General features: G+C 42.0%; 1 protein-coding gene across 2 annotated transcripts; it reads right to left on the bottom strand.

Annotated features, from left to right (window-relative positions):
• Window positions 1–5,710: 5,710 nt before the first annotated feature.
• Window positions 5,711–64,518, bottom strand: smarca2 (SWI/SNF related, matrix associated, actin dependent regulator of chromatin, subfamily a, member 2). 2 transcript variants are annotated; one of them, XM_031756574.2, is made up of 34 exons: window positions 64,373–64,518; window positions 61,513–61,776; window positions 60,543–60,672; window positions 59,827–60,228; window positions 58,945–59,046; window positions 56,910–57,162; window positions 55,294–55,420; window positions 54,511–54,684; window positions 53,982–54,155; window positions 52,852–53,022; window positions 51,450–51,500; window positions 50,133–50,263; window positions 46,696–46,753; window positions 46,436–46,533; window positions 45,925–46,072; window positions 41,767–41,930; window positions 39,247–39,313; window positions 39,024–39,134; window positions 37,622–37,864; window positions 35,664–35,777; window positions 34,877–34,981; window positions 33,699–33,785; window positions 32,695–32,741; window positions 30,310–30,476; window positions 25,877–26,040; window positions 24,094–24,321; window positions 23,821–23,898; window positions 22,442–22,660; window positions 20,042–20,262; window positions 15,012–15,117; window positions 14,508–14,609; window positions 14,113–14,242; window positions 13,481–13,614; window positions 5,711–9,334 (listed from the first exon to the last, which is right to left on the bottom strand). In XM_031756574.2, exons 2-34 carry the CDS (start codon window positions 61,744–61,746, stop codon window positions 9,299–9,301), a joined length of 4,776 nt encoding a protein of 1,591 aa, XP_031612434.1. In that variant the 5' UTR covers window positions 61,747–61,776; window positions 64,373–64,518; the 3' UTR covers window positions 5,711–9,298. The 2 variants fall into 2 exon arrangements, with proteins under 2 accessions (XP_031612434.1, XP_039477078.1); XM_039621144.1 differs by lacking the exons at window positions 50,133–50,263; window positions 51,450–51,500; window positions 52,852–53,022; ... (7 more) ...; window positions 61,513–61,776; window positions 64,373–64,518 and adding an exon at window positions 48,193–48,789.
• Between the last annotated feature and the right edge of the window lie 894 nt (window positions 64,519–65,412).

Below are 65,412 nucleotides of genomic sequence, written 5' to 3'. Positions count from 1 at the left end.
TTAGTTTTAATTACCCACGACTGTTCCATAGCAGTTGGGGGTTTTTTTAATGACAAAAACATTTTTCTTCTTCGGTGGTAAAAACTTGAAATATTTTCCCAACTGTTTAAACAAAGTATTTTTGGACAAAGTGAGAATTCCCTCAAGGAAGGATCGTTTCCAGCTGTAACTGTGCAGCAGGACTCTTTACTATCAGTAAATTTCCCCACCAGTAAAAATCAACTTTGACTGATTGGCTGTCTGATTTAATTATAGAATAACAGAATGGCTGAATTCTGTGACTAATGCACTGCATTGGACAACGTGACAGACCAATTCATTAACAACAATTAGTGATAATAGGAAACTAATTCAGCTTTGCAGCACGCAGCTTATCTGCTTTTGGCACAGTGGGCGTTTTGAGCCAGTTGTAAGTCAGAGCAGCCGTGCAGAACTAAAACAGGCCGTTTGTCTCCGTCATTATGGGGCAAACGTCACAATACCTTTACAAATCAGACCAAGCTTAAAGCTGTAGTAAATAAGTGGTTTCTAGCTCTGTGCTGGGTGGGTTTTCTCCAGGTTCTCAGGTTCCCTTCCCCAAAGAAATGAAGCCTTTTATTGTCCACAGCACTCTGTGACGTGGTGGTGCTGGGATTTATCCAAAGGTGCCACTGTTCATTACAACCAAACGTCTCATCTCTGCTCTCATCTGTGCAGAGCACATTGGGCCTCATTCACTGACATGGTCTTACAATAATTACAATAAACACGTGGACCAGTTCCACTCTTACTGTGTGCAGTCAGTGAATCAGACTCATTTCATGTCCACAGGCTCATGCTGTCTGCGCACTATGCTCACGGCCACGTTTCTCTACACGAGGAAACAAGTTTACCTCAATCTGAAGTGGAGAGAGCAGCGATGCTGTCATGCTGCACAGAGACGGCCTGACTGAAGAAACAGAATCAATAATTAATAAATTAATAACAGTATTCAAAAAGTAAGGCAGACAATGATAATAATAATAATAATCAGTTTAAAGACATGTTTTTATATTTTCAGTCTGAGCTGCTTCTAAACTACAAACAAATACGTCCATCCGTCTTCTGGTTATCTGGGCCGGGTCGTGGGGGGAGCAGCCCAAGCAGAGAAGCCCAGACCTCCCTCTCCCCGGCCACCTCCTCCATCTTACCCGGGGGAACACCAAGGCTCCCAGGCCAGCCGAGAGATATAATCTCTCCAGTGTGTCGTGGGTCTGCCCCGGGGCCTCCTCCGGTGGGACATGCAACACCAAACAAATCCAGTTATGAAATATTGATGACTGGCAGATTTGTGCGTACACACTTGTAGTTTGTTCAGATGCTACTGTGCCAGGCTTAGAGAGAGGAAGCCGCACTCATTATTAGGCCTTTGGAGTCTAAGATGTAGCACTCAGGTACCATCGCACACCTCTATAAAATCTGCTGATGAGTTAATCAGCTGCTGTGGATTATCAGGACCTTGGTGCTGCTTATTTATCCTAATTCATATGAAAGCATATGGGTGGCCTTTTTTCACAGAAACGTTCTTTGTCATGACAAGTTACTGTAAACTTGTAGTTTACTCTTCTGCCCCTCTGAAGTTTGGAAGCTGTTCTTCTAACTCATGAACTTGGAAGTGTAGATTTGGGAAGATAATGGATGAACATTTATACAACAGGCTGGTAGCTTAGCCTGTATAAAAATATAAAGACCTGGTTGATCAGCTGTTAGTCTGATCGGGGACAGTTAGGACCAAATACCAGATTACAGCTCTGCCATGAACCCAACACTTTAGCTTTGTCAGTCACACTTTCTGTCTGACATCAACAACTTTCTGAGCTTTTTCTGTTGCTGTCGATTTATTGATCGATCTGCATTCTTCCCCTCACCTGTGGCCACCAGGTGCTGGCAGTGCCAGAAAAACACTGCAGACACAAGCGTCCTCACCGGGGTGTCTGGACTCTCCCTCTAAGGTTCAGGAGTGACTCGAGTAGAGCTGCTCTTTCTCCACATTGGAAGGAGCCACATGATTCAGTCTGGTTTCTAACACGAAGCCAGTGTTTACAAAATAAATCTCTAAAATGTGCTGCTCCGCACACCTTCACGAACCTTCCAGCTTCACAAATGTCATCAGTTGTTCATCAAATCTGAGACACGCAAAGCCTGTCGGGTCAGTTGATCGCTCCGTGCACACGGAGCCGCTGATGAGAGGGTGATCTCAGTTCAGGAGAGAGAAAGGATTTCCAGTCAGAGTCAAACTGACAACCAGATGGAGTTCATTTAAACTTTGACGTAATGAGGAGTTCTTCTGCAGTCTGTCAGAAAGTAACGAAGGGTCGACTCCAGATCTGAGAGGCGAGGATTGTGATCTGAAAATAAAAGGATCTCCTTTGTTCCAATAAATATTCAGCTGAAGTTCATTTTGTGAAGATTTCTGTGGGCTGATAAGTTCATCAAACCTTCGTTGTAGCTGTCAGAATTTTGGCGGCTGGAGACTGAAACTTCATCTCTTCACTTGTTCCTTTGGCAATTTTTCCTCCAGTGGATTAATTTGTGGTTTATAAACAGTATATCAGCAGAGCTGGAAATATACAAGAAAGAACAGGCTGAAATTTCTAAATGAGGACTAGGAGGACTCAAAAGGCATCGTCAGGTTTACAAAGGCAGGCTTCAGAAGTTGTGACGTGACCACAATCATTGAGTTTTCAGATATTTTTGAAAGAAGCTCTATAAATCTTCCACACATCCTCCATCATCTGCAGTGAAATGCTGCCATGTCTAAAAGCTCTCCAGTGAATAAATCCTGATGTACTGATCTCACCAAGGTGTGCTGATCCTGCCTTTCATAAAACTCCTTCCTGTTTCCAGCTCATCTTCACGACTTCACTTCGCTAAAGTGAAGCTCTTAAGCTCAAATCAGAAGCGTACCTGTCTGACGCAGACATTTGAGAGAGACGGTATGTTGACCCCGAGGTCCCGCTGAAGTTATGAACTCCTGATTACGTCTCGGGATTGACAGAGAAGCTCGTTACTAGCTGATGTTTGTGAGATCGCCACACAGAGCCGTGGCTAAAGACTTGGACACACACATAATCGAGACGATTAAACGGGAGCAGATGTATGATCGCTTTCAGCTCCTTAACTGTGAGGATCTGCTGCCGGCCACCAGCTTTTACGCTAACATTTCATCTAATGAAAAACTGAAAATGCACTTATAACTTATATAGATATTTCCATATAAATCAATAGAAAAACCGGTCGGCCATGAAAACACTAACGTGACCTGGCCTCCAAGATTTCCGTGTGTACCTCCAACCTTTGCATGCAGCCCTAGTTGTCCTCCCATCTGAGATGCAGCCTTTGAGATTAAAAGGTCTCAGCACTGCAAAGGAAAATGAGCCTTTTCCTCGATCATGCGTTAAACTGATAGTGAACCTCGGAATCCGGAGGGAGACAAAGCCCTTTCCCGCTCGTCCTTTTAAGTTGTGCAAGCGTTAGAATGAACGGTCCCGTTTCCCGCTCTGAATGCAAACGTGCTGCAACACCAGAAAAGCTGGACTCTAATAATAGAGAGCACCTGGCCTTTTCAGATCGCTATGGATGAGTCATTAGGAAGGAAAATTCCTTGATTCGGTTTGGAGGGACCTGCGTGTGCTGCTTGGAGAATGTGATGATGGTGGAGCCTCAGACAAAAGCTACAGAGGAATAGCAGGAATTACACCAGCACCTGACTTTTTCCAGCTGACATCTCTGGTGCTCAGACGAGGATTAACATCCAAATTGCCCCTCTCTTCCTGGGCTCAAGACTATCCCAACAGCTCGGCACTTCAAAGAGGCAGATAAAAAGGGGCGATGGATGGTCATTCTTCAGGGGGAATTGGCTTAGTGAAGCTCTGTTTAAAATGGCAGGGATACAAAAAGCAGGGCTGTTTTGATGTGCCGTGGCCAGCTGCGTAGCAGGGCGGCTCATCGTCTGCCCTCCAGTGTCTGAGCTGCACAATACAGCAGCGCTGCCATCAAATACAGCACGAAGCTGAGGGAAGAGCGGACAGACAGCTGCAGGGGCTCAGGTCGCGGCAGAGATCCTCACTATAGGACGGGGCTATTTTTGGAACCTGATTTTGGTTTTTGTTCACTTCACTCTGCTTTTAATCAGTGTTCAGCACTTTTTCCTATTTTCACCTTCAAGGCAGATTTAATATTGTCACCGGAAAAGTCTCCTAATGTATGAGTGTAAAAGAGCGCACCCAGCGGCTTTTATCTGTAGCCTGTTACAACCAAACTGACAGGATTAGCAGCTTTTATAAGCTTAACATGTCCTGGTGTACCAGGAATATAAAATACTGTGACAGATGAGGCACGACCAAACTTATTGCAACTTTCTGCAAAGATTTCACAGAACTCTCGTTGCTTTGAAACGATTGCTTCAGAGACGGAGCGGGTCTGCAACCACTCGCAGTCAGTTTCTGCTCTCAAAGCAACTGATGGAGTAGAGTTAGCAATAAGTTAGCCGTCTACAGTACATGCACAGACAGAAGCAAATAGAGATTCTTGCACAAACAGTGATAAAGTTGCCTATGGTGATAAATCAGAGATTAACTGTAAAATGACACATGCATATAACCATATAGGAATGAACCAAGTCCATCACAGGTGAGTTGCGCTCATCGGTGCAGGCGGACTCAGACAGGTAACATGGTGGCAACCTGTCTGCAAACCTTCACCAGGCTGTCAAAGCAATCCTTTGGAGACAGGTTGCCTCCAACCAGGCGGCCTGTGCGATCACCATCGACTATATCACTACAATAACATTTAAAGTCATTTCTGTAACAACTTTATGTGACATCACCAAAGGGGGTGTGGCTTAGTAAGGTCAGATTTTAATAAATACTTTTTAGAGTGGGCGGGTTTTTGTTAACATATTCAAATTCTGTGATGGTGTTCAACCTTATTTTCCCAACATGAGGTTTCTGTCATATCTGTGCACGGTATGGTTACGGTGGCCCTGAGAGGTCAAACGTATTCTAACCTATGAAAACACCAACAAATACAAAAAATGCAGCAAAAGCTAAAAAAAAAAGAAAATAAAGGGAGGAGCGCACTGAGACGTTCATGTAATACTGTAGATACAGTTTTCTATTAGCTGTTTACTGCTAAGCCCTCACAGCCACAGCTGCTCCGTCACATTAATGTCTCCCCAAAAACACTCCTGTTGTATTTTAAAGTATTTTTCTATTTCCTGCTGATGCCTTTGACCTCTCAGGCTAAACGGACGTGGGACAGCTGCCTTCCATCAGGCTGGGAGCTCAAAGTGACATAAATTGAAGCAATTTTGAAAAACAAACAAACATTTTGAGGTTTCTTTTATTTGTGCAGAGTACGTCCTGACAGCATTAAAAGCCTTGAAATAAAAATCTTCTGAAACATTCCTAATCACGTGGGAGTTGAACGGTATTTATAAAATAACTGCGTCAGTTGAAAACCACTGAGGTTACGCTGCTCGTTAAGAAGAACAGCACATTCAGATATTTCATATTTCATGACTTTTGCAGTTCTCCCTAATTAAAGAGTCTGAGTTTTATAACCGAAAACAGATGAATTTCAGGAGTTTGACGAGTTTTTAAACTAAAGTGTCAGAATAAAGGTGAGCGGCAACATCGGCAACACAAACACAACAAACAGCAAAAGGCAAAGAAAAACCAGAGACGCGATCTTTGTGTTGAAATCAGTGATGTTTATTTGCCCTGGGCTATGAGATACAACCACAAAGACACTGTGCAAAGAAAGCAAAGATTAAGTCACACTTACGGAGAGTCGGCAAGCACATATTACACAAAGTGATATATCTGCATGTGCACGGTATACTGTCAAGAGTGCATGCTACAAATAACACATAAACAATAAAATGAGGGCTTAGAACTAATTCACAAGCAACACAAACACCTCAACAAACCGACACATCGTCTCATTAATCTCATAATACTGTTTTCTTTGTAGTAATTCAGGCCGTTACCAACCCGTCAGACTCGGTTTGTTACATTTATTTTTCAGATTTTTATGATTTCATTTTCTATTTTTTGCAAAACGACTGTAACATGTATTCAGACGCTACATTTACCGCTACGACAGAATCCTGTTTCATTCCCCGAAGCGAGATGTTTCCCCGTGAAACTCTACGAGCTTTCTACGTAGAAAATAGCTCCAACAAAACAAGAAAATTAATGCGACAACGCTGTGATACAGAAAATCTTAAAAACATTAGAAGGAAGAAGACATGAACCACGTGCACCTCCCTAAATGATGTGCGATTATATTTTTCTTACTGGAAGCGGTTAAAAAAGCGTTCGACATTTATGGCTGTGTCAAGTTCATCTGTCAGCTATAGACGCAGGTTTTTATCTGCCTGTGCTTTCACAATCGTGTAGTCGCGTTATTGACTGTTTGCTAAGCCCCGCCCTCCTGTTACAGTTACTGACATGAGTATAGAAACACATGAGTGCAGCTCTGCTCCCGCCAGCTAATCCAGAAAGTTATTAGCCAGTATTTAAAGAGCCTTTTTATTTTGTTTGGATATTTAAGTTACAACAGGGACATGGCGTCTCTGTACATGAGGCCTTGGTGATATCACAGTATTATAACATCCCCGGTATTTAGAAATGTCTACAGTATGATTTTAAATACCTTGAAAGAAGCAAATGTTCCTTTTTAAAAACAAAAAGCTGATGCAGAGAGTCTATATCTCAATGTGCAGGCAGGCTCTACTCATCAGCAGGGTGCTGAGCTCAGTGAGCTGTGAAAATCTGCAACTGCCGATCTTAAACTAACTAAACCTGTGAACTGTTTGGGAATTTTTAGAACTTCAAGGCTGATAAAGGTGATGCAGGGACACAGCTGAGCACTTCAGAAGGGAAGAACGCCATTTGTATCTCTGCAAACTGATAACATGTCATCAGGTCTCCAGGGAGAATCAGAGGAAGCAGTTAGTCTAGTTATGTGTCGGCTTTCCCTTACAGAGCCCGCATGCAACCAAATCATGTTCTACTAAAAGTACTTTCTTCTTCAAGGTACGGACACATTGCTTGTTTGCAGCATGCAGTAGAGCGTGTTCTGCCCTGCAGCCCTGGGTACCTAACAGTGAATCACTGTTGTAAACTGATGATGGGGCCAAACAGTAAGGGCAAGTGACATGAGACTGTTCGGGGAATCCCTCACACCACATAGCTACAAAGACGTCTATCAGCAGCTGCTCAGCATTTATCGACTGTTCAAACCAATGAAAACAATCATGGTAATTCCAAAGACTCAAAAAGCCTGCTCTAAGGAGGTTCAAAGACATGCTGGACCAACGGTACCAGCACAGCAGAGTACAGAGCAAAGGAAAAACACACTAATAATCAGCCTAGTGTTACTGTCTGTTTACATATTTCCACAGTTGCTGTGGCAGGTGAAAGAAAGGAGGCAGCTGTAGCTAATGAAGAACGAGATGTAGGAGAGCAGGAGGTGGAGGACAGCAGCCAACATGCTGCTTTGGGAGAGAGCAGGAGGAAGCTTTAAGGTGGTGCTGACGGAGCAGAAAGCAGAGAACAGGCCTTGTGTGAACTGTAACGTAATGCCTCAGCGTCAGGCTCAGAGGCTGATTAATATGTGATGACTAAAATCCCGTCTTAGTACTATGTGATCTATATAATATCCTGTTACTGTAGTTAAACATATAAGTAATCAGGTGTGTGAATGATGAAGCACACAGCTGTTCCTGATGTTGCAGCAGTACGCTGTGCTACTCAGCGAGCCCGCCACTGCTGCAGGACTGAGACTGAGCTGACATATCACATTTAGAGAGCTTACATAGAGCCCTCAGTCACTGATGGTAATAACAGGGATATCAGCGAGGATGTGCACGTGAGGATAGGATAGATAAAGAGGCTGAAGAGATAATTGTGTTCGAGGAAGTCCCCGATACGAGACAAAAGTGCATGTCCACAGACTGATGTGCACCCCGAGGGAGACGCTGGATTAAAGTACAGTTAGTGGCCAGAGTTTCAGAGCAGCTGGAAAACTCAGAAGTACCCCAACGTTCACCCACTCGTCACCTCTACCAGGTCAAGGTGGCTGTAGGCTGTCTGCACCACAGTGAAATCAACATCTCTCATTTTGCCACTCGTCAACATGAGCCCTGCGGGAGTTCTCCTCCTTTAAGATTCAAGCCCTCCCTGAGGCATTCGAGGCAGGTGAAACAACACGAACCCACTTTGGTTCCCGACAAACAGCGAAAGGCTTCATTGGAACCACGAGGACCCCGCCTGAAACCTCTGCCCATTTCTAGACTAAACCATGAGATTTAACTGGATTGTTCTATGATGAACAACAAAAGTGAACTTTGGGTTTCTCCACTGCATTCTTTACAGTTCTGAGAGAAAGTGTCGTAACTGTGGGCTCATCTGTGACACGCGGCTGCTCAGACTGTTACATGCTAACACAGACATGAGCCCAGCTTTCAACAGTTTGAGGACTTGGACTGGACTGTGGTAAAACACGCGATACAGACTGTTCCAAGCGCTGTGCAGCTAATGATTCCACTCACCCCACAGAAAAGGTGACCTCAGCCTGGGCCAGTTAGCAGGTGTCAGCTTCTTGGAGGAGCACACACACTGACAGCGTGTTTAATCTACACACTGAGGCATTAACTATTAAATCTTTTACTTACTTTCATATTTATTTCGTACAAGCTTAAAAAAGCCTAGCTGTGATTGGACAGACGCTGCGCGTGGGAGGGGTTAAGCTAACGGTCAGTTGGTCTACATTTGGCACGGCACACGTTAAAAACAATAAATCCAAAACTTAAAAAACTGATTGCCATTTCTCCAAATTAGCTTTGATTTCACTGGTGATACATATTTTTGTTTTATTTGACTTTTTAAAAATCAGGAAACTGAGGGTTTTTTTTTAAAGTGCAAGCAAGCGATTACAAACAAAGCAAAAGCGATAATAGGATGATCAATGTGTTTTTTTCTTTTTTGTACATTTTTTGTGTGTTTTGTTAAAGCACGTAGTTAAAAAATATACTACAAAATTGTCTTAAAAAGAGAAATATAAGCTGATTGGTATTGCTGTATGTTATCGATTGTTAGTAATACATTTCTAAGCTGGTGGGAGAGGAGATGAGAATACACCCTACAGACACACACAGAAGACAAACGGAGCAAAGTTTAAGGAACATGAACCTGAACAACAGCAATGGAAGATATCGTCCTTTGTTTCTAAGTGCTGTAAACAATATCCTCGCGCCCTTGCTTCTCCTTCGTCACTCGTCATCACTTTTGCTCTTGTCTGATTGATCCTGCAGAGACAAAGAGAAGAAGAGTGTTAAGAACGAGGAAGATTAAGAGGCAGAGGATGCAGCAAAGCAGCAACGAGAGGCAGAGCGGCCTGTCGCAACACAACAACGCTGAAATAAGAACTCTCTCAGAGGAAAAAGAGGTGTGACGGCGACGTCTTCACATCTTTCCCTGTTCTGAAGCTAACGAGGAGAGCAGTGAAGGAGTGAGGCGAGTCAGACAAGGCTGTCCTGTGAAGAGACTCCGTCAGGGCAGAGCGTGCTCCCACCACAGCCGGCAGACAGCTGATGAAATCGCTGCATTCATATTCATGGAGTAACGTGAAGGCTCCGAGCTCAGCCAACATAAGACACTCAAACACTCAGCAGTTCAGCATCATAAATAAAAACACTGATGCAACACCTGGACAAAGGTAAGCTGCTCACTTACGCTGAAAAATACACTAAGACGGTCCTTCTGAAATAGTGCCCCCACCCGGGGAACACGGACTGGCATACAGTGTAATTGCACATCCACTACAGTAGGTGGCGGGGTTCTTAGGATCTGTACTTTACTTGAGCAGTTAATGTTGCAGATCAATTTAAATGTATTTATTGATTTTGTTTAATTTTATTTTTCAGAATCAAATGGTTCAAAAAATGTTTATAATTTGAAGAAGGATTTTTTTTCAGGCAAATCGATGCACTTTATCTGTAGTAGTAGTTTAGAGAGTTGCAGTACTACTACATGTACTTTAAATCTTTTCTGTTACAAAGTAAACAACATTGATAAAGTCAGTCTTTGTTTTAAGTTGATCTATATTTCTTTCTTTTTTGTTTTCTTTAATGTTAATAAGGATACAATGTTATGCAGAAATGTACTTATAATAACAATTTTATAGACAAATGATACTATTTATAGCCACGGGGGGAGTGGGCGGGGCGTGAAATGTTTTCTTCTTCCTCAGGGGGCGTAACAGAAAATAATGGAGAAGCACTGCACTGAGGCATCTATGATATGAAGGTGGTGCAAATGCTGACATGTAATCACATAAAAACCCAACGTTGTTGCTCTTAAGATGGATTGAAAACAGTCACGCAGATCCAGTGAGACAGATTTAAAGGCTTTTATGATGCTTGTAGTAAATTAAATTAGCCGTGCGTGGTACTGCCCGCACTGCTGCTTTCATTTTACGTCAGAGCTGCATTTTTATTCACCAAAACTTGGTCAGATTTCCTGCGATACTCGTCTGTTCTCTGGTTTCTGAAGCTGTTCACATAAAATCAGCATTTCTCAGCCAACTCTTACGGACCGTAAGTGAACGTGGAGCCACACAATAATACAGAGTCCCTTATACTGCATTTCAACTGGCTGCTGACGGAAACGTTCCTGGGATCCTACAGAGCGACCCATGAACTTCCTTTATGTCGGGTTGAGACCACACAATATCAGCCTAATGGTGTCCATGATTAAAAAATAAAAATGTCAAATGAATGTTGTGAAGGAAGAATCAACTTGTTAGATGGCAAACGCCTGACTCAGTGACGACTGTCGTGTGAGCCCAGGAAAAGACGCTCGCTTAGTTCCAGCATGAGTAACATTTTGGCTGTAGTTTGGTGACTTTATGGAAAAAGATAGATGAAAATAAAATAATCTAAAATAAAATAAACTTCTGACCAGGGTAAGTCAATCAGGATTAGCTGGCAGCAATGAGGTACCACGGCCACCCCTCGGCCTCCCAGTAGATGCACCCATGGTATAAAAGTTGACCTCTGACCTTGAAGTCAAGATCACTGGGATTCAAACTCATTCAAGATTTTTAGTACGTTCACCTATGGTATCAACTGAAAGTCCTACATCACCTCGTTCTCACGGTATGGCACAATAAATGGAGAATATATACGTGTTTTACCTCTCGATGTATTCGACTATACATCAGTGTGTTTTACATGCACTTTTTACACACTGCTCCACAAACAAGCCCTGTTTAAGAATTATTTAGGACTCATTTACATCCTTCCGATAAACAGGTCCTTTGGGTCTTCAGATGTGCGATTTGGCTTTTAAGTGAGCGGCAAACGCCGCGTCAACACAGATAAAAGACATGCTGGCTGACGAGGAATTAAATGGTGCTTTACGGAGCTTTGTGACTGTCGGTATATGAGACCAAAGCCCAGGGGAAGCTCACTCTATATGACGCGAGTAAACAGTGAATTTGGAAAGATGGATTTCAAAGACTTTGAGTGTGATTGCATCAGATGATTTACAAAGACGTTAAAATCTTCAAAATCTTATCCCACGAGATCAATGAAACTTTGAACTTTTTCCCTGTTTGAGTGGCTGAAGCTGCCTGTATGTGCTACATCTTATTCCTGCTGCTGTACCGAGCTAACTTCAGGAGAAACTCCTATAATTTGTGACCACAGAACAGCGTTTATGTGGCCTCATCGTGGTTTTATTCACGTATAGAACAGACAAAGGAGCAGAAAGAAAGAGGAGAGGGGAGGATACAAGGTGTATTTGATAGTGGGCACAGACGTGGTGCCTACCACAGCTTTCATTTCACATTTCGGGCTGAACAAACTGAGCAAAGCGGAGGATAAACACAGCAGAAGGTGGATAGTACCGAACTGAACTTCATTATCTACATAAACCTTAACATGTGCTCATTTGGTTTCACATAAGTACACTACAAGTTTTTATCCTTTTATTCTACAGAAGATTTAATGACAGCCAACAGCTGCTGATGGACCTGAACCACCTGTGTCGGCAACAGAAGTACAATTATTTTACAACTGCAATTAATTATTTTGCATTATTCACTAGAGATGGACCGATCTGATATTACGTATCGGTATCGGTCCGATACTGACCTAAATTACTGGATCGGATATCGGCGAGAAATAAAAAATGTAATCCGATCCATTAAATATCAAAAAAAGCACCTCACAAAACTTGCGACACGGCGTAACTCGGCTCATAACCGTAGCACGTTGCAGCAGTGTGCTCACGTGATAGAGCGGCTGTGTGTATTTGTAGCCTCGCTACCAAACCAGCATTTCATCTCCGAGGAAGTTATCCCAGAGAAGTAAAGCAAGTAAATCTCTGAATGTTTGTAAAGCGTTCCCACGTTAAGTCTTGTTTTATGGCCGACACTTTGCTGCTACTTTAGTCAGAAAGATCAATGATCAGCTGATCGGCTTTTCTGTCGGGAGTCCGTCTCTCTTCTTTGTTTTTGGCCCACTTTGCACCAGAAAGAGGAAACCAGCGGCGGAACAACAGCAGCACGTTTAAGCTTGATAAGCTGTTGTTAGAATTTATTTAATATTACTTTCTACACCAGGATCCTTTTCTACGTAGCTGACGGCTGGTAACTGTGCAGGGGCGGATCTAGCAAAGTGTAGCCAGGGGGCGATAGGGCATGAACAGGAAAAGGGGGCACAAAGACATACTTTTCTTTCTTATTCTCATTTAAAATGTCTAGCTTTTAATAAATAATTATCTGAATCTTACACCCAAAGTTTTAATCTGATGTAAAATATATAGAAGTCCATTACTGTATATAGTAACTGTTAAGTCTAATATACCCTAGTAAGCTATAGTACTTTTTCCTTTGGGAAGGTACCATCTGTGCATTCTGCAATTCTGTTGAAGAAAGATGTTGAATCTATTTAATTATTCTTGAAAAATAATTTGTTTCTGTGCATTTTTTCACACTGCATCAAATTAAAGTTGATTACGTCGATTAAGCATCATGAGGTGGAGGGTGGGGGGGTTCCCTATTAGTTAGGTTGCTTAATATTTCTGCTAAGTACTCTTTAAAATACCAGAATAGGGAGGATGGAGCAGGTTTAAGTTTATTAGATTGATCAGTGTTGCTGAACTATGAAATATTTTGGGTGCAGTGTATTTTTTACATGCAGGTATAACAGAATAACTTTAGTGTTGTTGTTTATTTAAACTTGAGTATGAACTTATACAAAATGCAGCAAGATATTAAAAAAACAGTTTTATTGATTAAAAAACACACTATATCGGATTCATATCGGTATCGGCAGATATCCAAATTTATGATATCGGTATCGGACATAAAAAAGTGGTATCGTGCCATCTCTATTATTCACATCAACCATGAGACAACCCGAGTGGCTGACTGCGCAGTGACCTACATTATCATCCTGGTCCTCGTCGCTGTCGTCGTCGCTGACCACCGGCTTGGCCTTCCCTCGGCTCTGCCTCTTCTTGCCTTTGTCGTGGCCGCGTGCCTCCCTGCTCAGCTTGATCTTTACCCGCACTGACTTGGCTGAAACACGGGAGAAACGTGAACACAGTCTTACACCGCTTCCCTTCAGCATGTTTGAGAATAAAAACTACGATATCCTGTTTAACCTAACATATTAGAGATGAAACTATTTGTTGAACGTTTAGCTGACATGGTAGATTTTTATGTTGGATGCCCTTCCTAATGCAGGTCTGTCAGGGATTTGTGTTGATACTCATGTGGATCCTTCATCTCATTCTTACTCAATCTTTCAGGTGTCATTACTGCAGATCAGCTGTAGTTTGTGGTTTTAAATGCTTATTCATTCACAATAAATGTCCTCCCTTAATAATGACTCACTCCTAAGTCTAAAACGTAATTTTCGTCTCCTCCTTTTGAAGTCAGCAGCAGTGCACGTGGCTCCCGCTGGGATGGCACTGATATCAAACCTGAGCAGCGTTCGCCAGGTTTGCACTGAGACAACAAAAGGTTGCTGATGTGTGTGTGTGTTGGTACGCGTAGCCACAAAGTGCGTCTTACCCTCGGCCTCTGAGTCATCGTCGTCGTCCTCCTCCTCCTCGTCACTGTCATCATCGCTGTCATCGTCCTTGGCGATCTTCTGTCTGGCGCTCTTGAAAACAGACTGAAGAACGATGGAGTCCTCGTATATCTGCGGGGGGGTGTAGAGTTCATTTTAGGCTAGCTCAGTGCTAATAACTATAACACAATGTGTTTGCAAACGAGCTCGAGTCTGACAGAACAGGAGCCGATCGAAGCACAGCGAGCTCCGTCTAGCCAAGATTCTGAGGGGAAAGCCGTCACCGAACAAACAGCTGGCCCTGCCTACACACAATCATTCTAACCATATATAAATATATAAAGCTACTCTAGCGAAGTCCAAGAATACCAATAAAGCCCACAGCAGGGTTTCTGACCTGGGATCCCTCCAAGTTGAAGGTCTGTGCGTTTTGACAGAGCAGCATCACGTCCTTCTCCAGGTCCCCCACATTCCTGTATTTATGGTTTCTCACACGTTCCTGTTGAAAGACAAAAACAAAACAGCGGCACTGAGCGACGCCTACATCCACACGGGTCGCACAACCTTAAACTACACTGACGTCAGGCTTCACCGTCTGCCCTTCCTTTCAAACCCATCATGACACAAAGCTCCATGGACGGTGAATTTACCGGATTATTTGAGTAACAGAGAGAAGAGCTGAATGGTAAAATACCAAAAACTGTTGGAACTAAATGAAAACAAATAGATTATCCCAAACAGAAAGTTCTTTCATCTTTTTAAATACATTTAAGGAGTTTCTCATCTTACTGAGTATTCTCTTCTATTAAAGGACCTGTAGTTATGATTCTCAGCCCTTTCTTTCCCACCACTAACCCATCCCTCCTTTGCACAAATTAATGGATCATCTTAGATAACGAACCTTGATTTTTTTGAAGTCCACAGGTTTCCGGATCAGCTCGTAATATTCTGGGAGTTCCTTCCTGGATGGAAGCTGGACAAACACCTCACTGAGTTGCCTTCCAGAGCTGGAAAAACAAAAATAGCAGTTTGCATGCTGTCAAACTCTACTGCACACTAACACTGCCGGTGCTATCTATCACAGACCAACAGCACACAAACTGCAGTCATCACAACGCTGCAACAAAGAGCGAGCGCAGGAAGCCTCGTGGGACGGATGCTGCCGTCAGACTGCTGTAGTGTTTCTAATAAAACGAGACCAACTGGGTGTAAATGTTACTTTAGGTCTCATTTAAGGACACCTTCACAAGCGAACATGAGAACACGGACATCACATTATAGGCTTGTTATATTTATCCTTCTACAAAAAATATTAATAATTTTAAGATCCACATCATTGTGGGCAGTTATTCCTTTCTGCTTTCAGGCCTCTCTCCTCTGCCGCCTGCTCCCAGCTTGGACACTTTAAACGCTCCTTGTTGATAAAGCATATAGTTAAACCTGGATCAGGTGACCCTGCACAATCCTTTAGTTACACTGACACAGGTTCAGACTGCTGGGGGACATTTCTTCACTCCTCTCCTCTTTTAAATATGCATGTTTATTTTTCACTACAGCATTTGTCATTTCTCTCACATAGTGTGTTTTGTTTTTATCTCTCTATGGCAGGGTGGGGAGCTCCAGGCCTCTGCAGCCGGTGTCCTGCAGGTTTTAGATCTCACCCTGGGTCAACACACCTGAATCACATGATTAGTTCATTACCAGGCCTCTGGAGAGCTTGAAGACATTTAAATCAGCTGTGTTGGATCAAGGACACATCTAAAACCTGCAGACACCGGCCCTCGAGGCCTGGAGTTGCCCACCCCTGCTCTATTGTCTCCTTTTTGACCCTACAACTGGTCATGGCAGATGGCTGTCCATACCTGAGGTTTCTTCCAGATAAAGGGGAGTTTTTCCTTCCCACTATTGCCAAGTGCTGCTCACATTAAATCATCTAATTGTTTCGACTTCTCTCTTATACTGTAGGGCACAGGTGTCGAACTCCAGGCCTCGAGGGCCGGTGTCCTGCAGGTTTTACATGTGTCCTTGATCCAACACAGCTGATTCAAATGGCTAAATGACCTCCTCAACATGTCTTGAAGTTATCCAGAAGCCTGGTAATGAACTAATCATTTGATTCAGGTGTGTTGACCCAGGGTGTTATCTAAAACCTGCAGGACACCGGCCCTCGAGGCCTGGAGTTCGACACCCCTGCTGTAGGGTCTTTACCTTTAGCTGAGGGCCCAACAGCAGGCACATGGAGAAGTGAGATAAAACATTTTGTCGGACTGAACAGCAAACTTAGCACACGCAGAAGGAAAAAGGAGAACAAATAATGACTTTAACGAAGGGAGAAGTTAATTACTGTGATTTACGTTGATGACAATCATCAGCATTAGTGTCTGCAGACATCGGTCTTTTCTCCAGCTGACACAAACCTCTGTGGGAGGGTCACTCCTGTCAGAAAGGTTCATATTCTACTACACATGACTGATAAAGTGACTACTGCAAAAAGAATTACCAAAGACTTTTATTTTCCTGAACACAGAAACATTACTTCCCATCAGAGAGGTTTTGGCTTTCACCCAAAGCAAAACCACCAGAGCTGGAACAAAATTCATTTTAAAGCAGTTAGATTAGAAGTCAGATGCTAAAATATTACTTTATTAAATGGCCAGAAATAACAAGTGTTTGGGTCAGTTTAAAGTTAGCAAAGCAAACAACAAAGAGTTGGAAGGACCTCAGAGTGCCAAGAGTCAGAAAGAAGTGAATTTGGAGATCAGGAGGGAAAAACGAGACAAGCGCAGAGCTGTAACAGGTAACAGAGCTGAAACCATCTGACGTACGAGCCATTTTCATAGATACCCCCGAGTACAGAGGCCCTCTCTGAACACAGAAAGTAAAATGCCAGCAGTAATCAAACTTTACTCAAAGTATCCAGTAGTATTTTACACCCTGATATATCCACTTATTTTCCTGCTAGAAGATATTTAAGGTAATTATTATAAACTAGATCTGTTGAGTCTTCTGACGCGATATCCAACACACAGCTGCAGCAGTGAGCCTGCGGTACCGGTGTGCACAAAGACCGACGGCGGCGTCTTTACCTGCAGTTCCTCCAGAGTTTGTGAAAATAGAAAAGAGAGATAAGGAGGATGAGGAGAGCCCAGCATTCATGTTTGGATTAAGTTAGCGTGGTAAACGCGGGCGCGCCGTTGCTCCTGTCACTAAGATCAACTCATCTGCATTCGTAAGAAAACACAGAGGCGACTTTTCTGTCAAATTATTAATGTCTAATATTATCTGTTAGATTCTGCCAGCACTGACTTCCCTTCTTTTTGTGTACTTGGCAGAAACACTAACATTTCAGGCTGTTCAGACAAAGTGGGATTATTTTTAAGGATCTCCTTGTGGCTTCTTTGGCCGTCGGTCAGGCTTCATCAATCATTTTATACCAGGCCAGCTCTTAAAAAGAAGGAAAAATACTGAAATCCCAGATCAGCTGTGAAAAGTTCTTCAGAGTAAAAGAACAAGACATACTTTTAGACTTAATTTTGACATTAAATGGTAAATGGCCTGTATTTGTATAGTGCTTTACTAGCCCCTAAGGACCCCAAAGTGCTTTACACATCCAGTCATCCCCCCATTCACACACACATTCACACACTTAAATCTGCAGTCATTAATTTAGGAGTTCAAGGGGAAAAAATACAAGCAACTAAGAGATGACGCTCCACAGCATCGATCATGGGACAGCGTTTTCACTGTTCTCGCTCAGCTGCCTGAATCCAAAGGGCTCACAATAGTCGGAGGCCAGTGAGATTAACATTTAAACAGTTTGGATTAACTTAGTGAGCTGTCCAGTTTGTGACACCAGGAAAATAAATGGATAACTTTGTAGAAATAAAGCAGCCAAAAACAGTCACAATAACACAAGCAGCAGAACAGCTGAGCTTCAAGGCTCCTGAATATGGTAGCACGGTGCGTCAGACTGTGCTGTGTAAACTGAAACCACAGGGATGGATGGAGGGTTCAGGATGGGTTTAATATCTTTGATGTATGACGCCTATCAAGCCCAGCAAGAAAGACTTAAGCAAACACACTCAACTGCTGACTTCCATCAAAGAGCTGGGGTTGGAGTGGAAATGTGACGGTGAAGCTTCTTGATGGAAAAACGACTATTAATTTAGAAACCAACTGTTCTGTGCGCGACGTATCATATTTGGAAACCACAGGTGTTGCCAAACAAGCCTTAACCTGTTCTCTGGATGCTGCTGCTGCCTCCACTGAGGAGATAAACATTAATTACATTTCAGCAACAGATTCAACTCCACCCGCATTTGCTTCAAGCAATGTGGAGGCACACTTTGTTTTATTAGGAAACATCGCTGTAACCCAGGGATCCAAAGTCCTGCATTGGAAATTTCAAATTCTGCCCCAGTCAAGTGTGGAGAGAGGAGAGCCAGAGTCGTGATTGAGATGCTCCAACCATCAACAGGGAGAGGAAAGAATTCGACTTCTGGAAAGGCAGGTAGCAGTTTCCTGGAAAAGCTTCAGCCGAGCAGTGAGCCAGTGCACTTCAGAGCAATGTGAACACAAATGCATATGTTCTGTCATGCATGGGTGGATGTCACAGGGAGATGCATGCTTGTGACTCTGCATGTGGGCAAAAAAGAAAGTATCCAGACACAACAAATCAGACGCACACTTATTTTCTTTGGCCTGTTGGGAAGAACCAATTCAAGGTTCCCGTTTCTCAGACATGACTTCACGTCTGCCGACCAGCGAGAAGGCTGTACTTTCCAATGGATAATCACGGCACTGTCTATTTGCTACACTCTCACAAACGGGGCCACCCTTTTGCATGCAAACGTAAATTTTACTGTAACCACGACAAGTTAACCTTCTCGGGTCAGTTCATGTACTGAGGGTAACACCTTCAAGCACCGAGCTCCTGGTTGGCTAGATTTTTAACAGAGGCTGAAGCAGCTCTTCTTCCGATTGGTTTCCCCACAGTCCCTGTGGCCTTTATGAGGGACTTGGTTTGGATACCGATGACCACGGGATGATCTGTTGGCCAATCTATTGATTTAAGTTTGACAGCAGCTCGCTCGCTTGCAAACAAAAGACAACAACAAAAACAAAAGCTTAATATTTGTTGATAAAAGAACTTAAAGGAACACTTTCCTTTGCTACAAATGAGGTGTTAGTCCAATACCCAGTTACCCTAAGACTGGAAGGTCCTACTCCTGTCCTATATTTGCTATGTAAGTAATTTTATTCCTTCCTCAGTGTCTCCACAGGATAAGCCCACTGCTCTGCTCCTATAAGCATTTTTACCAGTCAGACAGCCAAATGTAATCTGGCATGCATTCTTGTGTTTCTTTGCAGCTCCGGAGCTAAATGAATTATGCTGCAGAGTTCCTACAGCTCTGAAGAAATAAATATATGCATAAGAAGGTTGTCTAGTGTTTAGTGTGTAGGCCCGCTCTGAACGGAGAAAGTACAACTGCAATTAAAGTTTTAACAGCTTTAATGCTGTTGGTGTGAAATGAAAAATGAGGCAGTGCTTTATTTAAAGTCGTCTCATTTGGTAAGAACCTATTTGGACATTCCTCTATAACCACCATAATGTTCTACTCAACTTTATAACGTGTTAGCTTCCATATGTTATATGCTATGGAAATAACACTGAAAGACGAGTTACTAGAGTGTCTAATCAGATCAGCTATTATATATATCATCCAGCAAATTATTAGACTCATTTCTTTCATCCCAAAAGGCCTGGGCTGTTTGATGTGAAACACCTGTTTGATGCTGTTTTTCCTGAGTGGTCATACAATGCAAAGATGAATTGCTGGTATATTAACTGTATGATACTTTATCTCAAACATGCAGCAAGCTCATTTTTGCGTTTGCAAGATTTTCTGAAACTCTCGATGATCTCCTCACCCGTCTCTGTAGTTGATCACTGTATCAATGATGGCGTTCATTTGCTTGGTGAGTTTGGGCGGGTTGGGGGACAGCTTCTCTGCTGGCGGTCGTCCACGTCTCTTCTTGGCCTTTGCGCCTCCGTCCTCTCTGCCGGAGTCCTTGTCCTGACGTCTTTTGCGTTTGCGTTTTTTCAGCCGGATCTCCTCCTCCATCTCCTCCAGGTTTCCATCTTCAATCGCCTAAAACGTGAGAAGAGCCACAGCGGAGCTGAGGTCAATCCTACAGCAAGTATCTCAACAATGAAAACAAAGTGCAAAGATTCAGCGATTTCATTATCAGTGGTGCTGTTACACTGTATGACCAGCAGTGTTTTCACACTGGGCAGGATGCACTGCGCTCTGAAACCCATTATCTTTAATGACTGTTAAACGACGATCTGTTGTGACCCGAAAAATGTCAGTTTTTCTGAGACAACGGGAAGAAAAGCCACACAACTTGTTGTAGGTCGGCGAAAAGTGTCAAAATGTTTGACTTGTTAAGTTTCTTTGGAGCAATGTAAGAAAACTATTAAACCTCTTGATGTATTAAAGCACAGAGGTACAGAAAACCACGGCGGGAGGTTTTTGAAAGCTCGAGCTATGTAATCATTTAGGAGCAACATATGCTGCCAGACTGCAGAAACCTTTTTCAGGAAGACCCTGCTTATTTAAGCAAAACCATGCCAAATTGCATCCTTCGTGTCGCAGCCTGCCATTCAAACCCATCAGCTGTTGGACCCTTTAGTCATGTCCGTACAGCTTCATCAGTAAAATATTTACATACCCAGTGTGTCTTTTGTCCTGCCTCCCTCCCCTCATCCTTCACCCCTCGCCCCTCCCTGAGTCTGGTTCACTTGGAGGCTTCTTCCTGTTGAAAGGAAGTTCTTCCTTCCCACTGTTGCCAAGTGCTTGCTCATAGAGGGCCATGTGATTTGTTATTGTAGGTTCTTAACCTTACAACAAAGTGCCGAGAGGCGATTGTTCTTTTGATTTACAGCATTCAATTCAACGGAATTTATATAAAATAGAACTGAATTGAATTAAAGGTTTAGCCAATGACTGAATTCCAGACTGCCTCTGAAAATTTATACAATGTTCATATTTTGAAATTCACTCAGTACTTGTTGATATTTTATATGACTCGAACCATTTGAGTTGGGAATGCTTTGCTCCCTGACAAACGATTTCTATGTACATCACGTCTCTAGCTTTGTTATATTGCTTGTTTTTGTCCTTATCAGAAACAGACAGCCTAAAAGTTTTAAGTTGTTTTCTTTTAATTAACGTTCGTCTGAATCTCAGTTGACAGTGTTTCCAATATATTCTCACCTTGGCCTCAAACTTGCTTCTTTCTATTTTCGTTCTCCCACAGAAATGAGCTAAAGTCAATAAAATGGATCTGCCAGGCCTGAGTTTCTCTCCAGGGGAACATGTCACAGTTTATTTGCTGAGTGTTAATCGCTGCCTTTAGCATCAAATCAAGCAAAACTACAGCATGCAGTCATAATGAGACTTGGGTTAAACAGTTAGGTGCATATATATATTATTAAAGAGTATTGTCATTAGTGAGGCACTTTTAACTTACCTATCTGCTTTACAGTATTTCTGCAAATGCTGGCAGTGGCCAGTGCTACTCACAGTAGACACAGCTATGGTATTAATTTGAAAAGTCACAACCTTGAGGCCGAGGCCACTGAGACTTCAAACTCCTACATCACTTTGTTCTCGAGTTATCGCATTCACAAGATTTTCAGAAAACGTGACCTGTGATGCCTGACCTCGAGGCCAAGGTCGCGGAGAGTTTTAGTAGACACACCAATCACGTATCAGTTTGAAACGCCTATGTTGCTTAGTTCTCGAGTTATCGCTTCCACAGGTTTGGGCTTCCACATCGTGTGCCTGGCAGGGAGACAACAATACCTCATCAGCCTTTTACAGCAGAGGGGTAAAAAACTACTCCTGGTAGATAAGCCACCTGTATGCTTTACTTCCTGTCACACCTGTAGATACTTCCTTAGGAGGAATAGAAAGCTGTTTATGATGTGGCAGCAGAAGCAGATCCACCCACATACAATAAAATAAACCAGAGTAATTAAACTGCAGGTTAATGGCAGTCTTCAACAAAAACAACAGCAGACAGCCTGTTTGACTGCAATCTTCACCCACTGAGAGACTAAATACAAGTGTGGTGTGAAGCAGAGGGACTAATTATAAATATTTAATTACCCAATCGAGTTCATGTAAATCACATTTATCACATATGATCGTATAATTAACTGCTGAGGTTCCAGGTAGCTGTAGGGAACACACAAACCCTCTAACTTGGCTGCAGCGTGGAGACTGAGGCTGACATGTTGATAAGGAAACAAGAAGTTTTTACCCGCAGCCACTGTTTTTCAGTCAGCGTGTCGCTGTAGTCCACGTCCCGACGGCAGCGAGACCCTCGACCAAACATCTTCTCCTCCTCCTCTTCGTAGGTGAGCCGCTCCACTTCGGCGTCATCTTTGATGATCCAAGAAGGCAGCTCGTCCTCCTCCATTAGGCGAGGCTTACGCTTTGGGTTCCTAGCATCCTCCCTGCGCCGGTCCATGTCCATGCGCTTAGACGGCAAGAACAGGAAACACACATCAGGTTAGAGTGAAACACACAACTCTGAATGCTTTAGGCCTACTGCACCAGTGGTTTTAGACTTAGCTGGACTTAACACTTAAAAGAACTGTTAATGGCAATTTATCAATAGCCCCCACCCGCCCAACTGGAAAGTCTTCTACCTGACCCGCTGCGCTGAGCATGTGCGTTTATAGACTACCAGGTAGGGAAAAATACGGCAGCAGTGAGAGTTTCAGACGAGCGACAGAATAAGAGTTTCTACTTAAACATATCGTGTATCGCGATACAGCCAACAAATATCGTGATATTAGATTGTCTTCATGTTGCCCAGCCCTAGACTGAATGAGAGGCTAATATGAGAGAAACAGTCTTAGTCCTTATTCATACCTTCACTGCAGCATTTTGGATCAGCTGGAGGCTTTTAGGGAGCTTTTAGAGCTGCCAGGAAGTAATGCTGTGTTATAAGAGTTTGCAGAAGTCAGGAGAAGAAGGTATTTTTACATTTCACTTAGATTACAGTCACCAAAACGGAGCAGCTTTCTTTTGCAGATTAAACTGTTGAATCTATCTGAAGTTCTCCGTCCTGGTGACCGCTGTAATAACAATCAAAGGAGTTTTACAAACAACTGCTTGAACAGGCTGCAGGAAGTGTTTTAAAGATGGCTGCTCAGTGGCGAGACTCGCTTCTAGGAAGAGTTAGGAGACCAGTGAAAATCTCAGGAGGCCGAGCTTATGTGGTGGGAATTTAAAAAAAACGTTAAAAAAAAGAAACATTAGAAATGTGAGCTTAGTGATACGCTGAGCCAACACAGAGGACCATGAAGAGTGGCAAAGAGTGAAACATGCTATGGGGTGAACTCTGAATCACTCCAGATTCACACTCCCAGCATCAACTGGTCTTAAATTAATTTATCGTGCAAAAGGCAGCATCTGGCAGGGGACCGGCCTCAGTACATCTGAAGGTGAAATTTAACCACACAAACAGCCTTGACACAAACCTATAATCAATCTGTCTTACAGATGTGAAAGAACCAGCTGTCCGCTCCTCTATTTTGGGTGAATTAATATTATAACACGTGTCATTTCAACAATTTTACATTGAATTGGCAATTTTACTTTAAATCTCGCAATGATGTGTCATTATCTTACCATGAAGAGCTCAAATTCATCCTCATTGCGGGCTATCATCTGGTTCAGAGTTTCATCATCAGGCACCTCATCTTCCTCCTAAAATAGCAAAGGATTAATAACTCGTATCAAAGGAATCATCCGAGCCTGCAGTAGTTCTATTAAACCAAAGCATAATTTAACTGAAGACTAAATGTTCAGGGAAGAGTCATGTAAAAAATATAACACCTCATCTTCCTCCCCAAACGATGCTGCCTTGGAGACAAACAACAACATACGGAAATACGATCCTACCTCGTTCTGCTCCTCGTGCTCCAAGATGGCCTGGAGAAAGGCGCGGCGCTCGTGGCTCGACGACTTCTGGTCAAACATGCCGGCCTGGATGACCTTCTGATCAACGTTCAGTTTGTATTTGGCAGCAGCCAAGATTTTCTCTTCGACGCTGTTGACAGTGCAGAGACGAAGCACGCGCACCTCGTTCTGCTGACCGATGCGGTGAGCCCGGTCCTGAGCCTGAAGGTCCTGCATCAACATAAAAGAGGCTGTTTTACATTAAAGCTGGAAACAAACTCTACTCAACCACTGAGACAACACGAATGATTGTCAGTCTGACAGCTCCGTCTCTGTTCCAACTGTACCAACTCTCCTGAAAACACTGCAAAAACTAAACAGTAGCACCTGACCCGATACCATCGCCTCTCCCACGGTCCACTCGCTGTGAAATTCATCTGGAGTCAAGCTGCTGGCTGCTTCACAACCCGATGCCATTTTAAAAATTAATCAATGATTCTCGCCAAAGTCAAAATGGATTAGTTGTCAGCCCTGTCACAAATCAATGTAGTGGGGTATCAATAAGATATGAACCCAGGCACAGTTCATCTGATTTGCATATCACTGGAAACTTTTGGAGCCATCCGGCCACAGAAAGCAAAGGTAAATAATTTATTAAATATTTGAGTCACTTAATTATTTCACTTTGTGTAAATTTGAGGTTTAATAAACTCCCGGCTGGCACTGGACTAGAACAAGCTAAAGCTGGAAAAAAAGAGCTACGTCCTAACTGGAAGAACCAAACACACCTTGGAAATGAAAATGAACACTTTGTTCCAGTTACTGTATTATGGCGTCCTTTTTATGTGTTTGTTTCAACATACAGTACAGTGCAAAGGTTTTAGGCAGGTGTGAAAAATGCTGTAAACAAAGAATGCTTTCAGAAATATAAATGATTGTTTATTGGCCCCAAATGTGTTCTGCAGCAGGACAACGAGCCCAAACACACAGCCAAAGTCATTAAGAACTATCTTAAGCATAAAGAAGATCAAGAAGTGGAAGTGATGGTACGGCCCCCACAGAGCTCTGATCTCAGCATTATCGAGTGTGTCTGGGATTACACAAAGAGACAGACGGATGTGAGGACCATCTGTGGTTAGTTCTTCGAGATGTTTGGAACAACCGACCAGCCGAGTTCCTTCAAAAACTGTGTGCACGTGTACGCAGAAGAAGGCAAAGGTGGTCCCACCAAAGATTGATGTCATTTAGATTTTTCTTTTGTTCATTCACTGAATTTTGTTCATTGATGAAAATAAATGATTAACACTTCCTTTAAAAAAAAAAAAAAAAAAAAAAAAAAGCATTCTTTGTTTACAGCATTTTTTCTCACCTGCCTCAAACTTCTGCACAGGACTGTATGTATGGTTATTATAATAGAGCTTGTTTCTACTGGCGTTCTTCCACCGAGTGCACGTGAGCTCATTTCCAGATCATTTCTGTTATTGTTGCTAGGCTACAGAATCATTTTGCTTGTTGTTAGATCGTAAATAACTGGCTGACAGCCAGGGACGTTTTCACTGACGTTCCTGCTTTTGATTGGCTGGTTAGAGAGGGCAGCACTGGGTACAGCGGAGAAAGAACCTGATCTCTGTGGGATTTGTATAGAAAACAGAAAACAGAAAACAGGCACAGCCAGTCCATTTTTTACAACACAGAAATATAAAATCCAGGTAAACGCACACTTAACAAAACAACCTGAAATAAGATCAACATCATACTGAGCACTTCTAACTCAGTAGTCATGGACCTGGTGTGGGTTCCAGTCACTGTCGAAGATGACCACAGTGTCAGCAGCCTGCAGGTTGAGGCCGAGGCCACCAGCTCTGGTACTCAGGAGGAAGATGAAGTACTGAGAGCCTTCCTCATTGAATTTCTTCAGCAGTGCTGCTCGGTCCTCGGACTTGGTGGTTCCTGAAACACAAAATCTATTTTTATTCTTTGAATTTTTATTTTACTATCTCATACAATTCATTATCAAATGAATCCTTAGATGCTTTAAAGACATAAAACAAAGGAATCAAAGACACGCAGTAATGCAGAAACATCAAAAGGAAGTGAGACGATGAATAATAATCCATTTTCTAACAGCAAAATGAGGCTGAACAGACATTTAAGATAAATGTAGAGTGTATGAAAGAGATGTACATAACTTCAGACACCACAGGTAAATAACATAACTGCATTAACAGGCCTGTTATGGTTTAGTATAACGAAGGGTCCGATTTCAATCACCTGAACTGAACTACGTCGCTGTCATCTGTGGTATGGAATTAACTGCTAACAGGGATCCTGTAATATGTTCTGTTTCTGCTGATGTAGGCTACACCAGCAGAAACAAAAGGTTAAAACACCTACATGGTGCAGGTGTTTTAACCTTTTGCATCATAAGAAACACCATCACTTTGTTTGAAGTTTGCATGAAGTTCTTCCTGTTGGTTTGCTCCAGCGTGTGCAGTTAAGGTAAAAATGTCACCTGTAAACTGCTCCTCATCTCAGACCAATTCAACTGTTTCAGAGGTGTCTCTAAAGGGCGAGTCCAGAGACGGGTCCAAAAACCCACAAGTTTGTGTGTGGGATTACACTCAGCTGAGTGAGGCGCTTACATCTTCATTTAGTTTGCTGTACTGTGCAGACAGTGGAAATGCTGAGCATCAAAATGATGTACAGCTTCAGACTGCAGACTGAAACTGTTAATGATTTGATGAGAACTCTTCACCTCAAAACACTAAGACAAAAAGCCTTCACATCAGTGATTTACTGCCTTTCACATCCATGTCTGACCAAACGTATCTTATATATGTGGTTTGACCTTATAACAGCTTGTTTAGTTCCAGCTCACTGAGGCCGTTGGTGGCTTATGGGCATTTTAATAAAACAGGATAAATAGGAAGTGGAAGGGCTATCCATAGATTCATTCTGGTTATTGCTTTAAATAGCAGCCAAGTGTTTCTGCAAAACATCATGAAGTCACTGCAACACAGACCTTTCCTTTTAATGCAAATTAACATTTTCTAAATTTGATAAATTTCCCTCAAAGTATGCAAGAGTGGTGCTTTCATCAGAGTGAGGAGGACGGACATCAAACACAGAGACAGAGGGACAGCCAAGCAGCATGGAGCCATAAAAAGACGAAGACAAACTAAGTCACTGCAAGCTGGTGTGAAGCAGGACAGGCTACACTGTGTTCTTTAGCACAGGAGTGTGTAATGGGCTTTTATATCTAACAAAGTAAGACAAAAGTATTGAACTTCTACTTTCTTTAATTGGCCCAACTGTGACAGTCTTTCTGTTTGTGATGTTTTTGATGAAACGCTTTTCGTTTCCACTGCTGGGAAAAATAAATCTGCAGTCAGGCTAAAATCAAGGAAACAGACTAATACGCTATCGAGTTAAACGTCCTGTTGTGTTTCAGTATGTGTCCCGGGGGGAAAATCAATCAATCAATCAATCAATGACAGCTCCTTAGTGGATTCGGGTCTCTGCCGCCAGACCCAGTGGCTAATAACCCGTCTTTTGTTTGAGATGCCATGTGTGGGGATCTGGCTGAATGGATGTGACAGGAATTCTCTGACACCCTGTTATTATTCTCACAAGCATGAGTCAACCCCAAATTACAAAAGACAAATTTATCCTTTTAAAACATCCAATAGATAAAAAATATCAGAGTTACAACAAATTAAAACAGTCCTAATGGCAGGAGCTGGCAGGAAAAAGTTTTCCTTTAAACACCATATAATGTATTTAAAGGGCTCAATGCCCACGAATATACTGTGACTAATGTGCTGCGTTTCATTTACTGTGGCCCTTTCTAAACATGCTGCCCTTAAGACCGTGGCCATTAGTTTGGTTCACATTTAATTCAAAAGCCATTTTTTAAGTTTAGTAAATCAAGTGTTCTTCTAAAGTCTGTGAATTGTAATTTGTACTGATTAATAATTTCAGGGTTGCCCAAAATCCACAACTCAAAAACACATCACAGTGTAACAGCAAATCTCATGGACATCATCCTGTTCAGTTAGGAAGCATCAACCATCAAGAATCCGATTTTCATGCTTTGTTGTAAATCGCAGTGACAGCAGGTAACAACAAGACCCCCAAACAGAGGATGGTTTATCAGGTGGTGGCCACAGATCGTTGCCCTCTCCTTATTCCTTGAATGATTTTTTTCTCTATGCTGCTTTTTGCCTGTTTCCACTGCTGGTAGCGTGAGATAAACGCAGCCCAATTAAGTTCCACAGGCCGTCCAACTGCGTCAAGAGTGGCAAATCGATATGTGCCGTCCTAAGAAGGGTTTTTTGGTGCTTCCCAGTACATTCTGAAGAATGTGGAAAAGACACCAGGACAACAACCCAGCAACAGGACTGGTATCTGCTCCTTTGTGTGAACACAAACAGGAAGAGCAAGCTAAAAATACAACGTCACCTCCAGCACGCTACTCATGCACATATCGGACCAAACTGCCAGAAACCAATTTCATGAGGCTGGCATGGGGTTCTAGAGTCCTTTAGTGGGACATGTGCTCACAGACCAGCACTGTGTGGATCAACTCATTTGACCTGAGATCATCATGAGAACAGGCAGGTCTGTCACAGCACCCCATTCTCTCCACAGATGCAATCATTTACACTGAGCCTGTGACAGATGTCAAAGACTCTGGAGACGCCGTGGCGTGACCTTCATCCAGCATGAAGGGCAGTGGGTCAGTGGTGATCTGGGGAGGAAAATCTTTGGAGGGTTATTTAGACGTCCATATGCAGGCACCCTGGTACCCTGCCAGGGGATGAGCATCAACAACAGGTTCTTGTAGAAGCAGTTCCCAGTAGTTTGATTCCTTGGAATTGTTAATCTGTTTGCCTACTGATTTCGTTTACTGTACTCATTCTAGTTCATGTGCAGGAGAAGGAAAATGGTGGCTCAATCTGCAGTGTACAGACATTACTCTTATTCCACAAAAGGACAGCAGCATGTTTAAGTGAAAACTGCATCCAGGACAGAAACAACTGCATTATGCTGCTAACACAACTTCGGCTCTTTGCTAGCACCTGCACAGACAGCATGCTAACGCTAAGCTAGCCAAGACCCCAGCGTGATCTTAAAGCTGAGCGAGTGCTGACCCCAGCCCCGCAGCCAGACCCTGAACTTCAACAGGTAACAAACTGATGAACAGTCAGGCTGCAGCCTTTGTTTCTATCTGTTCATGTTTCTAAAGTAGAATCACCATGACGATCGCTTTGAAGTCTTTCTATGATGCTTTTCATCTTTGGTTTGTGTTCATACCTAAACACTAAGAGAAAAATCGTTCATCGTGTTGGTGTGTATGACAGTGACCTATAAGTCTAGACTGTTAAATGGTAATTATGAGACGATACGTTTCATGTCATTTTACGAAGAAACACAAAAGTAATGTAACAAATTACTTTCTCCTGGTAGTAATTAAGTAATGTACTGCATTACTTTTAAGAAAATGTTCCGTGTAATATGTGCAACAGTTACTTTTTTTTAAACGATGACCCCAACATTGATCACATCAAAGAGGGGAAAACCTCAAACATTTAAGTGTTATGGTTTTGATATGCTGCTAGTGATGGTGGAGACTCTCAAAGCAGAACCAGTGAGAACCCAGTGAGCACTGATAAGGAATAGACTCCAGTGTGGGAAACATGAGGACGTGACTCAGAACCTTTGGGATGTATCAGTGAATCTGAACCCACCAAACAGCACCAGAGTTTATCCAGTGGTTCACTAATGCCTCAATGCAGATCTGGGAGCTTCCCAGGACACCGCTTTTAACTCTGACATTTGGTGTGATTTTGAATCAAGTCAATCATTTTGTTCTCAGTAAATTAGACACAAAGAACATCAGTACAGATTTTCAGCGTGAGTATTCGTGCATTGAGTCCCATGTGTGATTTCCACGGTTCCTTTCATTTTCTTGAGCAGCGCAATAATCCAGCAGCTCTAGCGCTCACCACAAGGTGCTTTACTTTCTCAGGTAAAGATACTACAACATTATTCCCCTCACTGCATATTAACAGGCTAAAGTGGACAAAACTCAAAGATAGGATCAGATTTTGTTTCCATTCAGCTTCTTTCAGGACTTTAAAATATGCTGATTCTGCCTTTGTCCTGATTCACAGGCTCAGCTCGGGACACCTCAAACAGATGTGTGTGAGAGCTTACCATCAAGACGCAAGTACTGAAAGTTGCGGTATCCGAAATAGTCCTCCATGATGGTCATGAGAGAGGTCATCTGGCAGAACAGCAGCACTCTGTGGTTGGTGGCCTGGAGCTTCGGTAGGATGCGATCTAGGAGCTCAAACTTCCCAGATGCTCTATACAGATCAGGCCTGAGTGCAGATAGTAAAAACAAAGAATGGATCATAAACTTTTATTAATAGACTTTCAAAACCTGCGTGGCATCTAGTGTGGCAGCAGTTAATGGTTTAAAATTGGCCAATGAAAGCCTGACTCAGAGTTTGAACAACAGCTGAGGCAGCTCTGGGCTTTTACGTCATCTCTGTGAAAACCTGTTCACTAAATCTTGAAGAAGATTATGAAACATCAACACTATATCTGAGCTGAGCAATAATGTCACTTTTAATCTGTCCTCTGTCTCCTGGAACTTGAAGCTATTTTAATTTTTCTGTTTCTTCAGCGTGATTTGTTTATTAAGCAGCTCCATTGGGTAATATGAGAATACACAGCTGGATTTTTTTCAATATATTACCAAGACTGTGTTATTAAAAACTCTGTCTCTGTCCATGGTTTGATTTCTTTGCATGTGTGGATTGGATGGGTTCAACAGCACCTTTAGAAATATATTTACTCAGGAAATTGGTGACATGTTCAATCCTTATTTTCCCTGCTGTACGTCACTGAAACATCCTGCTCTGTTAATGAGTGTGTCACTGAACACAGGAGCTCCATTAAGACAAACGCCGGCCTGTGGCCTGACACTTCAGTGAAAAACATCAGTTAAACTCAAACACACAGGCGCTGATGTTAATTCTCTCTGAAAAACAGAGAATCTGTTCGATTTTTAAAAGCTCAGTGCCGCTTACAGCAGGTATGAACAAGGACTTCTCAATAAATGAGTTTCTACAGTGGTTTTTATTATTCATCATGTTTTATGTGCACGATGCATCTTTTATTAAGTAGCTTCTATAATGTTTTATTATTTTCTTTGCCTTGAATACATACTTTTTTTTTTAAACTAAAAGACTTTTCTGTTTATCATGAACTATTTTTAGGTCAAGATACCGTTTGTGTGACATGAAGTGGAGCAAAACTTTAACACCTCGCCTAAAGTGAACTTTCCCAGTTTATGTAGCAAATAAGGTGATACTCCACTGGACACCCCCTATTCAGGTATGTCGAGATACATCACTGGTTACACCTACGCATAAAAACAGTCGCTTGTCTGTCTAGTGTGGTTATATTAAATATAAGAGAAAGAGAGAACTTTAAGAAAATCTACAGTGACCATCAAAACGATGAAAAAATATTGACGTAAACAGTTTATTTTGCGACACCACGAAACAAACGATAGCGTAAAATGAAGCGATAGACGTTTTCATATCGTCATCCGATATATATCGTTATATCGAACAGCCCTATGCAAAATAAACAAAAATGCCAAATAAACTGCATAAATTTTACAAACTGACACTAAAGGTGTGTGCATGCATGTGTGTGTGTGTGCAGTGACTTCTAATCATGACCAAAACCAGACCGGATGTCACACGTTCCCGAGTGCTCTAAATGACAAAGAAATCCTCGTGCCTGGAGCAGCATTAGGCGGCGAGCTTAACACTTCAAACTTTGACTTCCTTAGAGACGGAGGTGTAACACCGCCAACTTAAGCCTCTCGTTCCAGCGCGCTGCATATCCCTTCCATGAAATCGGCGCCGTCTCTCACGTCGAGTTCACGTGGCCCGTTCCCTCCAACACAGCTGGCTGTTTCTGGTATGTTCCAAAGCAAAGCTGCATTCTGTGATCTAAACGTGGACCCATTCTCACACGTGGGGTTTGAGGTGAACTGCTGCTGTGAATAATTGCTATCTGGTGCCAATTAGTGCCAAGCACAGCAGAGATGTAGCAATTATCTGACACGTTGGCTTCTCGCATGTGAAACCTCGTCATCCTGTATTAGGTGTTAAATGACTATACACAAATACAAACTGACAAGCTCTATCACTGTCACTGCACTCATGTAAACTGACGTAAACAATATTAATCATTTGCTTTCATGTGTGGATTTTTTATCATTAATAAAGATTAAATTAAAAGCAAACGTTCATGGCAGGAAATTCTGAATCTCTGGAGAACTAAATATAGCAGTTAAGTCCTTAATGATGTCTGAGCATCAATATGAGCTTAAATCACTGTTAAATCTTTATTTTACTTATTTACTCAGTCCATGCATGAGCATCTACAGCACTGCGTTAAATCAAATGTGTTTTTCAAAGCACAAAACAGATCTTTTGGCCACTGTATTATTATATGTTTTCACAACAGTAACAGTGTAACAGTGAAGGACATGAGGTGTTTGATTGTAAGACTTACCCACTGATGATGCCGTTTGGATAGCCCAAGTGCTCAGCAAAGGATTCCTGTAATAGAGAACATCAACTAGTCAAAGCAACACAGACAATTAAACTAAGTCATATAAAAGGCAAATATATGACTTCTTGTAAACATGTCACAAGATTTGCAACAACAGGCAGGTTTTAACCAGCTGATCTATCAGTTCTGTTTCTGTGTGGGGACCTTAGTGTCATCTAAGAACCAAACCAACATTAACAAACGAGCGTGTTACATGATGAAGGTAACAAGAACTAAACATCAATGAAAACCTTACTGTTTGATCACATTTACATGACTCTATCAGGACTTAAGTCATGAGACTAGACTAAATCAGTTACAGAGAGTCTGTTTGAACGAGCCATTAAGGTTTTCAGCCTCTTGTGATGTTTCATCTGAGAACCGCCCCAGCATCCAAACAGATGCGCTCAAATGAGCGTCAGCCTCAAAGTCTACCAGCCCGATCCATTTCTGCAAACACTGCAAGCCATATGTTCTATTACTCCCTGCGAGAGCAAAGACAAGACGCTTAATGCTCTCGTGGCATCTGAGGAATTACTTTTACTTTTAAAGGCAATGTCCCAACAACACCATCAATCTCCTCAGTGTCAGCACGGCGTGGAACAAATATGGCTAATGTTACCATTAACTGTCATCACAAGCCAACAGGTCAGCACGAATTTGTAACACTTGGGAACTTTGGAAACAACCAATTTGTAGCAAATGTAAAAGGACCAGGTGTTTAATGTTGGTGTTTGAGGTATGGTGAGTCCTAAACTCAGTGGATCTTTTTGCTTAAAGACACTAAAATGCATTTAAGCCACTGTGAAACAGCTCATTTGGAACAGCGGTAAAAACCAGGGGGACACAGATGGAATGAATGATCTGCCCCTCCCCCTGAGCTGAAAACTAAATATCACAATTTAGTAAATGTGCAACAGTTTGAAATCAACATAAAATATTCTAGGAAACAATGCCACACTCACTTCAATGTGCTGGAACATGTACGGATGGTTGCAGATCTTCTTCAGCTGCATGATGGTGTTCATTAAGGTCTTTGCTCCACCTTTGCCCTGGAGAAATGTATTAGAGAGATAAAATAAGTAAAAAAGATCCAAACAGTCCGGAGAAGCTGATGCGACTAATGACCTATAACACCTTACTTTAATTATTAACTATTTTTTAATAACTTGTGGGAAGTGAAAACAAGGTGTGAACTAAGTTTTGACCGATCCAACATTTGTTTAAGGAACCACATTCTGATTGATTGGGAGCCGTGTTTGCAGCCTCCTGAGGAACAGAGTGGTGCCGACTCTTTCAGAGCTCTGTGTTTGATCTTTAACAACTCATGAAGGAAGTATTTCCTCAGCTTTTTCAGTTAATAAAAGCAAGAAGATGAAAACCTGTCATGAAGCTCAATAAAGTCAAAAGGAGATTCAGATTCAGGAGGCATTTCATGTCCCAGTTGCACCTGACCACTAACACACCTCCTGTGGGTGGTGGGCCATCAGGAGAATGGACCCACGTCCCTTTTCGGGCTGTGCCCGGCCAGGCCCCATGGACCCAGACGCTCACCCTCGGGCACCCTCCCCGGGCCTGGCTCCAGGGTGGGGCCCTGGGAACCCCATCCCAGGCAGGGTGAACTGTTCCCTTGATTGGTCTTCTTAATCGCCCTTTGTCTGGTCTCCCACCCAGGACCAACTTGCCATGTGAGACCCCTCCACCACGATAAGGCGGCGATTCTCAGAGGGGCTCTTCCCCCCTTTCACATGATCATATTGATAAGCACAATTGTGATGTATCCATGGACAGCACATTGAAAAACACTACACCTCATTACAATGTCTTGGACGTAGGTAACACTGACTAGTTGGTTTTGAAGGCAGATCATGAGCAGAACATTCCTGTGAGCGCTTTGGTTAAAAGAAATTAAACTAAAGCTGGAAATTAAAATGTAGCTTCAGGAGTCAAATTAAATTTATAATATCCAATTAAATTAAGCAAACATAGCAAAAGTGCACTCAAAGAAAGTTCAAGGTCCTTCTGATGTCAAACAGCAGGCAAATCACTGCAGACTCTTCCCAAAGGCTTTGTCTGTCAGCACGACACAGACGGACAGAACAGAGCGGCACAGCGAAGCCGCCGAGGAGCTGATGATATCTACCTTCTTGTCTTTCTCTGAGCCGTCAGTGAGGAGGATGCCTTTCTGCATGTGGCGGTACAGAACCTTCTGTATGGCAGACATGTCACACTTTATGACGTACTCCACCTGTGTGAACGACAACATAAATAATGAAATAAAACTCCAGTGGCACAGTGGTGTCTTTTCAATAGTGAGGCTGTTTGAGCCAAATCCACGATCCCCATCAGTCAGCTCAGCACTGACAAAATACACCAATGAGAATGAAAATAAAGGCATAAAGAAAAGTCACAGTATGTTAACTTGACAGAATAATAACAAAGAACAAGCTGTAAGGTTGTACTTCAGCTTAGAAAGTCATCTCTTTCAAAATCTTTCATTCTTTTAAATAACTATGAATGGTCAGAAGAAGGCTACGGATAATTACCTGTCATCAGTTAAGGTGTCTGGCTCTGTGTCACAACAGTTAAGCAATGCAACTGTATAAGTTGATAACAATGTGTTATCACACAGACTACTTTATCTCCTTTTCTTCTATTACTTTCTGAAACACCTCTGGCACAGTGTGGCCAGGTGCTCGATGCAGTACTTACAAACCTGCAGCTTCAATTACTTTGTAAAGCAGGAATGTTTCATCCAAGGTCAGCAAAGACTATCCTGTTCCTCAAAGTGTAGAAACAGCTGCATGTAACCTTGAAATCAGCTCATTAGGAGCGACTAACACGTGCATTACATACAAACAGCAGTGCAGGTTTGGTGCACTGAGAACTCTGCAGCGTCCTACATCAACGTTCAGTCGTGTTAACCTCACCTTCTCTGGCAGCTGAGACTCCACCTCTTTCTTCAGCCGGCGCAGGAGAAACGGGCGGAGCACTTTGTGCAGACGCCGGATGATCAAGATAGTTTCCTCCTCGTTTAAGTCAACCTGAACACGTCAGAAAGAGTGAGAGATGATGCCTCGCAGCTGTTTGTTTTCTGCAGAGTGACCAGATTCCTACCTGCCGACATGCTGCTTTACGCTAAACCTTCATTTAACCCAGAAGTAAAACTCTTAAGAGAAAGAAGCTCTTTTGCATGTGTTTCTTTGGCCAACTAAGGTTGTTATTAACATGGCATGTTTTCCATGGCGTGATAAACGAGAGCTCCTGGAAGAAACCCATGCTGGCACACAAAGAACATGCAAATTCCAGACAGAAGGGTCCAGCCTGTTTCCAACCACTGACTCACTCTGCTGCCATTATTACACGTCACTTAAAAACTAATTGATGATAAGAAGCGTGCCTGAATCCACTTTTTCTTTAAGGGTGCCTTTTTAATTAAAAATTGTTATGTTTGGCCACGGTGCTTCTGTTGCACCCAGGGCACCAAATTGTTTTTTATGAACTAAAACAGCTACTACTAATGCAAGAAAGCTCAGCTTCCAGTAAAAATACGCTTAAATAGTCTTTTCCTAAATCATGCAACACTTGTACAGCTGGAAATGAGCAGAACAGGTTCCCTTTATTAAAAAGAAAACTTATTTTTCAGCTCAGAAAACATCTATAACTTTTAATTATATGCATCTAAAAAAGTAATATGAGATGAGCTGTACAGATGTCATCTAAGATGGAGCGCTGAACTTGGTGGGAGCGGGCAGTGCTACGGGGGATTTGATAGTTTTGCCTACTCCCTTTTCCACACGAGGGGTGACCACAGCTCCACATGTTTGATATGACGCGACCCCAAAGGGCTGTGTCTTCTCCTAGCATTGAACCGGGACCTTTGTCCAAACCGCAGTCCCATGACTGTTGAAATTGGAAACTCTCGATGTCAGAGCACAGAGAAATATCAGAGACCACTTCCATGCTGGCTACCGCTCGTTCAGCCTTCTGCGAAGCATCGAAAGCAGTCGATGAGGAAACCGCTTCTAAATGTGGAGAAGGACATGAAATGTCACTCCTACCAGTGACGACACCCAGAATAACTCTCAGGTGCAATAACCTGTCTATTTATTGACATTTTTTACTTTTTGAATCCTTTTGAGAGACTCACTGAACTTTTCAGGGGCAGGAAATAAAATTCCCTGTGGATACTCAGAATTACATTCAGAACACTTCCAGAGTCTTAATGCAGTGGGTATGAAAACAGTCTCCCTTATGCATTTAAATAAGCCGTGTTAAATTTTAGATATAAATGACCTAAATAACTTCCCTTTGCTTCCTTGCCAGGAGAAATGAAACATGTGATTGCTGGAAAGAAAAGCAGTGAGCTGAGGGGAACAGATGGAAGCAGGTCCATTTAACAGCTTTAAGAAAGTATTTCTGTGTTCAGTAAAACGCAGCCCCATTACAGGAAGAAAGGGCTGTAACTACAATTTTTAAAAGGATTTCAGTTTTTACACAGAAGCTTTGGTATTTTCTGATAATGAATGATAATGTCTGTATTTATCATCACTTTAAAAGTTTTAAGTGGCCTTGATCCAAGTTACATGAAGGACTTATTTATGTTCCTGAGGTTCCTTCTGATGGTTTCTGCCATGAATGAGATCACGACAGCAGCCAAACTGTAAAACATCTTCAGTCTCTTTAATCACAAAGCTTTCAGAAATGATTCATCTCTTTCTGCTATCTCCTTTGTAAATTTATACTACATGACAAAACAAAATGCATTATGTATTATTATTTGATCTACGAAGGTTAAAACTAATTATTAACTTGATTTGCCAAACCCAGACTTTAGCATCAGCCAGTGTTAGCTTAACACTGAAACACTGGTAGTTCTGGCACCTACCCTCTCTCCTGTCATGGCAAAGGGTGCGTTAAACCACTGCTCGAAGGTGCTGCAGCACTTGAAGATGGTGGGCAGCAGGAAGTTGAGCAGGGCCCACAGCTCGGGCAGCTTGTTCTGCAGAGGAGTCCCGGTGAGGAGCAGCCGACGGGGAGCCACGTAGTGCGTGTTCAGCACCTGTGTCAGTTTACAGTGGTGGTTCTTCATGCGGTGACCCTCGTCAACGATCATGTACTTCCAGCGGATCTGTAGGAGACACAAAACAGAACCCAAGTGCAAATTAGCATTTCAAATATTTCAGTTTACAAAGTATCTCAGTCGTCACTGCTGGATTTTGATTTTGCACTTTGACCACCGTCAGGCTGCAGAATAATTCTGATACAAGCTTCTGACTCTGCCTTTTATTTAGTGTGTTTATGAGTATTCACACGTTCTCATCTGACCTGATGAAATCTTTGTGCCCCCTGTCATATAATGTGTATTATGAGCACAATTCCAGAAAAGCTGTAAAATGTCAATAAAAACAGAATTCAGTGATTGCAGATCTCATATTTTACTCACAACAGAACAGAGAAAACATATTACGTGTTTAAACTGAACACATCCACAATTTTAGGTAAAATATTGGCTCATTTTGATTTTTATGGTAGCAACACATCAGAAAAACAGTCCGGGTGTGGGCAACAAAAGGCCGGAGCTCTCCTCCAGCTGCTGCTCCCCTCAGCTCCAGATGTTTGATGATGTGGACCGATGTTAAAACGAGAGACGATGCTGCACAGTGGGAAACATGGCCTGAGACATATTGCTGCCATCAGATACAAAATGAACAATTATTTCACTCAGTTTAAACATTTGATGTGTTTTCTGTGTTTTGTTGTGAATAAAATATAGTTTTGTAAGATCTGAAAACCAATGTGTTCTAGTTACATTTCACACAGCATCCCAACATGTTTGGAATCAGGTTTGTTCATCACAAGTAATAAAACTTGGTGTTATTGCAAAACTTTTATGTTAATAAAATACAATTACTGCCAGATGCACATATTTAACCTTTAAAAAGCCCGAGTGAGAAAAACAAAAATCCGAATTTTAGCTGAAGATGAAAAGTTTGTGCATTAATAACAACAAAATGTACAAAGTGCAAAAGCGAGCGTCAGTGAATAATGCATGATGCATGATTTATTCAACTGAAGAGACGAAAAGCAAAGCGAGGACACTTAACATCTCTCAAATTACTGCATGAAACAAACAACAATCACAGTTCTGTTCTTTCCAGATGTTTTGGAATTATTCCTTTTGCTCCTTTTGCTCATTTTGTGGATATTTGTGAAGACGGAGACGTTGCAACAGGGTTCAAGTTAGGAAGCACATTATAGATAGAAGAAAGAGGTTTGATCCTTTTCACCTTAGCCAGTATATGCTTGTCTTTGATGATGTATTCATAGGTGGTCAGCAAGACGTTGAACTTCCCGCTGCGGAGCTGCGGCACAAGCCCACGACGCAAAGCAGGAGTGCCCTAACATGTGGAGACAAAGGAGAGTCAACATTATGTCGTAAAAAGCAGAAAATCTGGACATCTGTGATGCGAAAGAGAAAAAAAGAGATGCAAAAAAAAAGATCTGTCTCACCTTGTAAGCAATTTTAACCACAGACGGTGCCCATTTGTCAAGCTCATAGACCCAGTTAGACAAGGTCCTGAAAACAGCATTTAAATGTGGTCAGAATGTTTTTAGCAGTAAAGGCAGAGTCTTCTAAGAGTACAGACTCATCAACACTTCATTTACAAAAACAACCAAAGAAACCATGAAAATGCACCAGCCCAAAAGCATTTTGTTTCATAATAAGAGACTAGACGAGCTCTTATGTTCAGTGGCATACTGGGACATACTGCTGTGTGCTAAAAAACAGACAGTTTTAGGCTTTACTCCATACCTGCACACTATGCATATTCAAGAGCACATTACACACAGTGGCCTTGAGCAGCGATTTAAGCGTCCGCTCAGCTTCCATCACTTCAAAAAAAAAAAGTGCTCTGCTCATTAATCATTAAAAAATAGGCTTGCTTCTAAAAACACAACCATTGTTCACTCTAATCTTCAAACACCTGCAGTTAGAAATCAACATTAAAAGGAATAACAATTAAAAAGTCGAGTGTTTTCCTGAACTGAATTTCTGCACCATGCCTGCGAGCACTGAGCACACTTTCATCAGCCTTTAGCCTTCAACCACTTTAAATTTTCAGCCCTGAACAACAGCACGCTGGTTTCCTGCTGTTTGTAAGTGAAAAACAATGAGGGGAATCACACACTTCATGAAGCTGTATCAGTAATTGGACATATTCCCATACTCTGAAAACAGTTTTAAAGATTTATATCGACCACACCCTGTAAAGTCATCAGTTATTCACATTATCAGATATTATTTTGTAATGGACAATAATGCATTATGGGTTGTTTTTAGCCTTAATGTCGCACAGTTATAAAGTGTTCGTGAGGACTGTGAGCAGTCCCACACATGAAATAAATACAAGACTCTCTACTCATCTATAAAACTGCCATCAAATAATTTGGCTCTTTTGACCCTATAATGAGATACACACACAGCCTTGTACTAAAATTCAGCATCTTTATGCCAAAAACACACTCAGACATGCTAATTATCCTCCTGTGCTGTTTTAGTAGTTTAAAAAACTAAGCTGTGGCAGAGGTGAGGTCTTTGGCTCCGCTGCAGGGGAGCGGTGGTGCAGCAGGCGTAATCAGGTCTCTCCCTTTTTAGTGACGCCGGGAGCTGGTGACAAGAGAGAGGAGGCAGCAGGAGAGCTGATTGATTGGACCGAAGACTGTGCTAAACCCAAAAAGTACTGTGAAAGCACAGTAAAGAAAAGAAAAGAAAGCCATAACCAGAACACCGTGTGGTTTGAGGGGCGTGCAGGGTCACATAAACTTTACTGATGATGTAATGCCTCTGTACTGCTGTTCTGCTGCAGTCACTAGAGCAGTAATGTCATATCTATCTCAGGGGTCAGGTGGTATCTCTCTCACAGGGCAAGCTTCCATTAGCAGTTAGCATGAACTTAGCTGCACATGACACACTTTGGCTACATAAGATGTTCTGATTACTCAGAGCAATGATTCATTTCTCCTCCAGTGTAAATGTTGAATGACACGCTGCACCCGTCACTAGCGTACTCTCTCAGGTTATTTCAATAACACGATCTGAGTGCCAAGCAGCTGCACTGACTTCTCTGAATAAATGCAATTTGATTGGCTGAACTTTTCTCTGCACCCTGCCTCAATTATCACAGGCAAAGCAAACCAGCAGATCCACAATTCAGCACATTGTGTCAAAAAAACACAAGAGAAGCGAGACCTTTGAAGCCTGAGTGTCTGTCCGTGCCTCATCCACCTCATACTAACAGGAAGTGGCCTAGGAACACCGCTTTAACTTCAATAACAATAAGCACCTTCATGCACAATGCATTTTTAATGCAGCTGTGAGCAGCTGGACTCATTTCCTTTCCACACTGCAAAGTGAAAAATATCTGCCAGTAGTATTCTCCTACCCTGTTTAGTATGCACTGTACTTCATATTGTTAGAATAATTACGAAGCATAAATTTGGACTTATCACAGTGAGATGGATGTGAACACCTGACACGTTTCATTTGAGCAAACACCAACTCTCCTGCTTTCCATTACAGCCCGTGTACTGCTCATGTCATTGTGAGACTACAGGGGCATTTGGAGAGCACAAATCTACTAGAAAGATATAAAAATACACATTTTTTCTTATTACAGAGCCACTTAATTCCAGGTCCAGCCATGCTGAAAAGCTGTTTGTGCTTTTTCAAATGGATGCTGAGTCCATGTACCAAGGCTGAGGCTGATGAAATATAGCCTATGCCTTTTAAACAGCTTCCTTGGCACCAATGGAAATAGCTATAAGGACAGGAAAGGTGTGAGGGAGCACTCATAAGGATCAGGGTAGTTTATGTGTAGTGCTGCTAATACACGAACAAAAAGAAAGCCTTCACACGAGTGATTATCATTTCAAGTTCTTTTCAAAGGTGACCCTAATAATGTTAGATTTTAGGGTGTCATGACATTGCGAGATAAGAGCCACGATTGATACTGGAAGAGAAGTACTAACGAGAGAGGAACGATGATGAGATAGGGACCATTGAGCCTCTTGTGCTCCATCAGGTAGGTGATAAGGGCGATGGTTTGGATGGTTTTGCCGAGCCCCATTTCATCAGCCAAGATGCCGTTGAGATTGTTGTTGTACAAGGACACCATCCACTCGAGCCCCTGAATCTAAACAACAGAGAAGAAAGCATGAGCGTGCTCTGTGTGGACACAAAACGCACAAACAATAAAACGACGAAGAAAAAGGAGAAATACACGTCTAACTACACGTTAAAAAGACAATACAATGAATAATGTCCAGAGTTTACAATCATCTGTATTCCAACATGAATAACGGAGCTCTCCTTATGGCTGAAATGGCTGCTGTGCATAATAAGCAAAGCAAATATGAAGGCAATCACAGGCACCTGCGACAAGTCAAGTAAATGCATCCTTGCACTATGTTTATCCTATCATAGGTCAGTCCTAACAATCAGGTGATGAAACTAAAGCAGCCCATAAAAGTTTCTTGTATACCATTGTTGATGTTGAGGATGGTCTGTGTAGCACTACGGGCCTTCTAATGTCTTCTAACATCCTAACCTGATCCACCCAGTTCTGTACGTTTGTTGGTGCAATCTTTGTTTTTATAGCATCCCACTGTGGAGCAGCACACTTGATTTCTCAAACTGTGGGGCGGGGCCTGCTGTCGGGGGACAGAGCCACTGCAGGTGGGGTGCAGATGGCGACAGGTAAAAATACACAGTGAAATTAAGTTGAATTAAGAAGAAAAAAAGACGTTAAAGCGACAGAGGATTACACTGAAACTCATCTTTGATCCTGACATGTCAGAAAAAGTTTGGGACTACAGACTTAATCCAGAAAAATCCAGAAAAGTGCAGAAATTATACATGTCTTAAAGTTTTTAAACATAACTAGATGCACATATACATAATGTCATGCTGTGCCCCCTTTAGCTGTGACAGCCTAAAAGAAAGAACTGCCAAAAATATGGAATCTCAAGGCATTTCTTCTGCCTCTGTACTTGTAAATGTGCAAACCTTTAGACGTGTCAAGAAGTTAATTTGACATTTTTCACTGTGAGCTTTGCCGGCTAACTTGATGTTACTGCCACCACAGCATTTTATATCCTAAAGCATTTAAGTGTGGGAGAAAAATAACTCTGTCACCAGCTGCGTGGTTTCGCCTGTGGGGAAACAATCAGCGAACGAGAGTCTGAGGAAAGGTCAGGAGGACAGTGGCAACAGAAAAGGTGACCAATAAACTGCACAATACTTCAATGCATGCATGTCTGCCAGCAGAGCTAATTCCAGAGCTAATGTATTCCCAACTGAATGCATAGTCTCTGTGAATTTAGGTTTGCTATATATATATTGATACTGCAGACATTTGATCCGATTAATGGATGTCCAATTTTCCCCAAGCAGCGCACCATATCTCATTTTAAATTTGGCACACCATAAATCAGACAAACAGGATGACTGCACCGTGATTGGATAGAAAACAAATGCTAGCTGTACCCAGCTGCCAGTTCCAGATCTCTGCCAATATATCTCTCACAGTCATGTACGCTGCAGCTGAAGACGAGATGAGGGTGTCTGTATCGCTACAGGCAGACAGGCTTGACTAAGATGCATTCATGTGCCTAACAGGAGATGTGTTTGCTTACAAAGCCTCTATCTATGACTGAAGACTTGTGACAGTCAACAGCTCCTTGCCCACAGACTGGGGAATATTCAGAAAACCTGAAACCGATTTGTTTCCATGTCCAGAGGCGTGGCAACGCCCTCAGTAAATATACTAGGACATCATCACAGAGAGCAGAGGCTAATTTACCTGCACTGAAGAACATAAATACATTTAAGGCTCGAGCTGTTATTTTAACTATCACCTAATTTGGTGCTTAGTTTCCCGATCAAGTTACTAAGTTTAGTTCAGACCAGTCTCCTACAGGTCTGAACTAAACTTAGTAACTTAAGTAACTTATAATATAAAAAGTATCTAACATTTGAGGTGTGGATTCATCGCATTTATCAAATGAAATCAGACTCATTTATATTAACTTTTTCTTGCCATCTGTAGCCTGTTTTCATACTAAAGGTAGCGTTTGATGATTACGAAGCTGTTACTGGTGGCACTGAAAGCACAGCAGGAAGTTGGCGCTGGCACTGCAAGACTCGACAGCTTGACTGTTTCACTCACATTTACAACAAAAATAGACGTGCATGGACTGCAAAATGCATTTAGAAGAATATATGAGAGCATAAAGCATGACAAGATTCTGTTTTCTTGACCAAAAAAATGATGAAAAGACTGTGATGTTGTGATTTATGGTGCACACACACACACACACACACACACACACACACACACACACACACACACACACACAGTAATGATGCAGTCCATCAAGTCCAAATACCAGGGAGAGATAAAGGAACGCCAGCGCGTGTCACTGTAGTCACAATCAAAACCTCTGTGGGTGAACAGCCAAAAGAAGTCATTTATCAAACTACTTGTTGAACACGCTGTCATCCATTGACCCTTTGTTTGAGACAAGCACAAAGCTGGAGAATGAAGATCTAATTAAAGCTAAAGCTGTTTGTATGCAGACAGTCTGTTACTTCAGCTGTCGTGTAAACTCTGCTTAAAGCTGACAGCAGCGGTCCTTCTCAGTTGCAGTGAGAGCTACAGCATGTAGGGGTGTGTCTAAAGGGGAGTCCAAAGCTTTTAATTTAATTTTTCAAATAGCTCGGATGCCAATGTGGTCCAATGTTTGCAACTTGTACGAGAACTTTACAGTTTCTAAAATGTTCCTTATACAAAGTTGCTCTTCTTTGCAGATCAGCCAACGTTTGCTCCCATTCATTGTCTATGTAACCAGGAAACTACTGAAAGCACCCAGAATGGACTTTTTTAATCTAAAATGAAAACACATTCAGCACCTGCATGGCATATTTCATTGCTAGCATGTTGTCATAAATACATTTTGCCACACTAGTTTTGGTCTCAAACAAGCTGCCATATTGATTTCAGTTTGCAATCAAGTTGCTGACTGCCCATGCAAGCTCAGTGTTTGCATGACTTTATCTAATGCCTCTCAAATCACACATCACATGCTCGGGTGGATCCCATGTGTGTTTAAAAATGCCCCATGGATGTGCACCATATCACCTTAGAGACAGGCTGGGAGATGAGAGTGTAAAGGCGAGAGTGGCTTCATGTGAACATGCTCATTAGGCTACATTTAGACAAGGTTTAGCTCTGCAAATCAGTTCTCGCTGATTTGAAAGGAGCCGGTCTGCTGAGACTGGGTACAATCTGACTCAACTTTCATTTAGAAAGAAGTTCCAATTTCAACCACATGCAATCAGACATTCCTGGTGGATTGCTCTCTAACCTGAAATCCACATTATGTCTGTTTCGCACATAGTTGTTGATGGAAGATAAAATAGCTGCTGAAAGAGTTGATATCTTTGCATGACGCTGCAAATCTCTGTGCAGCGCTCTGCCATCTCATTAGACTTTCTACACCTTAATCTGTTGCTCCAGCTGGACACTTTAGATGTTTTTCACAGTCTCAGTAGAACTGAACTGAACCTCAAGTCCTCACAAGGGCATTCAAGACAAATTAGATGTGTCTGCTGGTGGCAGCACTGGGCCACACTGTTCAGCCAGAATCAGGACAGGCTGTCCAAGAACAGTTAGGAAACCCTGCTCACTTACGCCAAAGTTCCAGTGGTAGCACTTACAAATGAGGTCAAACCAGTTAAAGGCAAGAACGACATTTTAGACCAGCCAAGGGTAAAGGAAACATCTGACACACTGTTTGGCACAAAGATGGAAAAGAGCAGAAGCTTCACAACAAGTGTTTCTATATGTTCTCTCAGTCTATTTGCAAATGTGACCAATGTACAATTGCTTGATTAATTTATTAAGTTCTCGTCATGTTATTGGATTTCTTGGACCAAAAAAGTTACCTCAAAGATACAATAATAGAGTGAAAAACTCAACAATCCACTGATGCCCTGTGAGGAGCTCCTGGCAATGGTGGAAAAAAAGGAACTCCCTGTTAACAGGAAGAGACCTCTGGTAGATTCAGGCACAGGGAGGAGTAGCCAGCTTCTACAAAAGCAGACATGTTGTATACGTGTGTGTGTACCTGGTACTGTTTGAGCATCCCATTGATCAACAGTGACGACTGCTTCTCCACCCTCTCAATGACAGCGTGGGCCACGCCGTAGTAAGACTGGGAGCTGGTTTGGCCAGTAGGAACACTGTACTCATCATCCACATCCTGCTTGGCTGACCTGAACGTGTGTTTGATCATTTGAGAGAGAGACAGGGAGAGAACATTTGAAAGTATCCTAACTCAAACTGAACCAACTTTCAAATTGAATTTAATGGCGCCTAACTGATGCCTGACCCCGGGAGCGCAGACTAATAAGTGCCTGAGCTCCTCATCCTCCATGTTCAGTACAAAGACGGCCAGAGGTTTGTTTATTTGCGAGGCTCCTGCAGGGACAATCAGGAGTCTCAAACACGTTTTTAATTTTTAATGTTTTAACTCTTTCACTCTACGCTCAACTTCCAGCGTGTGTGAACTGCTGTTTCTTTCTAGCTGATGCAACACCTGCTGAGTAAATGGGAGATGATAGAAGGAAATACAATACTCGATGATGTTCTTGGCAGCTCTCTTGGTGACTTCATCTCCGTTGGGATCGATTATCTTCTTCTCCTCTGTCTCTCCTTTGGACGCCTCCTCTTCCTCCTTATAGGGTAAAATTGATAACACATGACTGTGAGGGTGCTTAATAAAATAGCACCAGCACAGGTGGAACAAAGACGCAACTTTGATGTGGATAATAAAGTGTACAGTGCCCCCTGGTGGATTTTGTGCAATTTAAAGTTTATTAATGAGAAAATCCTCTACCTCCTCTTCAAACTCTGAGCCGCTCTCCTCGCTGTCTGACCGCGGGGCCACTTCATACCTGTTTTCAAAAGAAGCAACAGCAAAACAAAGCCTCATTAAAACATCTGTGCCCGTCACAGAAACATAATGACGACCTTCAGCAGAATTTATCTCCTAACGAGCAACAACTCTCCAGACAGTGAAAAGAGTTTATTAATAAATAAATAAACAGAGCAAGTAAAAGATTCACACTATAAACATGTTTAAATATGAAGGAGATGTGCTGATTCGGGGATATTGATATTCAGAATATTAATATCATCAGAGTGTGGAAGGAGAATTTCAAAACTCACTACGTTTCCTAGTTTTATTAAATATTATTTACAAATCTAAAACATTTTAGCTAATGTTATTAATTAAGTAATTGTTCTGCCTTGTTAACTGTCTGCCTGTTGCAGCAGGCCATGCTGTTTTATGATTTTTCTTGCTCAGTATAATTTAACTGAAGAAGAAACTGCTGCTTTTTGTTTTAAAGTCGTGTAAAGTCAAATTGGATTTTCTCCTCTTGGTGTTCTTGGCAATGACGAATGTTTTCCACCTGATCGTGCTCACGGTTCTGCTGCACAGAGCGACACCTGCAATCCTGGAGGTGCTACGGAGAAAACGACGGGTATTTTAATGATAACATGGACAAGTTCTGTGTGCTGATGAAGACCAGAGGGAACACAGCGAGTGTAGTTTGATGTGTTTTCATGGACTGCAGTGTCAGGTGGAATAGCTACAGTCGAGGCCAAAATTATTAGCTCCCGTTGTGAAATTAGAGAACACTCTTGATTTAAGTGTGAAAATGACCATTAACAAGTCTTTGTTTTGTATAGTGTATCTGTTTCCACTAAGTTTAATTAGGATATTTTATTGATACACCAAGTTGAAACAAGAAAGGGCAAAAATGAGACCATTAATAGTCAATACTGTACACTTTCTGAGCCACAACTGACAACAATCTCTTAGAGTAGCTCTTTACTAGGTTGGCACAGGCCTCCTGGGGGATTTTGGCCCATTCCTCTATTGCAAATTGTTCTAGCTGGTCCAAATTGAATGCTTTCCCAGCATGGACATTCACTTTGAGCACTCGCCACAGATTCTCAATAGGATTGAGGTCTGTGCTCTGTGCGGTCCACTCCAGGATCTTGGTTTTGGTATCCTTGAGGAACTGTTGGACTAATTTTGATGTATGCTTTGGGTCATTGTCTTTTTGGAAGACCCAGCGACGACCTAAGCCTAGGCTATGAGCAGATATTCTCCTTCAAAATGTCAACATAATTTCTTTTCTCATGATGCCATGCAACCAAACAAGGCTCCCTGGAAAACAGCCTCACAGCATGATGTTCCCAACTGTGTCCCTGGGGTTGAAGGCCTGTGCCTTTCTTCACCAAACATAAGCAACAACCATGTGCTGAAACAGTTCCAGTTTATTCTCATCAGATCACAGCACAGACGTCCAGAACTCAGCCTTACCTTTCAAATGTTCATGGGCAAACCTCAGTCGGGCTGTGATGTGCCGCTCTTTGAGTAGAGGGGTTCTTCTGGGACGATGCCCCTGAAGTCCACCACGATGAAGAGCCGTCACAACTGTGTTCCTTGAAACATCAACTCCAGAAGAGGCCAGGTCAGTAACAATCGTCTTGGCAGATGTCCGGGGCTCCTTGCTGACATCTGTGACTATTTTCCTCTCCAGAGTTCTTGAAATATTGTGCTTACAGCCACGACCAGGTTTGCTTCTTACAGAATTTGTCTCCTTGTACTTGGCAATGATGCAACATACAGCAGTTCTAGACACTGTGAATTGCTTGGAAATGGCAATGTAGCCTTGCCCCTTATCATGAGCCTCTGCTATCTTTTTTCTGAGCTCCAGAATTATTTCCTTTGTCTTTGGCAATGGTCAGTAAGAGTAGCTCCTCTCATGTGTGCCCTGTTCCTTGGACCCTTTTTATGCTGATTGAATGTTGTTAGGAAGCCAATTGACCGCACAGATGTGGTTTCAAAGCTGATTGGTTAATTACTCTCAGTGTTTTGAAAGCAAACATTCACATAGGGCTAATATTTTGACCACCCATTACTTTTATTATATTTTTGATATAAAATGCAAGCCTAAAAAATGTATTTTGTATTACAAAATGTACCAAAAAATCTACTAAATCAATATAGTGTGTTTTTAATCACTGGTGAATGTTTGATTATATCAAGTTTCATCAATGCCTGTAAAAAAAAAAAATACATTGGATCAATCTAATAAACAAACCTGATCCTCCCTATTCTGTTTTTAAAGAGTACTTAGAAAATGTCCCAAAATTCCACCTGGGGCAACTTTAATTTGATGCTGAAAAAAAATTTGGATTCAACATTTTCTTCTACACCGACTGGACAGATGGTACTTTCCCAAAGGAAAAAGTACAGCTTACAGTAACTATATACAGTAATGGACTTCTATACATTTTACATCAGATTAAAACTATCAATTCAGATAATTATTTATTAAAAGCTAGGATGAAAAGACTGGTATCAACTTCAAACTTTGCTAGATCCGCCCCTGCAGGTGACTTCCTGGTCTAAGTTACTAACGACAGCTTATCAAGGTTAAACGTGCTGCTGTTGTTCAGCCGCTGGTTTCCTCTTTCTGGTGCAAAGAAAACAAAGAAGAGAGACGGACTCGCGACCTCTGATCGTTAAACAGTTTCACGACCTCGCTCCATATATCGGTTGTTAAGCTTAACGTGAGGTACGCTTTACAAACATTCAGAGATGAACTTACACACTTGCTTTACTTCTCTGGGATAACTTCCTCGGAGATGAAATGCTGGATTGCTAGTGAGGCTACAAATACACACACCTTCCGCTTTCCTCTATCACTAAGATCACACTGCTTGCCGACATGCTACGATGAGGCACCCATGGCATCCATCTGAAATTCCGGATCGGTATGTTGCCCAAAATTCCTGGGGCTTACTTTTGGCTCAACATTGTCATACATAAAAACGCATGAATTCATCAAATGCCTTGGTATCAACTTCAAAATCCGAGGTGACTTCCTTCTCAAGTTACTGGACGCACACCGTTTATTGACCTGATGGGGATACTAAGATCCAGTCTCTGAAATTCCTATGTTGTGCCGTTCTTTTCTCTTCACAAACCTTTGCAAATGAACACTGCAAAAAGAGTAGTGCAACGCTTCTCTCCACTTTGCAATTGAACACTGAAAAATAGCAACTTGACTTGAAAGAATTTTCCTGGAATTGATTCTGATAAGTTTTGTTCTTGGCGTTACAAAATGCAGTCTGTGTGAGCATTACGAGCCACCGTGGCCCAACACACAAAGACTGCCACCAGCACAATCTTGGAGTGTCAAACAGTTTCATTTCAAAGAGATCAGAAGCCGACAACAGTGCTATGCAACTCACCCGGGGTTCATCTCGAGCCAAGCCTCCAGTTGGCTGGATTTTGGGGCCTCGGTTCCCTGCAAAACTTTCCCGGTCTCAGTCTGAATCACTTTGACAGGCAGCTCACTCATCTGGCTGCTTTCATCCATTGGCTACAGGACAAAGGAAACACAAGAAGCAACATGCATAAACAAATCTGAACTCTTGTTCAAACTTTAGTCTTTTAACTTTTTTGAAAAGATATGAGCTGTTAAGTTTTTAAGATGAGCGGCGGACTTTGATATTGATCAAAGTCTGATATAGATCTTCAGATCCATTTAGAAATGAGAGCCACAAACCACAAAGCTTCACTTTCATCAGCCACCGCTGATGTAACCTGAGCTTCTGCTGCTTTTACGACTGCATATAATGAATATAAAACACTTTTTATTACTTCCATAATCCCAATTAAACAAAACCTATAAAACATAAAATTATACAGGCAATTCAAAAGCTTTTGTTTATTAATTAATTTATAAATTATTTTCACTGGAAAAAAATTAGGCTAATAAAACGCAACATGAACCAAACTTTCAGACCTCCAAAGATCCCTTTAGAGGTAAACAACCCCTATGACATCAATGAGAGCTTCTTCCAAACCTGCCAAGTTCAGCCTGAGCTCCTGGAGCACACAGAGGTGAGGAACATGATTAAAAAGTGTGGAAAGTTACGACTGCAAACAAACAAACAGCACAGACGCCTTTTTGCTTTCGGAGGCCTGTTTACAACATGCCTCTGTTGTACAATCGCCCAGGGTGCAGTCTGCCTCTCAATGGATAATTACTGTTTGTTTGTTCTGCTCCTTATTTATTTCTTTTTTCTGTCAGAGTAGGTTGGATTTTGTAGCAGTTGCAATAAAAGACTCAGCAAATGCATGAGAGGAATAATTATCAGTGTTACTAATTTTGAAAGTTAAACCTATTCAGAGGACAAAAAGCGAACATCTGTCTCCATCGGGGGGATGTGAACCCTGAAGAACTCTTTGAAACAGCAGTAACTGATTTTCGACAGCTGATTATTTACACATCCATCAGTACGACTGTCACTCATTCATGTTTGTGTCCACCTGTTGAACATAAGTGCAGAATTCATGTGATTTTATTGCTGCTTTTAGTCTCCACAAAAAATGTCCACTGCTGTCACGTCTCAGCACCAACTCTGTCTGCAGTTCAGTCCTGAGCAGGTAAGCTGCAGAGTGTCAATCATGTTAAACAATAAGGTGGCGTTCAGTAAACTCGAGGTTACCTGCACATCAAATAAAAACATATTTTTTTACATTTAACATGAACAGTAACTCACCTCTCCATCAGGCCCAATTGCGCTCGTGCCTTCACCATCGCCATCCACCTTCTACATAAATAACACATCAACCAATCAGAGGGCATTTTCTTCAAAACACTGACTCATATCAAAGCTGGATATTCAAAACACTGATAATAATAACAATAATAATAATAAGAATAATAATAATAATAGGTGTGTTTTTTTACCATGAGCCTGTTAAAGGGAATGGGAACTGAGGTGCTCTGAGTTTACCTATTGTACACTCACATGACACTTTATTAGGTACACATTGCTGGCACTAGGATGGATCCCCTTTTTGCCCTCTGAACTGCTTAATTCAACAAGGAGCAGGAAACAGTCCTCACAGAGTTTGGTCCATACTGTGTGTGACAGCATCACAGAGCTGCTGCACATCCATGACTCTGGTTACTGTGTAGAATGACTGAATAAGGTGAACTCTTCATGTTCAAGAAACTACTGTAAGGCAGCTTTGTGACACGTTATCCTGCTGGAAGCAGATTCAGAAGACGGGTACACCGTTATCACAAAGGGATGGACGTGGTCAGCCACAATAGGTAGGGTGTGGGGGGGGGGTTTTATGAATGAGCCTGACTCGTTCATAGGCAGGATGGTTTCAAAATGTTTACTGCAAATTCGGACCCTACAGTCTGAATATCAGAGCAGAAATCAAAACTCATCGGGCCAGGTAACATTTATCCAATCTGCTGTTGTTCATCCTGTGAGCTGTAATTTCCTGTTCTTAGCTTACACGAGTGGTCTCGTGCTGCGGTGGAGGTTTGACATGTCGCCCATTCAGAGATGCTCTTCTGCATACCTTGTATGCAGTGAGTGGTTATTTGTCTTACTGTTTCTGTCCTATCAGCCTGAAGCAGTCAGGCCATTCACCTCTGACCTCTGGCATCGACAAGGCATTCACCCAGAGAACTGCTGCTCACTGGATATTTTTTCTTTTCCAGAACATTCTCTGGGAAAATCAGCAGATCAGCAGTTTCTGAAATACCAACCACCACGCCACATTCAACGGCACTTAAATCCCCATTTGTCCTTGACCCTGAGCTAACTCTCAGTTTGAACTTCAGCAGGTTGTCTTGGCCTGCGTGGCCGGACACACTGAGTTACTGCAACATGAGCATTAATGCACAGTTGAACTGGTGTACTTAACAAAGTGGTCAGTGAGTGTAGTTGTAGTGAAATAATTTACTCAGGAGCATTTGAGAACTCTCAGAGAAGAGCAAACAAACTGCCCTGAACTGAATATGACTAATTCATGTCATGTTTAAATGACAGTGCTGATCCCAGAGCAGCCCACATATCCAGCAACAGCCACTTTATTGTGTTTATGTTTGTTTGAAGTTGAGTGCTGCACAGAGCAAACACTTGACCTTCGTCCTCCTACCTTCTTTCTCTTCCGTCTCCTCTTCTTCTCCCTGGCAGCCTGAGCAGCTTTGTGTTCATACACCAGGGTGGTGAGGTTGGCCACATATTCATCCGTCTGCTGCAGCAAGTAGGCCAGACGCTTGTCTTTCTTTTGATCGATTAGTTTTCGGTACCCTTCCTCGTCTTCTGCCTGGATGAGCCAAAGTGACATCAAATTAAAGACGAGAGCTGCTTTAACGGTATTTGAAAATCAGTTTGAGAATAAAGTGTAAATGACCCATTATAACAACAGGACAGAATTACAAATAAACTCCACGGCACTCATATAGTCGCCAGTTTAACCTTTAGGATCTTTAATTATTATTATGACTACAAATAGCTCCTGTACAAAACGTGCTTTTAATAATAATTTAAAAAAACTAATAAATAGACTCTAAACGGCTAAATCGTGTATTTGCACACCAGTGCCCCTAGCTGTGAACTGTCTCAAAGTCCTCTACTGTCTGTATCATAAGATACTTTTACAGTGTCTCTTCTCTTCAGTCATGCATGTAATGAGGGCTCAGCAGCACTAACAGCGCTGGCAGCCGAGTGGGGGGCTGAGAAGTGCGAAACAGGAACGCAGAGTCGCAGCACGACACTGTGGACGTTTGTATCATGTGCTATTATTTAGCTGACAAACTCCAGCTCTGATTTAATGAGTCGGAATGAAATCAGACACCAGAGAAGAATGAGAGCAGCGGAAAACGAGTGGACAGTCACATCCTGCTTCTCACTGAGACCATCACCCAAACTAAATACTCATTCTTAAAGGTTCAGTTTTGGTCTGCTTTGTGCATTTGGGGGCATTTCTTATACAGATGCAGAGAGCAACATTTAGACAGATGTCTAAGTGTGTCAAGCCAACACCGAGCTCAGTGGCAACAACTGGCATCATAAGAACAGCACCAGCAGGCTGGTCCAAGCTCAGCAGGCTTTAGGAAGGCCCAGATCCTTTATTTGCTGGCAACAAACACGTTTACCATAAGCTGTGATATGCTTGTAGCCAGTATAGTCAATAATCAGCCTGTATATCTGTAACTTTTGCTTTGAGCATTTATTAAAACACATGACTTCCAAAAAGATTTATCTTGGTTTGGCGCTCCTCACCATGAGTCTCCTCATCCTCTCCTTCTCGATTCTCTCCGTCTCCTTCTTCTGCTCACGCTCCGTGTTGGTGTGCCAGGTGGCGATGGCTCTGGTGAGCTTCTGCATCTTACCGGACACTGAGCGGTGATACTCTTTGAAGTCCTTGGCATGTTGGAGGATGCTGTTGAGATATTCCTGAAAAACAAGTCACAAGTTTTTGTTTCTGTTCTCGTCACTGCAGACACAACCCTGACACCACATGAGTTTTCCTTCCTGTCAGCTTGTCATCAGCTTTCACACGGAGGACCTGCTGGATGCCGTCGCACTGTTGACAGTTTTCTGATTGCTTTTGTTGTATTTGTTTTGACTGCAGGAAATGAGACGGTAGAGTTTTGTTTTTTTAACCAAAAATTGTCATGAATACTTTTTATGATTTCTATGGTACTGCAGTTTTTACAAGAACAACAATAAGATATAAACAAATGATATAATAAGTGCTGTTTCCAACCCCACCTCTGTGGGTTGTTACATGGACTCTGGTGTGACTCACCTGATGTTTCTGCCTGCGCTTCTTTTCCTGCTCGAGCTTCTGCTGCTTCTCCAGCTTCTCGGTCATGCGTGCCTCCCTCAGCGTCTGCCGCTTACTACGCCGGTAAGCCTTTGAGTTGAGGGCCGTCTCCAGGGTCGTGTCTCGTCTCATACAGGCCACGACGTCCTGCCTCAGCTGGGATATTCATCGACGGGTCAAAACATCAAACTCTAAAGTGATCTAATCTAACCTGTATCTATAAAGTACACATTGAGTACATGAGTTGAAAATAGTGCATAAACTGCAGCTTGAGGCACTATTGTATTATCAAATGGCTTAAAATGAACAATTTGACTTTATTTAAACTTTTGCATGATTGAATGAGCTTCCTTTAAAAACAGGGCTGGTCCACTTCATTAGAAAGCACGACTGCATAAGAGAAATTAAGAATTATGAAACTGTTGATAAACCAAAACCACAATAAAACCCAGCCAAACAAATGTATCTTTACATGGATGAATGTCTTTTGTTGACTGAGGGTAAGAACTCCAAACTCTGTATGTGCATGTACCTTTAACATAACTCAGTAGAAATGACATCTCCGTTCTAAGAATACCTAAGCAGCAAACGAGCCCAGTGTGGATTTATCGATAAAAGCGCCGCACACACTCACACGGCAGGTGATCCGATGAACTTCCAGTGATAACAAAAGTGAACCCTTTCCTCTCAACTACGAGCCGCTGCAGTTATGCATTTACATTGATGCAGTCACGTGAAACATGAAACGCTGCAGCTGTCGCGTACCTGTCGCTGGAAGTTGAGCAGACGCAGAGCCTTGAGCTCCACTGTGGCTTTAGTCCTGAGGTCCGGAGGCAGCGAGCCTGGCAGACTTTCCAGTTCCTGGATTCGATGTGCAATCCGAGCCTGCAGCCTGAGAGACATTACGGAGACATTTGGTTAAACTGCAATACACTGGACATACATACAGTGTTTTATTGAGGCATTTGTCCACCACATGCTGTCAGGTATTTACATCATTGGAAATTTGGACGATGGTGATATATCCATTTGACGTGAGACCTGTCAGCTGTTAAGGCCACAGAATGTGATTCATATTATCTAATATTCAGATGGACACATTTTAATCCTGGTAAAGATTTCTTCCATCACAACACAAGTGCGATCAAAACGCTAAGGCGCGCCTGTATTCATATCTGCAGAAAGAATCCTCCATGTTAACTGAACTGTTGCTGATTTTTTTTTAAATGTAAGCACTTTTCATAGCACATCTGGAACATCTGAACCTAGCACCTTCATTAGAACTGTATATAGCCTGCCTCCACCAACACATGGTCTCATTGCCTCAGGTGCATACTGACTGTTTGCTCAATAAGCATCTTTCAGGCTTAAGGTCTAGTTTCCAAGTGTTTCTTTAGCTTCTTTGGTGCATGTTAACACAGATGATTGGTGACACTCTGGGTCCAACTAAACCATAAAACCTGCAAGTTTTGCATAGTCTTACTGAAAGTTTTTTCCCCTGTATCTCTGGGTGGTGGGTTGCCTGCAGTGCAAGTTCTGGTCCTCTTCACACATCCATGGTGCAGCTACACTGTGAGCTGTTTACTTATTTAGTAGTATCATCAGGTAGCTTTCTGAGGGAAACTGCATTCAATCAATAAGATCTAAAGTTGTTTTGATTATTCAACAGCCTCAGGAGTATATTTATAACGTATTACTACATAACACAACCAATAATGCAGCGCTGTTCCACAACACTGTGAGAGGCACAGTATTTCATAATGTATTCACTGGACAAACAAGGTGGACTGAGGACAAGTCTCTCTAATCACGTCTAAACCAACGCAGCTCGGTCAAGTGTAGAAGTGAAGAAGAGATCATCAAAACAACATCAACTTTATGGAGAGAAAAACAAGCCTTAGGGCCAAAGCAAGATTAAGGTCTGTGGAGACTTCCCGACGTCTCCTTCGGCAATCTTTGTTTTTAGAAAAATACACAGCCTGCGGGGATAACAGTGAGTTGTGATTGAGCATGCGAGACACCTTTAAGAAAGGCCATAGGGGCTCCACCACAAAGTGTTTCTCACATTATCATATTCATACGGGTAAAGCTTGGAACCTTAACCCTCGTCAAACGCTCGCAGACTCTGCTCGCAAGTCTTCATGTCACAGTCAATTTTTGGATATGTGACTTAAATTCATTTCAGGTGAAAAGAATGTATGCAGAACAATGCAGTTTGTTATGTGCAGCAGTTTGACCTCAACACATAAATTCATCTTCAAACTTTCCTTTGCCACTGATTTCAAACACACAGTTCATTCTTTAATGTGATGAGTTGTGTAGATGTGAAGTTTTTGCATGCACTATTGTGAGACCACTGATGAATACGTCAATGTGTCTACCTGTATTCTCTCTCCTGCAGGATTCCCACTGGGTCCAAGCCCTGGGGCTTCTGGATAGGCGTGATGCGGTTCTGCTTGTGCTGTATCGGGAGCATTACGGACCCCTGCTGCCCAGGAGGCTGAGGGGTCCCCGAACTGCCTGGCATGGGCCCAGCTGGCACAGCAGAGGCCTGAGGTGGTGCAGGAGATGGGCGACCACTAGCAACAGGAGTGAGCTGCTTCTGTGCAATGGTTTGATTTTCAGGACACTGGCCTGGAGAGCAAAGACAGAGGCAAGAGTGAAAAGGAAGGTTTACAAGATGTGAGTGACCTGCTACAAAGATGTCGGTGGAAGTAATTTAGAAATGAGCACATCAGAGGGACAGCTCAGCCTGGGTCTTTGGAGATGACATGGTCTGAACATCTACAGAGGAGAGAGAGTAAATAGGCTGGACAAAGAATTTTAAAGACACAAGAAAGTTTTCAGGCCAAAGAAAAAGTTTACAGATGTAGTTAGAGAAGATGAGCAGATCATCGGTGTGAGAGAAGAGGGTGCAGAGGAAAGGAGGGTGAGATGGATCCACTGTGATGACCCTAAAGGGATGAACCGGATACGTTAGGCAAAAATACTGTCAGTAAAGATGTCTACACTGGGAATTGTTTCTAAATACCAAATTATCGCACACGCAGATTAACCAGGGTTTTCTCAGTTCAGTAAATGCACCTGTGTGTTTACAGACAACCTGAACTTACACACATCATTATGGATTTTTTCCCCTTTGGCTTCAGCAGGTCAATTTTTCTGTTTCTCATACAAGGTTAACTGACCAACACAACCCAGAGCTCATGACAGAGGAAAGCGTGTCCTCACTCTAAACCTCACCTGGGACCAATCAGCTGTCAGAAAGATCGCTCTGAGCTTCTCATGTTTCTGACAGATTCATTTCTCTATTTGTTCAATTTTAAACTGACTACAGGGAAGATGACATTTTTTTAGTTCTGTATCTGTTTTAATTTATGACTGTGTTACTATTAATTCTGAATATCTCATCTTCTTGTCATATTTTCTTTCAGTACTAATGCACCATTATTCTCTTCACCTTTACCTGCTGTAATGAAGTTTTAGGCCATGTCCACACTAATACGTTTTCGTTTTATAAACACATCTTTTTCCCCGTTTTGGCCTCCCGTCCACACTGAGACGGCATTTTCAGTCAAGGAAAACGCAGCGTTTTGAAAACGCTCCCCAAAGCTGATACATTTGAAAACGCAGTTTTCACATCGCAGTGTGGACAGCGAACCCGGAGCCTTTTCGAAAACGATGACACATTTTAGTCATGTGATACAGTCATGTGACCAATTAAACTAAATGAGTGGAGGGCATTACACAGCAGCTGTTTTGTTTGCTCTCAGCTTTGACAGCCTATTAAAGGTTAATATCAGTCTGTACATGCTCCAGATAGCTTTTCTTCAAATTCTTTAACTCTCACTCGCTTTTGCAACTTTGTACTTTTGTGTTACTCGCAGCAACAACTCCACCTCATTGTTAGTGCATTTAAAAAACTCGGTGCTTTTCCTCGACATTTTGCCGCAACGTTTCAAAGAGCCGGAAAGTAAATAAACAGCAGACAGAAATGAGGCAGGTCGAATCGGCTTGCGTTTCATGCATGAACAGTACTGGAACGTACTGGGCGTCCGCTAAGCGGTGGACGCCGAGCTTTCGACGAAAACGCCGTTTTCAAATTTTGGCGTTTTAATGTGGACGCACAACTCTGTGAGAACGACTGAAAACGCTAGTGTGGACGCGGAGCGCTTTCAGACGAAAACGCCGTTTTCAAATTTATCCGGGCTAGTGTGGACGTAGCGTTAGGGGATCTACCTGCTTTAAGCCATTTGACAGAAAAATGAGTCATTCAGAAAAATCTGTTGGGCACTGCACGTTGGATTAGACTGGGCAGAATGAAAAGTGGGACTGACTGTGAAGCCACATGCAGATCCCTGTGTTATCGGTCCAATCACAGAGCCCAGGTTTACCACATACACCAGCCAAACTTACCATCAGTCCAAGGCTTGGGTCCTGTGCTTTGATTGTGTACTTGCATGGCCGGGGCTGGGCAGGGACTCGACTGGGGACCCCCCATAGGTGCCATTGGCATACCTTTCAACACAATAACAGATTTCATAGTTAAACAGTATGTACAATTTTTTTTTAACTCAATTTGTATTTATTTTTAATCAGCAGTGATACATCCCACACTTCCTCCATACAACTGTGCCCACATGTACAAGCATTCGCTCTCATCAAAACTACACAGGGCAGCAACAAATGTCCAGCAACAGCATGTTAAAGAAAGCAAGCATACATACATACAAAAGAAAATAAGCACTCTTTGGCCTCATATAAGGCAGTCCTCTGTTCTCCCTGTTCCCTGTGCCATCCATAAATATGTGTGTGTGTGTGTGTGTGTGTGTGTGTGTGTGTGTGTGTGCCGAGAAAGAGAGCTCCCAAAACTAGGTGGCGCTCTTCACTGTATTAAGAAAGGCAGCATGGGTCCCCACCGTTTCTCAAAAACCGGTCTCTGTAGTCTAAGTGAGGTCTATTACAATTTTAAACTGTAAAGGAAAATTATTTCACGCCTCTTTTCTGTGAATACAACATTAACTAAACAAATCTCTGTTCTCGGTCAGATAAAACAGGTTATATATGAATGTTTCAATCTGGGCTCAATTACAATTTCAAGCTTTTTAGTCGCTTTATTGATAGCAAAGAAATCCCCCAAAACTAAACAATTTAGATTTAGATTAATTTCATTTTGACTGAGGCATCTTTCTACACTACAGTCTCACATTCTTCTTTATCTTTACTTGTTAATGTTCACAGACTTTCACAACAAAGAAACCCACAAAATGTTTGTACTAACATAAATCTGTATCTTACCTGGAGGCCTGCTGTAAGGACTGGCACTTGGTGCCTGCGGCTGCGGCTGTGGCTGTTGTTGTGGCTGCTGCTGCTGCTGCTGTTGCATTGTGGGTAGGCTCCTTTTACCTTGAACAGCCAGCTGAAGGTTTTCCGGTAGTGGCTGCCCACGACCCAGAATCTTGTAGGCCAGAATCTGAGCTCTGAGCTGCTGCAGCTGTACTGGACTAAAAGCAGACGACCCCCTCACCTGCTGGCCCATGTTGGACATGCTGGACATGCCTCCTTGGGGATCCATTGACATCATAGGGCCTGACTGGGCAGGTGGCATGTGTGGAGGTGTAGGTCCACCTCCGCCTCCTGACATGGGACTTGAAGCGTGCTCATGGACTCCCATTGGGGATGGGTGGGGAGACATGTACCCTTAAGTGGACAGAAAGGAGGTTTCATTGTTAGTATTAAAAAAACAAACAAACAACCACACATCAAAGCCTTGAAGAATTAGGTCACACCCTCAGGATCAGAACAAAAGCCAATGAGTCTTAGAGGTTATTTAATCATTAACACACTAGAAAGAGGAAAATACAAAGCTGGGTTATTTATTTCCTTGCTGTTTTCTCCTTGTTTAATATTAACTCTTAAATTTAGAAGATGTCTGAGAAACATTAACACCATACGTGGATGATGAGGTTAAGTTAATAAAACGGGCTGCTTAGAGAGCTGAAGGACTTTCAAACCTTGGCTGTGCTGGTCCATAGGACTCTGTGGAGGCCCCATGCCACTATGGAGAGACCTCATCCCCACACCTTTCATGTGACCAAAGTGCATTGCCTCTGCCATTGACTTGTCATTCATCCCCTCCATGGGCTGAAAACACAAAATATGTTTAAGATCTACACAAATTAACTACAAAAATACTGTCCTGCCCTTGAAAAGCTCACTGACAGTTTAAGATTTAATTTAGCACACTGATGGTTCTAATCATATCAATAATAACCATTAATAAGATAAGATAAGATGATAAGATAAGATAAGATAGCCTTTATTAGTTCCACAGTTGGGATTGAATAGAACAGGATCAAATTGATTTAAAATAATCAATAAGCTATAAAAAATAGTATTTAAAGACAACACCAGAAGAAAAAGAAGAAACCAGAATAACAGAATACATATAATAATAAAAAATATAAAACAACAAATAATATTTCACTCTCTGTAACAGGGAAATCATCACAACATACAATACTTTATTTCTAACATTAATAACTATACATTTTTAGTCTATGTGCTCCTAACAGAAGAGTGGGCGCCTGCCTGCCTAAGCAGAAGTAACATCAGTAATTCTACTGCGAAACTGCCAAAATCTTTAAAAATACCACGACAAAAGTCCACTGCATGAACTCAAGAGTATAAAAAGATTATAAAAGTACTGCAAAAATTCACACTTACTATTTATGTCTGTAACAATTTATCAGACAGCAGAAATGCCGTATACCCTCACTAAGCTAATATATATTTATTTGATACTAAAATGGATAAATAAAATATTTCATTTCTTCCCAATTTTTCCTCCCTTCCTTGTTTTAGTTTGGTCAGTTTATTAGTGAGCAAAGCGAAATGTTAAAAAAACTGAATCCATTAGAGTGATATAAATATCTACTTCAATGGCAGTAATGACATCACGACATAGTTTGTAGCAGACTGTACCTTATGCATAGAATACATGCTGTCCTGAGAGTAATCACTTTGTCCCTGGCCCTGCATGCCATGAGGTGCATTGGGTGTTCCCGGTCCAGGGCTGGGGCCCATCATGCTGTGAACAGAGCTCGGTGAGGGATCTGGTCCAGGGCTGGGGCCCAAGATGGGCCCTGGGGACATACCCGCCCCAGGTGAAGGGCCAGGATGCGACATACCACCTGATGTCTCTGAGGGGCCGGACATCTACTGAATACCTGTGAAGGTACCAGACAGCTAGAGGAGGAAAATGAGAACAAGACTGATGTGATTTTAATTCCATGAAAACAAGATGAGGCACATACCATCAGAAGATGGATTTTAATATGTTGACTGTTGTTTGTGAACAACGTCAATCATGTTTATATGTGATAAAAGAATGTCGGAAACAGCCACTGAGTTAGTTCAACACCTGTGTGACAGTTAAACCTGATTATGATAACCTAAGAAGCTGCTCTTTATTGCATGACTCTTTTCTTGGGTGTAGTGATACTTTGTAGAAGCTTTTATTTCTGGAGCATTTCATATGCTTTTAAACTCTAAACACAATAATAACATGTTTTGAGTGGGTAAATGCACGTGTTTTCTAGAGATTATGTCTAAAGAATCTCATTTTAATTGAAGTGCAAGCTGCATTTTTAACCTTTTTCGTTCCTCGGGCATTTTTAATATGGTGATCGTTTTGGCTGTGTTCTGGTTCATGGCATGCATTTTTGCAAGAAATCTTCTATTTAGTCAAATTTATGACATTTAGTGTCTTTTACTTTTACATGTCATTCATACCCTGTTTACGCATTTTGCACCCTTTCTGAACCTCTTGATCAACTTGAGCCCTTTTCAAAATTTCAACATTAAATTATTTTCAGGATTTTAACCCTTTAAATACCAGTTTAAACATTGGAATTATTAAGTATTTATTGAATAAACTAAATATTTTCCATATCATAAATAGTATGGGAATAGGACATTGGTGGTGATTAGAGTCTTGGGCATGTCAAACATCAGCAGCATTATTATTATAAACATGATTGCATTATTATTATTTTTTGTGTAGTGCCTGATAATCCTTCTCGACACCTTCGTGGACAAAAATGCCTCATTCACTTCCACTGAAACAACACTTTTTAATCTCTCTGCATCGCAGTATAAAACCATGCATTCTGTAATGTCAACATTTTATTTGGAAGAAAAGCAGTGATATTTGACATTTTTCACCATATTCAACCATTTCCCCACAGTAGGCCAATGCATGAAGTTCTTGTATTTTTGCCAGTTGTATTATGGATTCCTGTGACCACCAGGGAGCCCCAAGAGTGATTTGTATGGATGTGTGTGTGAAACAACATCTAATTCATCAATGGGAACATTTATTATGCAAACTGCAACAACACTGAAAACACAACAGAACATGTGAAATATGAACAAATATGAACCGAAATACCCAGGCTTTGAATATGTGATGTATGTGTGGGTTTGAGAGAAAGTCCAGTTGATTAAGCGATTTATGAAAAATTAAAGACAGAAAAAAATATTTCTTTATGAGGATTTTATGGCAGATTGTGTGTGTATTATTCCTTATTTATTATATCTTAACATATTGTATTGTTAAATAGTCTAGTCTTTTTGTTAATGTTACTGTACTGGAGCAACTGTAACCCACATAATTTCCCTAGGAATTAATAAAGTATGCTGATTATGATTATGATTATACATGTGCACTACACAAAAAAAATATAATCCATTCAAATCAGACTTGTTGCTGATGTCTGACATGTCCGTATCCCCAATTCTATCAATTATACGGAAAATAATTCGTCTTGTGTGTGTGTGTGTGTGTGTGTGTGTGTGTGTGTGTGTGTGTGGGGGGGTAAAAACAAAATGCATTAGTTCAAATGTTTAAACCGGCATTTAAAGGGTTAAAATTCTGAAAATCATTTAACGCTTGCTCATTTTCAAAAAGGTTAAAGTTGGTGATTTATGAAAACGCGGAAAAATTATTGCTGTATGAGGATTTTATGGCAGATTTTGTGCGTGTACATTTTTGTCCACGAAGGTGTGGAAAGAGGTGCAAAATCTGAGGAGGGCACAGGGTTAAAGGCAAAGCTCTCCTGCACAGAGAATAATAAAACCCGAGGCTGCATAAAAGGATTCTTTCATATAGAAAGAAGAAGCTGACATATGTCTGACGTTATGTTCTGCTTACAAGTGTCACTATGAGCCAGAAATTTCCAGGGTCTCAACAGCCGTAGCATGACTGACTTATAGAGCTGCATAGTGATTGCAAAACGTATCTGCACCGTTAGAAAACACAGCGATGTCATAAACACCTATAAGAAAAACAAAAAACATGCATAACAATCAGCGCCACGTAGATAAACGCTGTTGGAGGACCAGCGGCACTGTTTTCCGACCGTCCCTGTACAGTTACAGTAACGTTAGCTCGATCAACTGTAGAGCCCACTCTGATTGGATCATGGCTTCCCCAAAAAACTGGTGGCCATAACGGATATGCAGACAAAATCAAAGTTAAGATGAAAGTCGAGCACCTGACATGACCTCGTTAACATTTAAAGATGCATAATTTAACTTGTGTATCGCGTTTATAAACACGTGGTTTCACAAAAGCCCTAAATTCGGCCGTTTTTCGCTGCCACTTTGCTCGATCGTTGGGTAACTTAGCCATCTGCTAACGTCAGCTAGCATAGCCCGTTAGCTGGCTCTGGTTTCCATGCAGCGAACTGCGTCCGTGTCAGAAAGTTTGGGCAGTTAGCAGTTCCTAATAGTAGTTACACCTCAGTATTCATCAAAACCGAACCACCGTTAGTCGTTTTACCTTTTCGCTGGATTGAAATTGCAGATAATTAGATGAAATTTTTATAATATTTCTTCAAAATATGACTGCTGTCCATAAGTTCACTCCCCCTCGGTGTTGTTTTGCTGACATGTTTAAGTTGTTCTTGTGTCGCCATTACTGATTTGTCAATGTCACCGGAAGTCCCACCTACCTTAAACGGTGATAGGCTGAATCGCTGTCACTCTTGTCGTGTTGTTTTTGGGCGTGTGTCCGCTCTGTAACCAGTGCTGGAACTTTGAGAGCAGCAACCTGGACGAATATCCCGCTCATGTAAAAGTTTATTACAAACGCGCGGTTCATGGTTTGTGTTGTAATAACGTATTTGATGCTGTGAGAGGCGTCCGTGCGCATCTGTCAGTGCTCTTCTCCCTGCCTTTAGAAATGAATACTTAAAAAATAATACTTTGCTTTTATAATTGTGTTTAACATCAGAGTAATTAGCAATTAGTTATACACACTGCACATATATGCACTGCACTGTGTGTATAATATGTATGTATGTAACGTATGTATGTCTTTATATGTTCTTAGTCTATTTCACTACAGCAGGAAAATATAAGCTCACTTTTTTATTGTTTCAAGTTTTAATTTAATTTTTATTCATATTTAACATTTAATACATGAAGCTTCAAAAGCACGCAGAGCAAACTTTATAGACAGAAGGCTTGATCCAACATAGCATCCGTGGGATGGCGAGCTTTGGGCCAGTGGTGGGTCAGTCAATTCTCTTTTAAAGAAAACTGTCTGAAAGGATCCTAATAAATGAGTAGTTTTTTCTTACTGTCAGTATTTCACAGTAAAATACCAATAAGAGTCCTTCATTAAATCACCATGTGGATAGTTGATATGACCGTGACATGGCATGGCTATGGAGTAGTTACCGCTGTCATCATCCTTCACAGCACGAAGGTTCTTGGCTCAAATCCCGGCTCTGTGGATTTCACATGTTCTCCCTGTGCCTGGTGGGATTCCTCTGGGTAATCCAACTTCAAAACAGGGCATGGATGTGAGGCAGATAA

Source organism: Oreochromis aureus, linkage group 12 (genome assembly GCF_013358895.1).
Source record: "Oreochromis aureus strain Israel breed Guangdong linkage group 12, ZZ_aureus, whole genome shotgun sequence".
In the NCBI taxonomy this organism is placed as follows: domain Eukaryota; kingdom Metazoa; phylum Chordata; class Actinopteri; order Cichliformes; family Cichlidae; genus Oreochromis; species Oreochromis aureus.
Note: the sequence above shows the minus strand (reverse complement) of the source record. Positions and strands in the feature narration are given on the sequence as shown.

What these genes read in the sequence shown, in the direction of transcription:
- smarca2 (XM_031756574.2), bottom strand. Translation starts at nt 61,746, where the DNA reads ATGTCCGGCCCCTCAGAGACATCAGGTGGTATGTCGCATCCTGGCCCT. An exon ending in GCATGTATTCTATGCATAAG is followed by an intron (nt 60,673 to 61,512) that starts GTACAGTCTGCT and finishes TTGTGTTTTCAG; the next exon opens with CCCATGGAGGGGATGAATGA. An exon ending in ACCCAAGCCTTGGACTGATG is followed by an intron (nt 57,163 to 58,944) that starts GTAAGTTTGGCT and finishes TTTGCTCTCCAG; the next exon opens with GCCAGTGTCCTGAAAATCAA.